This window comes from Aegilops tauschii, chromosome 5 (assembly GCF_002575655.3).
Source record: "Aegilops tauschii subsp. strangulata cultivar AL8/78 chromosome 5, Aet v6.0, whole genome shotgun sequence".
Taxonomy (NCBI): Eukaryota; Viridiplantae; Streptophyta; class Magnoliopsida; order Poales; family Poaceae; genus Aegilops; species Aegilops tauschii.
In genome coordinates this window covers 499,393,429-499,462,019 of record NC_053039.3, presented here as the reverse complement: position 1 = coordinate 499,462,019, position 68,591 = coordinate 499,393,429, and the positions used below count along the sequence as shown (strand labels likewise).

General features: G+C 46.0%; 8 protein-coding genes across 12 annotated transcripts; 4 read left to right on the top strand and 4 right to left on the bottom strand.

The window, feature by feature from the left end:
* Positions 1–29,183: 29,183 nt before the first annotated feature.
* Positions 29,184–37,766, bottom strand: LOC109753006 (pentatricopeptide repeat-containing protein At4g21300). Of its 3 annotated transcripts, none has more exons than XM_073498255.1 (7): positions 35,226–37,766; positions 34,353–34,554; positions 34,061–34,199; positions 33,602–33,756; positions 33,447–33,503; positions 32,827–33,085; positions 29,184–30,451 (listed from the first exon to the last, which is right to left on the bottom strand). In XM_073498255.1, the coding sequence occupies exons 1-2, from the start codon at positions 37,764–37,766 to the stop codon at positions 34,540–34,542; spliced, it is 2,556 nt and encodes an 851-aa protein (XP_073354356.1). In that variant the 3' UTR covers positions 29,184–30,451; positions 32,827–33,085; positions 33,447–33,503; positions 33,602–33,756; positions 34,061–34,199; positions 34,353–34,539. The 3 variants fall into 3 exon arrangements, with proteins under 3 accessions (XP_073354356.1, XP_040246899.1, XP_040246900.1); XM_040390965.3 differs by having other exon boundaries at positions 34,353–34,461; XM_040390966.3 differs by lacking the exon at positions 29,184–30,451 and having other exon boundaries at positions 32,721–33,085; positions 34,353–34,412; positions 34,504–34,554.
* LOC109753008 (probable ribose-5-phosphate isomerase 4, chloroplastic) lies at positions 29,434–31,785 on the top strand. 2 transcript variants are annotated; one of them, XM_040390967.3, is made up of 9 exons: positions 29,434–29,710; positions 29,801–29,928; positions 30,077–30,146; positions 30,271–30,360; positions 30,631–30,738; positions 30,820–30,876; positions 30,995–31,112; positions 31,209–31,275; positions 31,427–31,785. In XM_040390967.3, exons 1-9 carry the CDS (start codon positions 29,531–29,533, stop codon positions 31,500–31,502), a joined length of 894 nt encoding a protein of 297 aa, XP_040246901.1. In that variant the 5' UTR covers positions 29,434–29,530; the 3' UTR covers positions 31,503–31,785. The 2 variants fall into 2 exon arrangements, with proteins under 2 accessions (XP_040246901.1, XP_020167528.1); XM_020311939.4 differs by having other exon boundaries at positions 30,234–30,341; positions 30,643–30,738.
* Positions 32,034–33,297, top strand: LOC109753009 (uncharacterized). The gene is made up of 2 exons (XM_020311940.3): positions 32,034–32,561; positions 32,942–33,297. Exons 1-2 carry the CDS (start codon positions 32,385–32,387, stop codon positions 33,110–33,112), a joined length of 348 nt encoding a protein of 115 aa, XP_020167529.1. The 5' UTR covers positions 32,034–32,384; the 3' UTR covers positions 33,113–33,297.
* A 49-nt stretch (positions 37,767–37,815) lies between the features above and the next one.
* LOC109753015 (uncharacterized) lies at positions 37,816–41,126 on the top strand. Its single transcript, XM_020311947.4, has 11 exons — positions 37,816–38,219; positions 38,642–38,830; positions 38,933–38,986; positions 39,325–39,435; positions 39,543–39,605; positions 39,676–39,930; positions 40,028–40,174; positions 40,255–40,282; positions 40,408–40,478; positions 40,597–40,656; positions 40,756–41,126. Exons 1-11 carry the CDS (start codon positions 37,953–37,955, stop codon positions 40,822–40,824), a joined length of 1,314 nt encoding a protein of 437 aa, XP_020167536.1. The 5' UTR covers positions 37,816–37,952; the 3' UTR covers positions 40,825–41,126.
* A 1,699-nt stretch (positions 41,127–42,825) lies between these two features.
* Positions 42,826–45,300, top strand: LOC109753013 (alpha N-terminal protein methyltransferase 1). Its single transcript, XM_020311945.3, has 8 exons — positions 42,826–43,122; positions 43,243–43,381; positions 43,522–43,580; positions 43,850–43,969; positions 44,057–44,158; positions 44,608–44,662; positions 44,775–44,872; positions 44,961–45,300. Exons 1-8 carry the CDS (start codon positions 42,910–42,912, stop codon positions 45,087–45,089), a joined length of 915 nt encoding a protein of 304 aa, XP_020167534.1. The 5' UTR covers positions 42,826–42,909; the 3' UTR covers positions 45,090–45,300.
* Positions 45,301–45,811: 511 nt separating this feature from the next.
* Positions 45,812–48,521, bottom strand: LOC109753020 (dihydroceramide fatty acyl 2-hydroxylase FAH1). The gene is made up of 7 exons (XM_020311951.4): positions 48,196–48,521; positions 47,652–47,725; positions 47,135–47,227; positions 46,841–47,037; positions 46,592–46,697; positions 46,332–46,478; positions 45,812–46,243 (listed from the first exon to the last, which is right to left on the bottom strand). Exons 2-7 carry the CDS (start codon positions 47,700–47,702, stop codon positions 46,124–46,126), a joined length of 714 nt encoding a protein of 237 aa, XP_020167540.1. The 5' UTR covers positions 47,703–47,725; positions 48,196–48,521; the 3' UTR covers positions 45,812–46,123.
* An 844-nt stretch (positions 48,522–49,365) lies between these two features.
* LOC109753024 (tubulin beta-4 chain) lies at positions 49,366–52,901 on the bottom strand. Its single transcript, XM_020311955.4, has 3 exons — positions 51,761–52,901; positions 50,547–50,816; positions 49,366–50,444 (listed from the first exon to the last, which is right to left on the bottom strand). The coding sequence occupies exons 1-3, from the start codon at positions 52,152–52,154 to the stop codon at positions 49,771–49,773; spliced, it is 1,338 nt and encodes a 445-aa protein (XP_020167544.1). The 5' UTR covers positions 52,155–52,901; the 3' UTR covers positions 49,366–49,770.
* Positions 52,902–53,345: 444 nt separating this feature from the next.
* On the bottom strand, positions 53,346–58,715 carry LOC109753016 (inosine-5'-monophosphate dehydrogenase). Of its 2 annotated transcripts, none has more exons than XR_012183198.1 (4): positions 57,566–58,656; positions 56,429–56,608; positions 55,046–55,852; positions 53,346–54,444 (listed from the first exon to the last, which is right to left on the bottom strand). XR_012183198.1 is itself a non-coding variant. In XM_020311948.4 (4 exons), the coding sequence occupies exons 1-4, from the start codon at positions 58,547–58,549 to the stop codon at positions 53,584–53,586; spliced, it is 1,494 nt and encodes a 497-aa protein (XP_020167537.1). In that variant the 5' UTR covers positions 58,550–58,715; the 3' UTR covers positions 53,346–53,583. The 2 variants fall into 2 exon arrangements, 1 of the variants encoding a protein (XP_020167537.1); XM_020311948.4 differs by having other exon boundaries at positions 53,346–53,655; positions 55,595–55,852; positions 57,566–58,715.
* Between the last annotated feature and the right edge of the window lie 9,876 nt (positions 58,716–68,591).

The following is a 68,591-nucleotide window of genomic DNA, read 5'->3' as shown; positions in this document are numbered from 1 at the left end:
TGATCATACTTAGTGCAAAATGAAGGCTAGCAAAAGATTGAGAAGCGGCCAACCAAGAAACGAATAATCTCATAAGCGAGCATGAAGCATAATTAACACCGAATAATGCACCACAAGTAGGATATAATTTCATTGCATAACTATTGACTTTGGTGCTTGCATAGGGAATCACAAATCTTAACACCAATATTCTTACTAAATCACAATTACTCATCAACATGACTCACATATCACATCATCATATCTCAAAACTATTACTAAGAATCAAGTTTATTTTGTCCAATGATCTTCACGAAAGTTTTTATTATATCCTTCTTGGATATCTATCACTTTGGGACTAATTTTCATATGTTGCTTTTGATAATATCAAACAAATATAAGTGAAGATCATGAGCATAATATTTCTTTCTCTCAAATTAACTTAAGTGAAGCAAGAGAGAATTTCTACAAAATTTTACTAACTCTCAAATAAATCTAAGTGAAGCAAGACAGCATTTCTTCAAAAATACTAAACAACACCGTGCATAAAAAGATATAAGTGAAGCACCTTCACCTACTGCCCACAACAACCTAAGTCCATGCCTCCTCACTCCCATTGCCGCCAAGGAATGGGTGATTTTACTACAAGCCCGGGGTCCAAAGAAAGAACGACTGAACCAAAGTTTAGGGATCCCAGTAATGTTGCGATACACAGGGTAAAACTCTGTAATCTTCAGTGCACGAGTCAATCTTCAAATGGGAAGTCAAGAATCGGCAGAGATCAAATAGATCAGAAGTCACGGACGGGAGAGGAGGTAACAAAAGAAGATAAACAAAAATAGCAGCCATGCCTAAACTACATACCAAGGGAGGGGTTAGGGGGGAGGCTTTGCATATGCCGCAGAGGGGGAGAACGGAGTGAAGTACGAGAAAACTTAGCTGGTTTTTTTTGTGAATGAAACTTATATTAATTACTCAACCCCCATGGTTGTGATAGATGTTTTCCTGAGGCCACTCATTCCGAGTTCCGAATAGTAACTTATAAACCGGTTAAGGTGTCGGTATGTTAGGACACACATCTTGTGTGCCATGCCAATATATGGTACTACCTTATATGGGCCGGCTAAGTTCACTGCCAACATCAAGTCATCTAAATTTCATGACTTAGCACAGTTTTGTTTTGCTAGTCTATTCCAACAAACTAACATGTACTAGAATCATAGAGCTTAAATGATCACACATAGTTTGAACCATTCACAAGGGCGCTTCTGATATATGAAACGAGTAGTAGTTTGATGGTCATAAGAAGCATATATAGAGCCAGATGCAGTTGGTAGATGGCATAAATTAGATTTATTAGAAGTACTTCTGCATTGAATTCAGAACATGTAAAAGTTCTATATATAGTAGATGGCATAGTAGGTCTCATCCCTTACTTTTCATGAGGCTAGTCACAATAAGAGTATCATATATATAGTATCATGCATGCCAGCTACACATTTCTGTTGAGGTGATACACAATTAAGTGAGAAAAAAGGGTTGAGTATAGTGATATGATACCGTATCATATTAAATGATGTATTATTATGTGTCATCTAATAATACGCAGCACACTTTTACTAATATCTTTTGAAATTGAGTGTAATAAAAGTACTGTATCATTTATATCACAATTGAAATCTATTAAAAATTCAGAAATTTTTCTTTGCAAATATAAAAATTTAGATAACTTCATAATTCCTTGGAGTGGGCAGAATAGAGAGAAATATGGGTTCCTAAAGTCCCATCGTTTTTGGAGATGCCCGTATGGTGCCATAGAACAAGTTTATTAATGGCAGCTATTTTCCCCTTAAAAAAGTCCCAGCACAACTTTTCTCAAAACAAATCCTAGCACAACCATTTTCACTTGGAATTATGGCCTTGCACATGCACTGTGCCACTGTTGCCCTCCTTATCCTCTGCGAGTGGTGCTTAGGGGAAGTTCTTTTGTATCTTGTAGAAACTTATTGTCAAAATAAGCTAGAAACGCAAAAAAATACTTGTTTTGTAGGAAAGGTCTTAACTTCTTTCCACCCGGGTCTCCTTCGCAAAGGAAAAAATTCTGAGGGGAGGGTAACTTCCTGCAAAATCTAACTTAAAAGCAAAAGGGTATAGCAGATTGCCCCTGGTTTTCACACTTATTACAGTGGATTTGCCACTGGGCCCAACCCCATCACAACCATTGAAAAAATAGCTTGATATACCGTCGCTAATGGCACACTACAAAGTGTAAAGAATTGTCTCGCTAAATAAATCAATGTACAATATCTCGCTAGTGGCATGCTATAGCGCACTAGTAGCATATTTTAAGGGGCGACTCTATTTTGTATAGCGCGCTGTTTTTTTCTTTGGTCACAAAAAAAGAATCGAGGCCAACCCCTCGTCACCATGAGAGCTAGGGTTCCACTCCTGATTCAAGCCGCCGCCGCCATTCTAAGTGCCCATTCTCCGGCGCCGGCTTGGCTCCTGGCCCTTCCCTCCGCCGCGGCCTCTGCCATCCCTTTCCCTCTGGCGCCTCCACTGCAGGCCATCACTACTAGGGAAAAACCTAGCAGTAGCGTGGGTTTTTGGCCTAGCATTAACGCGGGTGACCGCGCTACTGCTACGGCGCTACAACTAGCTAAAGGTTAGCAGTAGTGTTGTTTTACCCGCGCAACCGCTATATCCACTTAATAGTAGTGCTTCCTGCAAAAGGCACTACTGGTAATTAGTAGTAGCGCGTCTCTCTGCCCACGCTACTACTATTATTTAGTATTCTATTACTTTTTTATTTTATGTCATATTGATACACCTTTATACAAGTTTTCATACATTAGCAATTTAGAGATTGTTTTTACATCATAATGAGTTATTACATGATTGGTTCTTTCACCCAATGATATAATAAATCATCATCATCATATCATTAACAACTTATCATCGTAATACATCATTGTCATATAACACCTCCTCATGATCATCATTTTCATCAATGAGACATCATATAGCAAGTTGGTCACTAGTCATAATCACAACTCCTCATCATCATCATCAACTCTTAACACATTGTAGCACATAATAACACATTGTACCTAGGACCTACTCCTCTCTCATAGGACCTACTACCCTCTCTTAGGTAAAATAGCATAAAACAATATAGGCCCTGACTCTCCATTATGGAGAATGGAGATTATCCTTTCTACAATTCTTGCGTTTCGCATAATGTTGCTTCCAAGTAGCTCCCTACGATTGATCATGCATTTTTTTCAATCTTTAATTGTCATGTCTTCATGGGTTTTAGAAATCCGGTATGAACAGCAGTGATGCGTACGATGACCTGGCCTTAAGTTCATAACATCAAGGCGACCATTCGGAAACATCAGATGAGGCACACAATCCTTCGGCATTTTTTGTTCAAACACACAATAATAATTTCGTAGTTAGCAATGTAGTTGAGTTTTAGAAGAATGTATGCAAAAGATGCACGGATGTCGTAATAGTAAAAGAATCATACCATGACATCTCCATGGATGTTACCGTAGTTCAACACGTGCACTAGTGGCACGTATTGACCATAATGTGGAGGAGTTTGATAATAGATATTGTAATTCTCAAGATCGGTAATAAATGAGATCAGATGATTTTTCTCCTGATAAGTTAATTCTGAGTCATCGGTGTAGTAGGTTCTGTCAACCATCTTTCGCACATTCTTTGAAGAATGAAAATAAGCTATCAATGGAAATAAGCTGTCAAGTATTTTGAAATAAACAATATAAATTACTTAATAATTATGTTTGAGAAACTCATGCATATAGCGGTAGAATTGGAAGCGTATCAACAAGGACCCAAATGTCCATATTGTCTTGGGCGATGTCAGGATCACCAAGATCCATGGTGACAAGCATACCCTCATGAAAATCATACATCTTGCAAAGTGCTTCCCAATTCGGGCAACCAAAATGGGTTACGCTCTCAGAATTGTATAGATTTACATCAAAATCCATACCATGATGTGTCCTTAGGTGAATTATCTTTGTTTCCATAGTTTCATGATCTTCAAAATCCATCCTCTCCAAGACATAGCGTCTTGCATGGCATGGGATAAGCTAGTCGAATTGTAAAAGACGAAAATTACACGTTGAAGTAGCAGAAGTCGTGCTTAATTATGAAAAAAAACACTTGTCGTCGTTGTGTACCGTTTCAACATAGAAGGTCTCCTGGAGCTTAATGCTGAAGCGCCGACCTTCTACCAGGTGAGGCCTGTCGCACAGACCCCGGTCATCGCCGCACCAGTCGCACTCCGCCAGGAGACTTTCATCGTCCGACGACGACATTTCCTATGTTCATAATTCAAAGATTAGACTTGTACAATTAAATATATGTACTACAAAAACTAAATTAGATCATTATTATTCATCACGGGTTGACTATCAGTCTGTCGAGTCTTTTCTTGGAAACTCTCAGCTCGCGTGGTGTATACATTCGACCGTTGGTGATGGTCGCTCCTCCTTTCGTCCCCAAGTGCATTACACTAAAATTTCTAGCATAGGGGAACGAAGGAGAAGCGACCCCCACGACAACAGTCGGGATTCTTCGTCCTCTCATATATTGTGGAGACTCTCCCTCGCTGATTCCTCTTTGACATTTGCGACCGTCGGTGATGGTCGTTACTCCTCCTTCCCTAGTACATAACAAAGGTCTAGCACAAGGAGAAGAAGGAGAAACGACCCCCACGACAACAGTCGGGATTCTTCGTCCTTTCTCATATATGGTGGACACACTCCCTCACTGATTTTTCGACCGTCGGTGATGGTCGTTATTCCTCCTTCCCCTAGTGCATAACAAAGGTCTAGCACAAGGAGAAGAAGGAAAAATGACCCCCACGACAACAGTCGGGATTCTTTTTCTCTCATATATGGTGCAGACTTTCTCCTTCACTCATTTGTTGACTGTAATGTATGGAGCCTCGACAGACTTAAAGTCAACCCGAAATGTCGTTCAATTATCTTTCTAGAAAATCCAGGCCACTGATGGTAGCAGGAACTACGTCGGTATTTCCCCGGAGAGGGAGGGATGATGTAGCACATCGACGGTAGGTATTTCCCTCAGTTATGAAACCAAGGTATCGAACCAGTAGGAGAACCAAGCAACACAGCGTAAGCAGCACCTGCACACAAACAACAACACCTCGCAACCCGACGTGTTAAAGGGGTTGTCAATCCCTTCCGGGGTACGGCACCTCAAGATAGGCAAGCGGACGTGAGATAAATTGTAGTAGATTGATAGATCTAACGCCAAATAAAATAAATAAAGATAAAACGTAGCAAGGTATTTTTGTATTTTTTTTTGGTTTAATAGATCTGAATAAAAATGCAAAGGAAAAGTAGATCGCAAGGCAAATATATGAGAAAGAAGACCCGGGGGCCGTAGGTTTCACTACTGGCTTCTCTCGAGAAAAATAGCAAACGGTGGGTAAACAAATTACTGTTGGGAGATTGATAGAACTTCAAATAATTATGACGATATCCAGGCAATGATCATTACATAGGCATCACGTCCAAGATTAGTAGACCGACTCCTGCCTACATCTACTACTATTACTCCACACATCAACCGCTATCCAGCATGCATCTAGTGTATTAAGTTCAAGGAAAAACGGAGTAATGCAATAAGAACGATGACATGATGTAGACAAGATCCGTTTATCTATATGGTGGTAGATATAGATCTCGTGTTTTTATCCTCAGTAGCAACGATACATACGTGTCGTTTCCCTTTCTGTCACTAGGATCGAGCACCGTAAGATCGAACCCACTACCAGGCACCTCTTCCCATTACAAGATAAATAGATCAAGTTGGCCAAACAAAACCCAAATATCGGAGAAGAAATATGAGGCTATAAGAGATCATGCATATAAGAGATCAAATAAACTCAAATAACTTTCATGGATATAAAAAGATATAACTGATCATAAACTCGAAGTTCATCAGATCCCAACAAACACATCGCAAAAGAGTTACATCATATGGATCTCCAAGAGACCATTGTATTGAGAATTCAGCGAGAGAGAGAGAGAAATCCATCTAGCTACTAACTACGGACCCGAAGGTCTACAAGGAACTACTCACGCATCATCGGAGAGGCACCAATGGAAGTGGTGAACCCCTCCGTGATGGTGTCTAGATTGGATCTGGTGGTTCTGGACTCTGCGGCGGCTAGATGAATATTTCGTCGATGCTTCTAGGTTTCTGGAATATTGTGGTATTTATAGAGCAAAGAGGCGGTCTGGGGGGCACCCGAGATGGGCACAACCCACCAGGGCGCGCCAGGGCCTCCTGGCGCGCCCTGGTGGGCTGTCCCCTCCTCGGGACTCCCCCCAGGTGCAAGCAGGGCCCATCTGCTTCCTTTTGGCCCATAAAAAATCATCGTGAAGTTTTGTGGCATTTGGAATCCGTTTGATATTGATTTCCAGCGATGTAAAAAACATGGAAAAAACAACAACTGGCACTTGGCACTATGTCAATAGGTTAGTACCAAAAAATGATATAAAATGACTATAAAATGATTATAAAACATCCTAGATTGATAATAAAAAAGCATGGAACAATCAAAAATTATAGATACATTGGAGACGTATCAGCATCCCCAAGCTTAACTCCTACTCATCCTCGAGTAGGTAAGTGATAAAAACAGATTTTTTTTATGTGGAGTGTTGTTTATCAAGTCATATCATATTCTTTTTCTTCATAGCATGGACATTTGGACTTTTATGTGATTCAAAGCAATAGTCTAGTTTTGACATAATAATTTAGATACGCAAGCATATCAACAAGCAACCATGTCTTTCAAAATATCAACGCTAAAATAAGTTATCCCTAGCCCATCATCCTCAAACATTGATCCATTCATGAAACACACTCGAATATTAACTACACCCAATACTTAAGCACGATCATATTGCCTCCTAGTTGGTGCTTTTTATGAGAGAAGATGGAGACTCAAATTTCAAAATAAAAATTGCATAAAGTAAAAGAAAGGCCCTTCGCAGAGGGAAGTACCGATTTGTAGAGGTGCCAGAGCTCAAAGCGAAAAATTAGAGATAAAAACATTTTGGGACGTGTATCCATCCCACCAACGAAAACGACTTAGAGTTCCCAACACTTTCCATGCTAGATATGCCATAGGCGGTTCCCAAACAGAAAATAAAGTTTATTCCTTTTTCCACCATTCTTTCACTTTCCATGGCTAGCCGTATCCACGGGTGCCCTCCATACCAACACTTTCCAAGGAATTTATTATTTGACAACATAAAGTACATTAATTTTTGCATTTCGGGATTGGGCATCCCTAAAACCTTTGCCTTACTCTCATGCAATGACAAGTGAATAAACACTCATCATGAGAATAACACATCCAGTATGGAAAATATTAGCCACCCGTTACCGTTTCGTGAGCGAAACAAACACACAAAAGAGAAGTTTATTTTGAAAATTAGAGATGGCACATGTAAATTTGCTTAGAACGGCAAAAGAATGCCGCATATAGGTAGATATAGTGGACTCATGTGGCAAAACTGGTTTAAAGGATTTTGGATGCACAAGTAGAGGTCATACTTAGTGCAAAATGAAGGCTAGCAAAAGATTGGGAAGCGACCAACCAAGAAACGAATAATCTCATAAGCAAGCATTAAGCATAATTAACACCGAATAATGCACCACAAGTAGGATATATTTTCATTGCATGATTATTAACTTCCGTGCATGCATAGGGAATCACAAACCTTAACAACAATATTCCTACTAGAGCACAATTACTCATCAACATAACTCACATATCACATCATCATATCTCAAAACTATTACTAAGAATCAAGTTTATTTTGTACAATGATCTTCATGACATTTTATTTTACTTTATACTTCTTGGATATCTATCACTTTGGGACTAATTTTCATGTGTTGCTTTTCATAAGCTCAAACAAATATAAGTGAAGATCATGAGTATAGCAAATTTTCTTTCTCTCAAAATAATTTAAGTGAAGCAAGAGAGAATTTCTTCAAAATTTTAGTAACTCTCAAATAAATCTAAGTGAAGCAAGAGAGCATTTCGTCAAAAATAACAAAGCACACCGTGCTCAAAAAGATATAAGTGAAGCACTAGAGCAAGTCCTAGCTCATAAAAGATTTAAGTGAAGCATAAAGAGAAATTCTAACAAGTCATGATATAATTTTGGCTCTCTCAAATAGGTGTGTCCAGTAAGGATTGATGACTTAAAACACAAAATAAAACAAGCAAAGACTCATATCGTACAAGACGCTCCAAGAAAAACACATATCATGTGACGAATAAAAATATAGCCTCGAGTAAAATACCGATAGTTGTTGGAAGAAAGCGGGGATGCCACTCGGGGGCATCCCCAAGCTTAGTTGGTTGCTCATTCTTGGATAATAGCTTGGGATGCCGGGGCATCCCCAAGCTTAGGCTCTTACATCCTTCCTTCATCCATCATAAGATAACCCAAAACTTGAAAAGTTCAATCACACAAAACTCAACAAAACCTTCGTGAGATCTGTTAGTGTAAGAAAAATAAATCAGTACTATAAGTGTTGTATCAAACCATTTCATATTTTGTTTTTGTATTATATATACTGTATTCCAACTTTTCTATGGTAAAAACTCATCAATGAAAACCACAGAGCCATCAAAATAAGCACACAACACAAAGAAAACAGAATCTGTCAAAACAGAACAATCTGTAGCAATCTGACTTTTGCGAATACTTCTGGATCTCCAAAAAATTTACCAAATTAGGATGACCAGGGTAACTTGTATATTAATCTTCTGCAAAAAGAATCAGAGCAAAGCTCTTTTCTGTTATTTATGAAAATTATTTTTGTGAGCACAAAGTTTCTGTCTTTTTCAGCAAGATCAAACAACTATCACCCAAGAAGATCCTAAAGGCTTTACTTGGCACAAACACTAATTAGAACACAAAAAACACAATCATAACAGTGGCATAATTGTGTAAACACTCAAGAACAGAAAGCAAAAAGAAAAAATAAATTTTATTCAATGGGTTGCCTCCCAACAAGCGCTATAGTTTTACGCCCTTAGCTAGGCGTAAAGCAAGGATCTAAGTTTTGTCATCTTTGTCAACTCTTCAATCAAACACTTAGAATCCCTCAAAGATTTAGCATAAAGGTTTTCAATAATAACACTCCTATGAATAAATTCAAAGATTTCATTCTTGCAAAAAGGATCTCTTATCACTTCAACAAAATCAGGGTGGATACTAATCATCTTAAGATCTCCTCTATTGCTATCACTAGGAGTTGCACCCTTATTCTTGGATCTCCTACTCTTTACGGGAGTTTCCTCAATAATTTTAGTGGTAGTAAAAGCCGTGCTTAGATTACTAAAGATTTCTTCCAATTTATCGATCCGAGACGGACTTTCTTCTATTCTTTCATGGATTAAAGTACCCCTTTCTTTTAACAACTTAAAAATATCGCCTACTTTTGATCCAAGATTAGTGGCAAAATTATGCATCTTTTTATGTATAATTTCCATATGATCTTTGGTGAGCATTTTCTTTTCGATAGCATCTAGTCTTTCCATAACATGCTCAAGAGTCAAAATTGTTTCATTAACCATAAGAGGTGGTGAGCCCACTAAATTTCCCATAGCATTAAGAGCATCAAAAGGAGGGCTCATTAAGACATTTCCACCGGTAATCGTATCAAGGACGAATCTATACCAAGTGGTGGTGCCAACATAAAAACAACGCAAAAGCACAACGGTAGATTGCTTACGGATAGATCTATTATGAGCATTGCAAATTCTATACCAAGCATCTTTTAAACTTTCTCTTCCCCTTTGTTTAAAGTTGAGAATCTCGTTCTCGGGAGTGCAAGCAGTAGAGGAGGAATTATCCATAACGGCAAACAAGATCTCACACACAAAAACAGATCCGGCAAGAAAGCGGCAAACGGAAAAGAGAGGCGAATAAAACGGCAAATTTTTGTGAAGTGGGGGAGAGGAAAACGAGAGGCAAATGGCGAATAATGTAAATTCCAAGGAGATGAGATTTGTGATTAGGAACCTGGTTATGTTGAAGATCCTCCTCGGCAACAGCGCCAGAAATTCTCCTTGATGGTAGCTGGAACTACGTCGGTATTTCCCCGGAGAGGGAGGGATGATGTAGCACAGCGACAGTAGGTATTTCCCTCAGTTATGAAACCAAGGTATCGAACCAGTAGGAGAACCAAGCAACACAACGTAAGCAGCACCTGCACACAAACAACAACACCTTGCAACCTGACGTGTTAAAGGGATTGTCAATCCCTTCCGGGGTACAGCGCCTCAAGATAGGCAAGCGAACGTGAGGTAAATTGTAGTAGATTGATAGATCGAATGCCAAATAAAATAAATAAAGATAAAACGCAACAAGGTATTTTTGTATCTTTTGGTTTAATAGATCTGAATAAAAATGCAAAGGAAAAGTAGATCGCAAGGCAAATATATGAGAAAGAAGACCCGAGGGCCGTAGGTTTCACTAGTGGCTTCTCTCGAGAAAAATAGCAAACGGTGGGTAAACAAATTACTGTTGGGTAATTTATAGAACTTCAAATAATTATGATGATATCAAGGCAATGATCATGTGACGCCCGGATAATTAGGCTACAGTAATCCCGCGTTAATGATGCCTCGTCACCTCGGTTACTGCTGATAATCTCGCGTTAGTTCGAAACGGATTCAAATTCAAAATTTGAATTAAAATTAAAACAATTAAAGTTTTCAAAAGTCAAAACTAAAATGTTCGATGTTTTGAAAATATTCCCTAACTATTTGTCATGTAGAAACCATGTTTTTATATAAGGCCTATATATTTAAAATGAGCAAAAACAGAAAAGAAAAATAAATAAAAAGAGAAAGAAAAACAAAACAGAAAAAAACAAATGAGGGAGACCCCTGGCCAACTGGGCCAAACGGCCCAGCCAGCCAGCTCACCGTCCCAGCCTGGCCCAACCCCCACGCACCCATTAACCCCCCGAACCCTAACGCCCATCCCCACTCGCTCCCACTTTCCCCCACTCGCGCCCCCACTCTCCCTCTCCCCCCGATCCAATCGGGAGCGGGCTTGACGCCGCATCGCGCCACCAGGAGGACCACCTCGCCGTCGCCGTCGCCCGTGACGCCGCCGCCCGGAGCCCCACACCTCGCCGGACCTCCCCGACCGCCTCCCCGTCGTCCTCTCCGCCATCGCCGGTCGTCCCCATCTTCCTCCTCAACCCCCCGCTGCCGTTTCCCTACAATCCCGCGGTGAGGCCCCCGGCCTCCTCTCTCTCCTCTGCGTCCTCGCACTCCCTCCACTCCACACGGTCACCGCGCGCCCGCGTCGTACCGCACCCCGCTGCTCCCGCTGCCGCCCGCGCACCCGCGCTGTGGCCGGCCCCTGTTGCTGGCTCTACACCACCAGCGCCACTCACCGCCGGGGCCGCGCACGACCCTGCTCGGGCGCCCATGCTCGTGCACCCGTAGCCGCGCCGCCCGGACCTCGCCTCTGTTGCCCCTGCTCCCACTCCGCCACGCGCCGCCCTGCCGACGCAGTCGCGCACCGTTCTGCGCCGTCGCCGCCCGCCGGCGAGCGCGCCCCCCGGCTCGCCGTGCCCCCCCACCCCCCCGTTGGTCGCGCCTGAGACAGCGGACGGGCGCCCGCTGCGCCAGTTCGGGTTGCGCCCGACGCCCGCTAGGGCCAATGACAAGGGGGCCCCGCGCTCAGAACGATAAAAAAAGAATTAAATAATAATAATAATAAGTAAATAAAAATATTAATTAATTAATTAACTTAATTAATTCTGATTAGTTAAACTAATTAAACTTAGTTAATCTAATTTAACTACTTAAAATATCTAATCTATTAGTTCTATGACAGCTGGGACCCACACGTTAGTTTGACCAGTCAACACCTCTGTTGACTGCTGATGTCATGATGATGTCAGCATGCACTGTTCTGGATAATGTTGATTTAAAATAATTAAATAAATCCTAAAATTGATTTAAATCTTTTAAAATTAATATAAAATAAACCGTAGCTCGGATCAAAAAACTTTGTACATGGAAGTTGCTCAGAACGACAAGACGAATCTGAATACGCAGCCCGTTCGTCCGCCACACATCCTTAGTATAGCAAACTCGCAACTTTCCCCCTCCGGTTCATCTGTCCGAAAACGCGAAACACCGGGAATACTTTCCCAGATGTTTTCCCCCCTTCGCAAGTATCGCCTAGTACCGCATTAGGTCACCCTAGCACCGCGTATTGCCATGTTATGCTTTGTGTTGCTTTGATTGCTCTATTATTTATTGTGTTCCCCATCCGTTATTTCTTTCCGGTAGACCCCGAGACTGCCGGCGACCCCCAGTTCGACTACGGTGTCGACGACCCCTCCTTCTCGGCTGAGCTTCCAGGCAAGCCCCCCCTTGATCACCAGATATCGCCTATTCCTTCTCTCTACTGCTTGCATTAGAGTAGTGTAGCATGTTACTGCTTTCGGTTAATCCTATTCTGATGCATAGCCTGTCATTGTTGCTACAGTTGTTACCCTTACCTGCTATCCTACTGCTTAGTGTAGGATGCTAGTGTTCCATCAGTGGCCCTACCTCTTGTCCGTCTGCCATGCTATACAACTGGGCCGTGATCACTTCGGGAGGTGATCACGGGCATATGTTATATACTTTATACTGTTACATTACTTACGATACTGTTCGGAGATGGGGGCTGAAGGGGCAGGTGGCTCCATCCCGGTAGAGGTGGGCCTGGGTTCCCGACGGCCCCCGACTGTTACTTTGTGGTGGAGCGACAGGGCAGGTTGAGACCACCTAGGAGAGAGGTGGGCCTGGCCCTGGTCGGCGTTCGCGGATACTTAACACGCTTAACGAGTTCTTGGTATTTGATCTGAGTCTGGCCATTTGGCCTATACGCACTAACCAACTACGCGGGAACAGTTATGGGCACTCGACGTCGTGGTATCAGCCGAAGCCTTCTTGACATCAGCGACTGAGCGGCGCGCGCCGGATTGGACTGGAACGCCTGCTAGGCTAGGTCTGCTTCCGGCCGCGTTCGCAATGTGCAGGTGTGCAATAGGCGATGGGCCCAGACCCTTGCGCCATAGGATTTAGACCGTCGTGCTGACCTCTCTGTTGTGCCTAGGTGGGGTTGCGATGTGTTGATCTTCCGAGGCCGGGCATGACCCAGGAAAGTGTGCCCGGCCAAATGGGATCGAGCGTGTTAGGTTATGTGGTGCACCCCTGCAGGGAAGTTTATCTATTCGAATAGCCATGTCCCTCGGTAAAAGGACGACCCGGAGTTGTACCTTGACCTTATGACAACTAGAACCGGATACTTAATAAAACACACCCTTCCAAGTGCCAGATATAACCCGGTGATCGCTCTCTAACAGGGCGACGAGGAGGGGATCGCCGGGTAGGTTTATGCTATGCGATGCTACTTGGTGAACTTACCATCTACTCTCTTCTACATGCTGCAAGATGGAGATGGCCTGAAGCGTAGTCTTCGACAGGATTAGCTATCCCCCTCTTATTCTGGCATTCTACAGTTCAGTCCACCGATATGGCCCTTTACACATATACCCATGCATATGTAGTGTAGCTCCTTGCTTGCGAGTACTTTGGATGAGTACTCACGGTTGCTTTTCTCCCTCTTTTCCCCCTTTCCTTTCTACCTGGTTGTCGCAACCAGATGCTGGAGTGCAGGAGCCAGACGCCACCGTCAACGACGACTCCTACTACACCGGAGGTGCCTACTACTATGTGCAGCCCGCTGACGACAACCAGGAGTAGTTTAGGAGGATCCTAGGCAGGAGGCCTGCGCCTCTTTCGATCTGTGTCCCAGTTTGTGCTAGCCTTCTTAACGCAAACTTGTTTAACTTATGTCTGTACTCAGATATTGTTGCTTCCGCTGACTCGTCTATGATCGAGCACTTGTATTCGAGCCCTCGAGGCCCCTGGCTTGTATTATGATGCTTGTATGACTTATTTATGTTGTAGAGTTGTGTTGTGATATCTTCCCGTGAGTCCCTGATCTTGATCGTACACATTGGCGTGCATGATTAGTGTACGATTGAATCGGGGGCGTCACAAGTTGGTATCAGAGCCGACTGCCTGTAGGAATCCCCCTTCCATACTCCTTGGCCGAAGTCGAGTCTAGACATTACAAAACTTTTACTAACATGGCTGTGCGGCCCATGGGCCCACGTCGCCATTGGGTGGTATTAGGATCTTTTACTCCTCGATCTTTACTCCGGGATTCTGAACTCTCTTCTATTCGGGTTAAACGATTTTTACTAAAATCTAACTTTAGGTTCTCGAAAATACTTTCTCCCGGAGAGCCCCTTCAGTCCAGATGATCGCCGGCTGCACCAGAAGATTTCGAAGATACTCTCCGATATTCTCTCGAGACCTTGTGCCCGTTGCTTTTGCAATTCCCTTCCACCGAAATATCCCTATGGATAAATACTTACACCTGTCGTGCTTACTTTTATTCCCAGTCGATCTTGTTATTACAAGATACCCCGAGAATATTTTGTGCCTACTGCCTTGCAGTTTTTGCCACCTGAATACCCCTAAGAATAATTTCTCGCACTTTCCGAGTATCCGCTCATCCCCAGTTGTTCAGGTGTTTCACAAAAGTCTTCGAAATACTATTCGATCCTCCAAAAATCCTTAGCAGCTTATTGCTCTGCAAATACTTGTCTGCTTGCATTATGGATGCTTCCCATATGTCTGGCAATATTCATTAGTCTCCTTTGACACCGTCATTTTATCCTATTGATTCAACATGAGTGCGAATGCACGCAATCATCGGTTTACCCTTTTAAATTATCTTTTTGGCTCAGATGTCATTTTGAACATGAGCTGGTTCTCGACCAAACTAATTGCCGTCGATTGTACCCCTAAGTCTATTCAACTTATCCATTCTTAATCAGACCGTTGGCTTCTGATCCCTTGATTTGAAAATCATAATTCCTTTGCAGATGAGCTCTGAATTAGTTAGTTGTTTCTATAATCCAATGCCTTCGCATTGTTTCTTCTTCTAGTTGAGTACCGATGCTCACATCAGATCTCTTGTGGACCATCAACTCCTTTGTTGGATTTTATCCGACAACGTCCTTCATATTCAATAACTTTGTGAGTATTTTCTCGGATACATAATGCTTTTGGTAAATTGTATCCTCTGCTTTGTCGAACATACTCTGCTTTCGAGCTTGTGTTGTTTACTCCTGAAGTTTGTGGTATATGTTCCTTAGGTACCCCGATGGGTTGAATCTATGCCTTCCATAAGTTGTGTGAACCCGGAAACTTCTACCGGTCATACTCTACTGGTGTTATGCCAGATAAAATCTCAACACTACGACTTCCTCGAAAATGAGAAGTGAATGAAAGGGTATGCATTGGAGAAGTGGGAGTCGACCTTGAACTCTGTGTTCATGCCCATGGACCCGATGTGGAACTTATCATGGAAGCTTCTTGCCAAGTATTTACTCATTCGAGTAATTCTTTCGGTGTCATTAAACTGGACCCCTTGTAGTTATGGTTTCGACCATATTGTTCTTCTTTGTTCCCATTTCTCGGGCAAGTTTAAGCACTTGTCTTCTGTGGATAAATACACCATTCTAACCTTTACTTTGATCTTTCGTCGAGTATTACCCCCCTGGTATCTCGAGATTATCTTGGAACTGCATAACTTCTTATGAGTTCTTCATCAAGTACTACATTCTCACTGATTACAATTTTTCATGGGCTCTGAGTTATTAAACACTCAAAGACACCGATAACTGGACCGAGTCCGCACTACGGTTCAACAACCTTTAGTAATCTTATTTAAGTACGATTTTGTACCCGATCAAGTCAGTCCTAGCCTGATCAACTATATCGTTATCGTGCTATAGTTTAACTGTGCCACCCGGTCCTTATTCTCGGAGCACAGCTTTCGAATATAAGCTAAGCTTATGTCGATTTCCTCGTCTTATCGTTTCACCTCGAACCACAAACTTGATTCCGAGTTTGTGTCATATATGTGGTTCAAATAATCTTTCGTTGCATCAGTCCTTTTGCTTGATGCAGTCGTTGTTCGATTGCTTCTCCGTGGAGCCTCTCGACAACAATTGTCATGATCATCATCAACAATTTTTGGCTCCTTCCAGGATATCGATCGAATTCATGATGATAAGTGTCATCCTCGTCCCTTGGTAATTTGAGTTACCATGAACAACATCCTTATCTTCCTTCATCACAACATTGATCATGTTGTGGATGCGACTTGCTATACAGCTTGTATTATGTTCTATCTTGAAGTATTACCATCTTTTATGTCAAGATAGTCGTGAGAATTTCACCACCTCTTAAGAATTCTTGATACAGGTGATACTTCTTGCCATATTCATTCATTCCTTGGTCCCCGTGTTGTTTCTAACCAGAAAACCAACAATTAAACTATGATGTGCGACTTCAAAACTTTTAGCAACCCTATTGCTTTGGGGTTAATGGTCAATAGTTTCATTCTAAGTCTATTGCTTATTGAATCATCATTCAAACATTGATCGTGCTACCTAGTCCAGATTTCCGGGTGCACCCTTCTATCATTGTTAAATTGTGTATGTTTTCCTCGATCATACGTCATTATATCATTGATCTGACTAATGATATCTCCTTGTTCACGCAATTGTGGAAATCCCTCTTTTTGGAAGTCTTGATGAATTATTGTTGAGTTCATCAGCCACCTCCTCATCCTCTCCTTGGTTTAATGATGAACTCCTGTTCCGGAACTCGCTTCCATAGTTCATTTCCCGAGAATCTTACAATGTCATCTCGTCAAATTGTGCCGCACCTTTTCTTCTCAGGCGTCCTAAGTCTGAGGTATCGTGACACCAATCAGATCTGAATCTCGGTCAGATATGATGGTTGGAACATATTTCCAAGAGTTATAATGTTGGTCTTTATATGACCCGGTAAGGTTATGTCATGCCTAGCACACCTGGCCAGAGGACCTATTGTTATAGTTTCTTTTTAGCAAGCTTAGCGATTCTTCCATGAGGAAATCGTAAGACTTACTTTACAAGTTGTTCCTGATGGATCCCTTGTGTATCGAAAGTCCGACCTTTGCTTGAAGACCATGTCAATGCAATCTCGAAGCATGTATGTGGTACTCCTATCATCAATAGGAACATTTGAAGCATAATGCTAAGTTTTCTTTATCAATTATCCAAACACCGTTGTACGGGTAATATCATGAAATTCCTCCCCCCTTACCTCAATGGTTTTCTACTTTCTATCCTGTCATGGATATCATGCTCCGCTTATCCTTGGGAAGGATATACCCCTGAAATATGTGTGTGTATACATTTTCCTTTCCATTGTTCTGTTTAAAACTAATAATCACTTTTCCTTTCCGTTGGTTTGTTTAACCCTTCTTGTGATCTATATCATATAAGCAGTAATATTCCCTGCTTATGTAAACACCTCGTTGTACCACTCTGTCAGTAAGACCCTGTTACTATTGTTGATGACATTCGGGTAACCACCGCTGGACGAGAACTTTGCCTTATTGGTCCGCCTCGTTCAACGAGCAGGAAAATAGTTCTCTTCGTCCCTCGCCCTTGGTACCAACGATGCTGCCAACATAACTGACCGGTTATCCTCTGACATGCCTTGCTTACATGATTGTGCAAGATGTCACCGCCCTTCCTACTTTTAACCCACATGGTGGGCCCATAACCCACAGTTCCACATGATCGAAACCTGACTCTCCTATACACCCCTGTTCCCAAAGTCAATCCTCACGTTTGGCTTCGTATGTAATTCATGAGCCACCTTCCGAAAGATCACCAATTCTGGTATCAGACACAATACTTATTCCCATTGGTATGAACCCTATCACGTTTTGTTTCAGGCAATGAACGATTGCCTATCCTCTCGAAACTTCTTATTGCACCGTCTTACTTGCTCTCGGTGTTTTCTTAAGTTCCAATCCGAGAGTTACTTTCCGCCACCTTCCCCGATGTTATCGACCAGATAGTCAACCTTGTGGAGATCCATTCTCCTGGAACACCCACCCCTTTATTCTTTCGTAAGTACGATGGAGTTCCCGAAGAAAGGATGCCGACTTCATCATGACACTACAGGAAACAGGTAATTTGCCATCTGTGGATCACAGACGGCAAAGACCTAAATCCAGACGGCAAAGATTTTGCCGTCAAGAAGCAGACGGCAAAGTCAGACGGCAAAGAATACTTTGCCGTCAGCTTTTCATCCGACAGACGGCAAAGACTTTGCCGTCGGCCAAATCTGCTTCGCCATCAGCCTTATAAATCACAGACGGCAAAGAAAAGTACTTTTGCTGTCAGCCATACTACATCTTTACCGTCAGCTATTCGTGTATTTGCCGTCAGCCTCGTATATCACAGACGGCGAAGAAATGGGTCAAATTAAAAAAAACACAACAGTGTTGACTCGAGGGATGCGGTAAACGCACGCAGTGCACTGCCTATGTTTCTTCTTCTTCATTTAACACGCAAAGGCTCGGCCGTGTTTAGTGCTTTCATTCCATGATAGTCTAGTACAAAATGCAAACATGACCCCAAAAAAACTAAAGCTACAGAATAGTCCTAGAAATTAACACAAAGAACCCTAAAAAGTAAAACTAAAAAGCAATCGAGTCCTTCTTCTCCCCTGCAGTGCCCTGTTCGCCCCGCCGCCCGGCCCCAACGCTCGCCGGACTGCTCTTCTCGGTGCGCCGTCTCCCGGCCCCAACGCTCGCCGGACTGCTCTGCTCGGTGCGCCGTCGCCCGGCCCTGCTCAACCGTGTTGCTCCGGCCTAGCCGCGCTCGGGAGCTGTCTCGCTCCGACACCACGGCGAGGCACGCGAGGGAGGTCAGGGATGGGCGGTGCTCGACCAGCGGAGCTCGCGAGGCGGAGCGCACGGCTGCTCTAGCGGCGGAGCTCGGAGTGTGGACGGGCTCGGGTGCCCGGCCGGAGGAGCTGTGGTGCGCACGGCCGGTAGGTGAAGATGAGCTCGCGAGGTGGACCTTCACGCGGCGCTGGCGAGGTGGCGGATGGACGGGCAGGAGGGTGTTGGGCGCGGCGGTGGACGGACGGCGGGAGGGCGCTGGCCGCGGCATGCGGCTGCTCGGGGGCGGACGGACGGGTGGGAGGGTGTTGGGCGCGGTGGTGGACGGACGGCGGGAGGGTGCTGGCCGCGGCGTCTGCTTAGGGACGGGCGGGCGCTGGTCTCAGCACGCGGCTGCTCGGGGGCGGACGGACGGGCCGGAGGGTGTTGGGCGCGGCGGTGGACGGACGGCGGGAGGGCGCTGGCCGCGGCGTGCGGCTGCTTGGTGACGGGCGGGCGCTGGGCTCAGCCCGGCGGCCTGTGGCTGCTCAGGGGAGACGTAGCTAGGGAGGAGGGAGCGGGAGAGAGGAAGGCACTGGCCGGTGGTGTGCTACTGCTCGGGGAGGTGGAGATCCGGTGGAGAGAAGAGGGAGCACAGGAGAGGAGATGGGAGTCGTGGGTGGGGCAGGTAGGCTCGTGGCCTCGTGGGTGGGGGCATGTGTGGGGGTGCGTGCATCGTGGGGTGGGTGGAGGCATGCGACCAATGGTGTGGGATGTGCGTCTGAGATATTGCCAACTCATCTATCCGTGTGATTGATCCGCGTGATTTGTTTCTTCTTTGCCGTCTGTGAAAATAAATACAGACAGCAAAGAGCTCACTTTGCCGTCTGACAAAAAAATATAGACGGCAAAGAATACACAGACGGCAAAGATTCTTTGCCGTCTGTGATTTTTGTTGCAGACGGCAAAGTGAGCTCTTTGTCGTATGTATTTTTTTCCGCAGACGGCAAAGTTTATTTTACCGTCAGTTTTTCTTTGCCGTCTACTGATGATGGCAAACCCACTCGTTGTCGTCTGCCCGACGAAAAGCTGACGGCAAAGACCCTTCCTGATGGCAAATTAGTTGTTTCCCGTAGTGTGATGACCTGAAGCAGAGAAATGAAGACATCAACGTAATGGATTGACCTCTTCGAGAAGAGCAACCAAGACCGACGACACTCGTCAAAATTTCGTAACCAAATCCATCCCCCCTTACTCCCGCACCTAAATCTCGGGACGAGATTTCTTGTAGTGAAGGAGATTTGTGATGCCCGGATAATTAGGCTACAGTAATCCCGCGTTAATGATGCCTCATCACCTCGGTTACTGCTGATAATCTTGCGTTAGTTCGAAACGGATTCAAATTCAAAATTTGAATTAAAGTTAAAATAATTAAAGTTTTCAAAAGTCAAAACTAAAATGTTTGATGTGTTGAAAATATTCCCTAACTATTTGTCATGTAGAAACCATGTTTTTATACAAGGCCTATATATTTAAAATGAGCAAAAACAGAAAAGAAAAATAAATAAAAAGAGAAAGAAAAACAAAACAGAAAAAAAACAAATGAGGGAGACCCCCTGGCCAACTGGGCCAAACGGCCCAGCCAGCCAGCCCACCGTCCCAGCCTGGCCCAACCCCCACGCACCCATTAACCCCCCGAAACCCTAACGCCCATCCCTACTCGCTCCCACTTTCCCCCACTCGCGCACCCACTCTCCCTCTCCCCCCGATCCAATCGGGAGCGGGCTTGACGCCGCATCGCGCCACCAGGAGGACCACCTCGCCGTCGCCGCCGCCCGGAGCCCCACACCTCGCCGGACCTCCCCGACCGCCTCCCCGTCGTCCTCTCCGCCGTCGCCGGTCGTCCCCATCTTCCTCCTCAACCCCCGTTGCCGTTTTCCCTACAATCCTGCGGTGAGGCCCCGGCCTCCTCTCTCTCCTCTGCGTCCTCGCACTCGCTCCGCTCCACACGGTCACCGCGCGCCCGCGCCGTCCCGCACCCCGCTGCTCCCGCTGCCGCCCGCACACCCGCGCTGTGGCCAGCCCCTGTTGCTGGCTCTACACCACCGGCGCCGCTCGCTGTCAACCACCTGGGCCGCGCACGACCCCGCTCGGGCGCCCATGCTCGTGCACCCGTAGCCGTGCCGCCCGGGCCTCGCCTCTGTTGCCCCTGCTCCTACTCCGCCACGCGCTGCCCTGCCGACGCAGTCGCGCACCGGTCTGCGCCGATGCCGCTCGCCGGCGAGCGCGCGCCCCGGCTCGCCGTGCCCCCCCCCCCCGTTGGCCGCGCCTGAGACAGCGGACGGGCGCCCGCTGCGCCAGTTCAGGTTGCGCCCGACGCCCGCTAGGCCCAATGACAAGGGGGCCCCGCGCCTAGAACGATTAAAAAAGAATTAAATAATAATAATAATAAGTAAATAAAAATATTAATTAATTCTGATTAGTTAAACTAATTAAACTTAGTTAATCTAATTTAACTACTTAAAATATCTAATCTATTAGTTAGTACTAACAGTCTATGACAGCTGGGACCCACACGTTAGTTTGACCAGTCAACACCTCTGTTGACTGCTGACGTCATGATGATGTCAGCATGCACTGTTCTGGATAATGTTGATTTAAAATAATTAAATAAATCCTAAAATTGATTTAAATCTTTTAAAATTAATATAAAATAAACCGTAGCTCGGATCAAAAAACTTTGTACATGGAAGTTGCTCAGAACGACGAGACGAATCTGAATATGCAGCCCGTTCGTCCGCCACACATCCTTAGTATAGCAAACTCGCAACTTTCCCCTTCCGGTTCATCTGTCCGAAAACGCGAAACACCGGGAATACTTTCCCGGATGTTTTCCCCCCTTCGCCAGTATCGCCTAGTACCGCGTTAGGTCACCCTAGCACCGCGTATTGCCATGTTATGCTTTGTGTTGCTTTGATTGCTCTATTATTTATTGTGTTCCCCATCCGTTATTTCTTTCCGGTAGACCCCGAGACTGCCGGCGACCCCCAGTTCGACTACGGTGTTGACGACCCCTCCTTCTCGGCTGAGCTTCCAGGCAAGCCCCCCCCTTGATCACCAGATATCGCCTATTCCTTCTCTCTACTGCTTGCATTAGAGTAGTGTAGCATGTTACTGCTTTTGGTTAATCCTATTCTGATGCATAGCCTGTCATTGTTGCTACAGTTGTTACCCTTACCTGCTATCCTACTGCTTAGTGTAGGATGCTAGTGTTCCATCAGTGGCCCTACCTCTTGTCCGTCTGCCATGCTATACTACTGGGCCGTGATCACTTCGGGAGGTGATCACGGGCATATGTTTTATACTTTATACTGTTACATTACTTATGATACTGTTCGGAGATGGGGGCTGAAGGGGCAGGTGGCTCCATCCCGGTAGAGGTGGGCCTGGGTTCCCGACGGCCCCCGACCGTTACTTTGTGGCGGAGCGACAGGGCAGGTTGAGACCACCTAGGAGAGAGGTGGGCCTGGCCCTGGTCGGCGTTCGCGGATACTTAACACGCTTAACGAGTTCTTAGTATTTGATCTGAGTCTGGCCATTTGGCCTATACGCACTAACCAACTACGCGGGAACAGTTATGGGCACTCGACGTCGTGGTATCAGCCGAAGCCTTCTTGACGTCAGCGACTGAGCGGCGCGCGCCGGATTGGACTGGAACGCCTGCTAGGCTAGGTCTGCTTCCGGCCGCGTTCGCAACGTGCAGGTGTGCAATAGGCGATGGGCCCAGACCCCTGCGCCATAGGATTTAGACCGCCGTGCTGACCTCTCTGTTGTGCCTAGGTGGGGCTGCGACGTGTTGATCTTCCGAGGCCGGGCATGACCCAGGAAAGTGTGTCCGGCCAAATGGGATCGAGCGTGTTGGGTTATGTGGTGCACCCCTGCAGGGAAGTTTATCTATTCGAATAGCCGTGTCCCTCAGTAAAAGGACGACCCGGAGTTGTACCTTGACCTTATGACAACTAGAACCGGATACTTAATAAAACACACCCTTCCAAGTGCCAGATATAACCCGGTGATCGCTCTCTAACAGGGCGACGAGGAGGGGATCGCCGGGTAGGTTTATGCTATGCGATGCTACTTGGTGAACTTACCATCTACTCTATTCTACATGCTGCAAGATGGAGGTGGCCTGAAGCGTAGTCTTCGACAGGATTAGCTATCCCCCTCTTATTCTGGCATTCTGCAGTTCAGTCCACCGATATGGCCCTTTACACATATACCCATGCATATGTAATGTAGCTCCTTGCTTGCGAGTACTTTGGATGAGTACTCACGGTTGCAGGTTCGGGTTAACGACGGGCTGGCTCCTCACCAAGCTGCGCCCCCCGAAAGGTAGCGCCTCCCAGTACCAGCCCGACGGAGCCCAGTCCCAGACATGTCCCCTCTGATCAAGCAGGCCTCCTCCGCCGAGTCGATGACGAGGATGCGGGATAGGCATCGTCGACGTCGATGCGGGAATAATTGCTTTAACTAAAAAAATAACAACAAATGTGACATGTTCAAAATAAACTAGTTCTATTAATTTTCTTACTAAAAATAAACTAGTTCTATAGTAAAATTTTAATTATCTCATATACCTAAATTTTCTTACTAAAAATAAACTAGCTCTATTAATTCAACTAGTTCAACTAAGCATTTACTATAAATATAAATAAACTAGTTCTTACTAAAAATAAACTAGTTCAACTAGTTCTATTAATTTTCTTACTAATTCTATTAAACACTTACTAAAAACAATAAAAAACTACATAATACAATAGTAAGAAAACTACAGAAAAAATAGAGATGTAGGGAGGAGGGAGGAGGAGGGGGGAGGAGGAGGAGGGAGGAGAGAGGAGGAGGGGGAGGAGGGTGGTGGGATCGGAGGAGGGAGGAGGGGGCGGCCGAAGGAGGAGGGAGGAGGGGCGGCTGGAGGAGGAGGGAGGAGGGCGCGGTGGGAGGAGGAGGGATGGAGGGACTACCTCAGTTCCGGAGGAGCAGGACGACGGGCGCGGCGATGTCGACGACGGTGGTCGGGGAACGGCGGCGGGGGCGGACGACGGGGGTTGCGGGGGAGAGTGAGTGAGAGGGAGAGTGAGAGGGTCGACCACGCGGGGACGATAAGTTAGGGTTAGTAGCAGCGCGGGTTAGAGAAAATCGCTACTACTATGGAGAATAGCAGTAGCGCTGGGTAAGTATACGCATTGCTGCTAAGTGGGGCTAGCCATGTGCGCCCAGTTTAAACATAGCAGCAGCGCGTTTTGCTAAAACGCGCTACTGCTAACATGATAGCAGTAGCGTCTTTTACTTCCACGCGCTACTACTAAGTAGCAGTAGCGCTTCATTTTATCAAGCGCTACTAAGATTCTGTGTATAAGGTTTTCCCTAGTAGTGCATGGACGACCTTGGCAAGCCGCCGCCTATCTCGATGCTCTGCTCGCCCTGTGTCGCCAGTTGCCCCCGGCCATCTCCAGGTTGCCGCTGCCTAGTTCGTCCTCCATGTCCATGTCCAAGCCGCCGCCTCCGGACTGAACTATCACTGGCCAATGCTCCTGCAGTGTTTTGACATCGACGTTGTCTGCGCTCTCTGTTGCTCCCCTTGTTGTCCGCCTTTGAACTCGACATCGACGACAAACTCTGAATTTTTATCATGCTTGTGTGTGCATTGAGCAGTGATAATTCTGTCATGCTTTTGTGTGCGATGTGAAACAGTGAGCATATTCGTTAGATGGTAATTGAGACTGAATATATTTGATAGTTGTAGAGAGTGAGCATATTTGATACTCCCTCCGTCTCATAATTTTAGAGCGTTTTTTACACTACATTAGTGTCAAAAACACTTTTATATTATGAGGCAGGACTAGATGATAATTGAGTTGTATGCATTTTTTATAGATGGTAGGCAAAGTCAATTTGGTGTCAGTTCCCTTATCTTGATGTCAGATCGGCGCTAGATCCTCACATCGCCGGTACGGTCACTCGACGCTGCTTTGCAATCCCGTCTTGAGTCGCTTGCTGGAAGGACTCGGCATCGAAGCTCCCTGAGGATACACATGTTGGGCGCGTAATACGCCCATGAGCAACCATATTGGAGGATTAATTCCTTAACTCTTTCGATTTATATAGATGGACATAAATACCCTATTTAAAACTTTTGAGAACGGGTGTACGAGGAAAGCCTATTTTTGAAGCACGGGTGTGCATGGGAGCATTTTATTATGAATAATTTAAAAATTACATTTTAAAGTTTCAAAAACCTTCAAAAAAATCCTACAAGTTTATATGGATCTGTATTACACAATTATTAATCTAAACACAAATTCTAAACATGTGTAAAATGTACTAATAGAAATGCACCCGATTCGGGAAGTCGGGAAATCACTCAACCCGGAAAAAAAGTTAGAGAAATCACTCCATGACAGTGCCACAGTCACCGCGTGCATCTTCCAGAGCCATGACAGTGCCGGAAGGGCCAAGTGGCCTTGTGAATACTGTTATTAAGTTCAATAAGAATATAGAATGTTGGGATGCCGAATGCAATGAGTGCGACAGTCACCGTGTGCATCTTCCAGAGCCATGACAGCGCCGGGAGAGCTGATGTGGGACGCATCTTATGAGGAAGAAGCCGATGCACGTCCATGCAAATTGGTTTTGAGCCTTTACCGAGGCTATGTTTCACCTTGATGGATCCAGCCAGGTAAGCCATCCATGCCTTGTCAACCTAAGATGTAGAAGATGTTTTCACGATGCCACTCATTTCAAAGTAGTGCTTGCATGCACCACATTCGCATCAGCAAAATAATTTTATCTTCAAGACACTCGGCAAACAAAGAATCTAGGAGGTATGGGCTTAATTAAGACTCACAACATTGTGTGCATGCGTGTGTCCGTGTGTGAACTGACCTTTAGATAGGGAAATACAAAGATCATGCTACTTTATTTATACTACTTGGTCAAGGAGCCGAGGTAATAAAGCTTTGCACATGGCAAAGTTACTTTCAAGTCTCTCCCTGCCATGTTGATGGCTCTAAGTACTGTGCAATTATTAACCATGATAGGTGACAAGTAGAAGAACTCAGCCTCTTAAAGCATCTACAGCCGGGCCTCTCATACCCGTCTCAAACGCATGGGCAGACTGTCCGGTCAATGACCGGTCACAAAAATTTGATCCAATCAGACCTCTCAAACGGGCCTCAAACGCCCGGGCTGACCGGCACCCCTCACATCCAACTCAAATATAGGGCAGATATGGGGCTGCTCGGGCACGCCCGGGCGCGTCCACCTGACAGGTCCGGCCCACCACGGACCCCACAAAAAATCACAATCCGGGCGGTGACCTCAAACCCTAGCTCACTCTCTCCCTCTCTCGCTCCGTCCATCCACTCCTCTCCCTCTCCGGTTCCGATCCCATCCACCACCATGAGCAGCTCCGGCAGCGACTCTGGCTCGGAGCTCGACTACGAGGAGGAGATGGCCCTTCACATTGCGCTGGAGCGGTCCAAGGTGGAGACCGGCGGCAGCTCCGGATCTGGAGCGTCGCCGCACCTCCCGCGTCGGCGCAGCGCGGACGTCGGTGCTAGACCTTCTCGGCCCGCGCGCAGCGAGGCCCGGTCAGCACAGTCTGCGCTAGCCCCGCGTCGTCTCCTCCCCCCCCCCCCCTCGGCCGCTCCTGCATGCGGCCAGCGCCGGGCCCGCACGCGCACTCCGGAGTCGGAGGCGCGCACTGCACGCCGCAAGAGGCAGCGTGCACGGGAGAGGGAGGCGGCGGAGCAGTCCGCGCACCGCCGCCGCGGCGGAGACGGGCGCTCGCCGCCTCCGACGAAAGAACGCCAAGGCGCTCCGGCTAGCCATTGAGCACTTGGACCTCGAGGCGAAGGAGGCAGCACCGGAGAAGGCTCGGGTCGCAAGGCTGAAGCGGGAGCAGGACAGGGCGGTCCGTCGGATGAAGGTGCTCATTGTCCTCTCAGACTCCGACTCCGACGGCGGTGACAGATGCACCTCGTCGTCCGACGACCAAGACCCTCCACCAGACGCGGACGCCTACAGCTGCGCCGGCACCCGGAAGGGCAAAGGCCCGGCGAGGAAGTGGTGATTCCGGCCCCCCTCCTCATCAATGTTTATATCGTTTTAGTTGTAGAAGTTTATGAGCTGCAAACGTGGCCGGACGCGTCCGCGGGTTTGAGGGACCGGATTTGCCAAGTCCGACTGTAGATGCTCTTATTTTACTCATTTTTTTTTTAACCTACCATCATGGTGTCCAAGGTCGGGGCCAAGCTGTGTCTATCTTGAGTGAAATATGCTTCTACATCACTCACTAGATACAAGCCAGTGTGACCAAATATTAATAACGACTTGTATACACTTTTACACCGCGTAAGTATCATTATACCAGCCTTAGAATCATTTGATAAACATAACTCATTTTATTCATGCGAAGCTCAGGACGCTAGGCCAAAAACAACATGCAAAAAAAATTCGGTTATCATCGCTTAAGCAGACCACCGATTACACGACAGCATGTTAATCTTGCAATTCATTACTAAATTTAAACCACTAAAAAGAGGCAACACATTTAGTATATGGGTCAGGGCACCAAGACAACACATTCAACAAGGTATCAACACCAGCACACCAGCATCTCTTGAACCAGTCACTGAAGGCGGAACACATGATTTTACTGTCTGAGTTCGCCTCACTACCATCTTCCTGATCCAACAACTGAAGGCTAGATTTCACCAGAGGCATACTAATATCCAAGACAACCAACACATAGTCAATGACACACGACTTATAGTTGTCAGATCCAACCAATGAAAGCTGATGTGTCAAAAAATGTCAACAACCGCTCGGCCCAACCAACGTAGGAAAGCTGATGTGTGGTTGTATGGCAAAGCCAAGGTGATCGAAGAAGCTCCCTGCCGCTTTTACCAGATTCGAAAAGATTAGTCATGCAGTGCACGCTAGCATTGCACTGCTACAGTGTCAAAAATCCTATGGGGCCACCCCGCCACCTGCATCTGTGAACTAATCCTAAAAATGACCCTCCAAAATCATTTGATGGATCCATAGAGTGTGGATGGATGAAGACAACATCAAGGTACACCGTGAAAGGACACCTGCACAACCACCATTTATGGTGACCGACACAATGTCTAGATTTCTCTTGACTAGTGTACAGTACTTCCATGGTCGTCCAGCCGACAAATCCAGCGCAACAAAAATCGTTATCGTTATGAAACTAAAAGAAGTGAAGCGCGACAAACTTGATGTCTCCAAAGACCAAACTATGATAGTTATTTTCCTGAGACCACTCATTCCGAGTAACTTATAAAACGGTTAACTTGTTTGTATATGTTACCACGCGCACCTTGTGCATCATGCCAATATATGGCGCTTCCACTGACAACCTCAAGTGATGTGAATTCCATGTTCGAGTATGGTCTTGTTCTGGTGGTCTATTCGAACAAACTAACATGTACTAGAATGATAGAGCTTAAATGATCACATAGTTTGAACCATTCACAAGGGGCGCTTCTGATGTATACATGAGTAGTAGTTTCATTGTTATATATAGAAGTGTATTTAGAGCAAGATGCAGCTGGTAGATGACATATATTAGACCTATTAAATGCACTTTCCCATATGAACCGGAACATGTAAAAGTTCAAAGTTGCACATATAGGCTGCCGCATGAGGTAGATGACAGTGGTTTCTAGGGTTCGTTGATGTTGTTGCCCATGTGGCAGCAGCAATAATGGCTAAGATGTAAGGCACACTTGACTTGAAGAGTACAACACAAAGACATACAAGTACTAATTGCTAAAGATTCCGCAAACAAAAAAAAACTACTCAATAACGGATATGGATAATCTAATCTCAAGCACAAATGCACCTGCATGAATAGTACATTACGAAAAATAGTAAAAAAAAATAAAAAAACATCTGAATATTTTTGTGGATGAACATTTTCTAACATCATGCAAAATTTCACCTTGAAATGACATCCGAGGAGGCCTGTACATAAAAAAAAACAAAATTCAAGGCTCGAAAAGACACATTTTGGAGCACACATTTTTTGGCACAAACCTCAATATATATATTTTAGTGGAGAAATTTTGCAGGATGTTGGAGAACTTGTTGATGTTCATCCAAAAAAATCAGATGTCTTTTAATATATTTTTGCAATTTTTTTGGACTTTAGTGTCCATGCGGGTGCATTTGCGCTCGAGATTAGAGTAACACTTTCGCTCAATAGCACCTACTAATTAACACGTGACACGTTTTTACAGTTATCTCTTGAAACTGAGGATAACAAAAGTATCATTATACCACGATGAAAGTCTATAAAAAAAACAGATAACTTCACAATTTTTTGGAGTGGGCAGAACAGAGAAAAACATGGGTTCCCAAGTCCCAACACATCTTATTCACTTGGAATTTGTCGCGCTGCTCGTGCGCTGTCACACTCCTTATCCTCTGAAGCGCTGGTGCTTACCCAAACTGTGTGGCAGGTCTCGAAACCGCTAGGCTGCACCGGCAAAGCTGACGCTCGAGCAGAGAGGCAGCCCCCGTATTCGCCGCTCGTCTCCATGGAGGCAGTCGCCAGAGCAAGCATCGCGGCAAGCTCGCACGCGCGGGTCCCCCTGTGCCGGCGACCGCGGCCGCGGCAGTGCCACGCCGCTCGGTGTCTCCAGGGGCGACGTTCGGTGGCCTGCGCGGCCGCCGCCGACGCCGATGTCGTCCGCCTCTTCGACGCCGCCAAGCTCACGGTAATAAGGGAGACACTTGCTGACTCTTCCGCCCGCCGGCTTCGTCTGAATGCTGAGGCACTTACCTCATGTTATGCGGCATTGATTCAGGTGGACGAGTTCGTGAAGAGCGGCATGGTGGTCGGGCTCGGATCCGGCGCCGCGTCGGGGCTCGCCGTCCAGTACCTCGGCACGCGCCTCCGGCGAGGCTCGCTGACCGGCATTGTCGGCATACCCTCGTAAGCGTTGCAATTGCTTCACTGCCACTCCGCGGTTCATCTGTGCCACATGAGCTTTACTTGCATCCTGAACATCTGAAATCCCTCGTGCATTCGCTCACTCTGATCATCAGTTGCGTCTAATCGGTTGTTGGGGTTGATCAGCCAGGTCTGTGATCTGTGCAAGTGAGGCGGAGAAAGCAGGGATAAAGGTCGGCAACCACGAGGAAGGCGCCCAAGTAAGCTCTATTCTCTTGTCACCATTGTAAATCCTGCAGGCAGGAAAGAAAAGAATTTTGGCTGAAACCATGCTCACTGACGTATAGATTGATTTTGCTTTCGCTGATGCTGATGTAATTGAAGAGGGCACACTCGCTGCTGTCATCGGGCGCGGGAAAACCGAAAGCGGACAGCCTTCTTTCATACAACAGAAGGTTAGCGCAACTCTTCAGAAATTTGTTAAGCCAGCTCTTCGGAAACTGCTTAAACCCATTCAGGCTCCCTGACTTGTGTCTGTCTAAATTATCACTTGTCCTTTTGTTTCCTGAAAAGTCGAACAAGCATGCATCTTAGTAATAAGTTCATCAAAATGGAACTGTCGCTGTTTTCTGAAAAAAAAAAATACTCTATATATAACTATTTGCTTGTGTTCAGTGCAGATACTTCTGTTATGTCAATTACTATATGATTATCTCATCTTCCTATATGCAACTCTTGATTGGTCTGGATACACAGGGTATTGTTAAATCGGCTGACAAGGTTGCCTTTATCATTGACAACGACAAATATGTGAATGGCATAGAGGGTTCCATTCCAGTTTTGGTCAAAAGTGTAAGCAATCTCTACCTTCTGCCACCAGATACCAGATCAGTTTTGTGTAATGTTCATTAAGAGAGGAGCAGATCATTTCAGGGAAACTGGATTGACACCGCTGAAGAGATTGATGATCTGTTCCTAGGTGACGCAGAGGTGCACACCACCCATCAATCTGATAATTATTTATACTAGACTTCTGAACCTGAAACCTGTCCGTGCCGACCCGGCAAAAGAAAATAAAAAACCTTTTGACTGATACCATTGCCTGAAGGTTTGGAGGAGGCCATCCATTGGAACTGCCGGTCCATCAGGAGGCGACTTCCCGCTGGTTACCAAGGAGGGCCATCATATACTTGATGTTATCTTCACAACCCCCATCCAGGATCTTGGTATGCATGTCAATTTGAGGATCTAAATTTGACATGATAATTCAGTAACTATTTCTCAAATGGAGGTTTAGCTGGTTTGCCTTGGTCACCTTGCAGGAAAGGTAGCGGAAGGTTTGGAGAAAATTGTTGGCGTTGTGGAGCATGGGATAATTTGCAACACTACGTGAGTTTCTGAACCTAGACAAACTATATGGTAAAATCTAGTTATTAACCAGCATGTTTCAAGAAAGAAAGAAAAGCTCTTATACAAAGAAAGCAGCCCGTATGTGGTTACACAGTGCAGTGCCTAAGACATTGCAATCTGGTGCTTGCAGGCCGTATGCTGTCATCGCGTCGAAAGGGGAAGTTCAGGTCTTGGATCGGAAGTCATCGGTGATACCAAACACATAAATCTACAATTGAGTTGCAGAGCAACCATTTCCCCTGCATTTCGACGGGAGAATCTACCGCGGGTTGGCTGGAAAAAAATGCAATGAGTCAATAGTGAGATAGCTATTTTTTGTACCGTCCAACATTGCTGTTGGTAAAATTCTGTGTACCATGTCCAAAGTGTTCCCCTCCAAACATATGAGTATCTCCACAGATGTGCAGTTACTGACTCTGTAAGCACCCTGGAGATTCTAAATCACATGTTTATGTAAGTTGGCCATGTGATGAGAGTTTTGTGAGGGCATCTTCCAGTTCCAAGAGAAGCGGCTGGCCTGGCCAGCGGGCCAAGTAAAGTATGGCCCGGCCTGAGGCATCTTTTTTCCAGCAAAAACACCTCTACGCTTTCACTACTACTGTGACTTGCGTATTGCAATGGACCGTCTCTGACCCAGCCGTGCACACAAAGGAATGCATGGCTGCGATCAACCATGGCTAACTAAGCCTGTGGACTTAACTTGGATTGGAAGCCACGCTTAATCCTACTGTAGATGGTCGCTACCTCGTTTTCGCCCAAGTAAGAGCCCTGATTACTTGGTCCGCGGACTGGAAACAAAAGTGATCAGCGAAGAGGCCAAACGCGTTCCACTTCCACCTAAGTTTCAACTCTTCTAGAAAAACTTTTCTAGAAAAAAATCTACTCAGGTTTCAAACTAACGTTGTACTACCGGTCAACGGTCCGTAGGACCCGGTCAGTTCAAACGAGGTCACCCACCGACGCCCTCCGCGACCAGCCAAGATGATGCGATACCTTGCGTACTGGTGCTGCTGCTACTAGTACACCTTGGACGGCTCTATTCTGTTCCAACTTGGAGCAGGGGAAAGCTAGAGGAGAGGGGAACAGGCATGGCGTCGGAGATGCTGCTCAGGAGGATCCATTCCATCTGCCGTCTCGCCGGCGGCGACCGTCGGCCGCAGCTGTTCGGCCGTGGGGAGGGGCTGCGTCGTCTGGTTTCTCCGGCGAGCCATCCATCATTCTGCAGCAGCGCGTGTGAGCAAGCCGGCGCGGGCAGCGCAAGCAAGGTTCGCCCTTCTTTACTTTACCCACAAATTTCTCCCAGGAATGGATGGATGCAGGGTCTCTTCCTGCAACTTGGCTCATGGGCAAAGCAATGGATGCTCATGGACCCATTTCTCCGCCAAATCAACATGATTTTTTTTTTTACGTATAACGGCTGAAGGTTTTCTTGGTCTACACGAATAAATGCAAGATTGCTCGGTGTTTTATTTACAGTTTCAATTTGAACGATGACGTAGCCATGAAAAAAAAAACCTAGCCTGTGCATACCTCTGAACAAGTAAACAGCACTTGCATTTCTGGAGGATGGCTAGTACCAATGTGTCTGTTGCTTCGGTTGGAGAGTCCGTCTATTTATCGATGCTTTTTGCTGGTAATGGTGCAGGATCAAGATAACCTCGCTAGGTTTTCAGACCCACAGGTTGCTCACGAGGATCGCCGGTTCGTTCAGTTCTTGGATAGGATGCTGGACGCGACAAGAAATCCCCAGAGTCTTGCGCAGATACGGCGCGAGAAGCTTCCAAATGATCTGAAAATATTGGATGATGAGATATGAGTCAAGTTCTCTTACAGGAATATAATAAGAGTTAACAAGCGTGACTTATGACATGTAAAGTGACCTTGAGCTTAACCATGCCAAACTTGAGCATGTGAGATTGTTATTGTTCAAGTTCTAATTATGGACCAAAACATCGGCTCATGTCAAATGTATTATGTATTTGAGTTATTTTCTGCAACTGATTTCATATCATGTATGAAGTATGAACTCGCAAAAACAAATATATGGCCAACCAATTAGCTTCCATATTCCGTTCAGGAACATCTGAAGAGCAAATGTGAATTTCCATAGTCATGAAACAATAGTATTTTTTGTCAAGATTTGAACAGACCTATTGGATATCTCCAAGCCATACCACCCAGGGGTCCTCTGTTCTAGATCCAAAGCCCTGTGACATGAATTCAAGCATATATGGCGATCAATTCAATGATATAAGACTTGTTTGTAAGGTGTACACATAACAGTAGGGAGAAACGATAAAATTACCTTCAGATCAGTTAAAATGATCGACTGACTCAACAGGTCACGCACATTTCATTGTTAACCTTGTTGTGCTGCACAATCTTGTTTCATAAGCATGCCAAGCTGCTGTGAAAATGTTGAATCTCGCGTGTTCTCATGGTTTTGACAGGCCTGTCAACCTGCATAACTATGCTTACGTAATGACCAAAAAATTGTGTAGAGGGCAGAAGCACGCAACTCAGAACCAACAGAATTAGATGCTTTTTTTGTTCATGTCACTGGACAAAAGTGATTAACTTTAGCACAATCGATACACCAATAGCTATTTATCCATCTGGATAGCACTTTTAGATTTTCTTTTCACCGGACAAAACTTTCCAAGAAATTACACAAATAGCTTCTAGAACATTATGGTGCAGAAATAGAATAATGTTGTCCAGGTTCAAGACGGAAAAGCCATACAAGTTAGCTTGCAGAACTTACACAGTACAAGGAATAAACTGTCAGCATTGAGAGTTTGACCCTTCAAAGAATTATATAAACTTTGCTGATCAGACCGCGCCTATGTACAGGTGATACATGGCCAAGATGGACAAGATACATTCCATGGCCATTTGAATTTCTGTGGAAAAGTACAGTGTTAGGAATTAGAACTCATAGTTAAACAAAAAGGAGAAAATGAGAATAGGTTTTTTCTTACAACTATCATATCTTTGCAAAGGATGATAAAAAAGTTAACCAGAAAACAAACAAAACAAAAGGGGCCTGTTCTTACTGCATTACGAACTGAGCGTTTAGGGTTCAGCTAATGCACAAGCAAGTCAACTCGCCACTTCTTCACATGGAAACATGGAATCGTACTGCATTAGAAGCTTTGCTTTGCTCTATGCAACAATTTGTACAAAAACGAATTCTCCTTTTATTACCATTAGAATATCAGATTCCACTGGGATAAATCACAATCAAATTGCCATTACCTACAGTAAGAAAAGAACATTAGTATACTCTCAATTGCAATGGAGAAGACAATAGAACTAACTGCATGGAACAGTCTTCCAAATCGCCCAACCTTGCCTTCTACAGCAACATAGCAACAGAACAAAACAAGCAAGCAAATCACTAAACAACTATACCATATTAAAATGGCTTTTCTGCAATCCCTTGCCAGGAGATACGCAGTAACAGAGAGGCATTATATACATTATACAAGAACGGCCCTACACCAGCACCCTGCTTGCAGTAGGCTAACTGTACAGTTTTGGGTTTTGGTCGGCTTTGGTTCTTAGTTCTTCGACTCCTTTAATTTAATACAATGGCATGCATTTGGGTGCATGTTCGAGAAGAAGAAAAAAGATATACCAGAACGATATTTTTGACTAACCTGCAAACTATATTAAATTAAAGGAAAAAATGTAATGTGTTATCACCTCATTAGCAATGATAGTATAACTGATCCTGATTCCTGTGTCTCATGAAGTTGGACATGGATGGATCAGCAATACAGTGGTACCTTGTCCAGATAGTTCATTTTTGTATCATTTTAGTTACAGAAGGTGGTAAGAACAAAGAAAAGCAATGGTTGAACAAGGGTTTGAACTATGAAAATGCATGCTGAATAAAATAATCTGCAGAGAAATCATTGCTGAACCTGGGTGGTGTTGTCTGGTTGCGTGGTATAACATATGTCTGGCCTGGGAACGTAACCTTCATGTTTTAATTCTAGAAGAAGGCTCTTCAAAGACATGTAAATATCTTCAGAGTCAGGATGGCTATTGTCTGCTGCAACAAATAAATGGCTGGTATTATTAACATCTACCCAGCTGTAACCAGGTATCTTCTGAACTTTCTTATCCTTCATCAATCTTCTCATTTTTGAGACACCATCCCACCGTCCAGCAACAGCATTGATATTGGACATGAGCACATAATAACCTGAATTATGAGGATCCAACTTGAATAGTTCTTGAGAAGCAATCTCTGCAAGTTCAACATCGCGATGCACACGGCAAGCGTGGAGAAGAGCACCCCAAATGCCAGCATCCGGCTTGAAAGGCATGTCAGCAATAAATTGCATGGCTTTATCCAACTTCCCAGCCCGGCTATATAAGTCAACCATGCAAGCTAAGTGTTCCACTCGAGGTGCAATCTGATATTCCTCAGTCATGCATTTAAAAAGTCGGAGTCCTTCTTGAACCTGCCCAGCGTGAGCACAAGCAGATATCAAAGCAAGGAATGTTACATGGTCTGCGTTGAATCCTTCCTCTTGCATGCGGCATAATAAACTCACCGACTCTTCAACAAGGCCATGAGCCCCGTAGGCAGAGATTATACTATTCCATGTCACTTCATTCTTCTCAGGCATGAATTCAAAAACACGAAAAGCCAATTCTAAGTTCCCACATTTGCCATACATATCTATGAGAGCACTCTCAGCAAACACATCTGCTCTTATGGGACCCTTTATGATGATACCATGGATCTCCTTTCCATAATATATAGCTGGTAAGCCTGCACATGCTGATAGGATGGAAGATATAGTCACATTGCTGTACTTCACTCCTTCCATACTCATTTGACGAAACAGCTCAAGAGCTTCTTCAGGTTCCCCATTCTGTGCAAAGCTTGAAATCATCGAGTTCCATGTCACCTCATCCTTAGCAGACATCTTAGAGAAGATATAATGGCTAAGGTCAAGTCTACCACATTTCGCATACATGTCCATTAATGCACTCTCCACATAACACCTTCCTTCATATGCATTTTTCAGAACATACCCATGGAGCTCCTGACCAAGCTTCATAGCAGCCATGCAAGCACATGCTGGCAACGTGCTAGCTACCATGACGGCATTTGGTTTGATGCCCACTTCCAAGAGGTACCGAAACATTTTCACTGCCGCTTCACTCATCCCATTAAGAACATAACCCGAGATCATTGTGCTACCAATAACCACATCGATGGTCTTTGTAGCATCAAAGACATTCTGTGCCATCCTCACATCCCTGCACTTGAAATATATGTCCACCAAAGCACTCACCAAGAAGACATCCAAATGCACACAGTTCCTGACAATGTAGCCATGTATCTCCTTCCCCTGCTTGAAACCATTCAAATCAGTCAAAGCTGGTAACAAGCTCGCCAGTGTAACTGAATCAGGCTGAAGGCCACTCTTCTGCATGTCACAGAACAATCTCAACGCATCGTCGACAAGCCCGTTCTGAACGCACCCAGATATCATCCCGTTCCAGGTTACCAAATCGTCTCGTGGCATCAGGTCAAACAGCCTCCACGCATCATCCAAGCACTGGCATTTGGCATACATTGACACCAACGTGTTAGCCACGGCGACCTCTGGCTCTAGCCCATACTTCACCGCCAGGGTGTGGAGCTGCAACCCAGAGAGCAAGTCAGCCTCCGTGGCGCACACAGACAGAAAGCACGCCAGGGTCGCGAAGTTGGGGTCGCAGCGGGACGCCCTCATGGCTCCGAACAGCCCCACCGCGCTGGCCACGTCGCCGCCCTTGACGTACCCGTCCATCATCACGTTCCACAGGACGCAGTCCCGCTCGGCCATTCCGTCGAACACCTCGCGCGCGCCCCCGAGGAGGCCGGCGTCCGCGTACATCTTGATGAGCGCGCTCCCGACGTACATGTCGCGGTCGAGCCCGAGCGCCCGCGCGGTGCGGTGCACGAGGCGGCCGAGGGCGAGCGCGCCGAGCGCGGCGCACGACTTGACGACGTAGGGGAGGGTGTGGCCGTCCGGCCGCGGCGCGGACGGGTGGGCCCACATCTTGACGTAGAAGAGCACGGCGAAGCGGTGGTGCCCGGCCATGGTGAGCCCGCGGATGAGCCAGTTCCAGGGGAGCGCCGACGCGGCGGCGGCGCGCGGGAGCGAGGAGAACACCGCGACGGCGTCCCGGAAGCGCCGCGCGAGGACGTACATGCCGATGAGGCGCGTCTGGAGCGCGGCCGCCGGCCCGTCGGCGGCCGCGAGGAGGCCCGAGGTGACGGCGCGCGCGTGGATGCGGAGGCCCAGCGGGAGGTGCGGCGGGGCCACGCAGCCGCGGAGGAGGGCCAGCAGGCGGTACGCGCTGGGCGCGGCCGCCGTCGTCGAGGCCGCGGTCGAGAGCGCCGCGCAGAGGCATCGCCGCGCCGGTGGCCTGAGGCGGAGGAGGACGCGGCGGCGCATGGCAGCGCCGGCGAGGCGAGGAGGCAAGGAGGGAAACGAGGCAGAAAATTGTGTTATGGACTTGAACTCTCACGTGGCGCTCACGTGCCATCCATCGTTCTATCGTTCTATCTCGGGCTAGTCCCTCGTGCCTCTCTCGCCGTACGCTCCTGCGCCGGCGGCGACTGCTCTTCTCGGCGGGCGCCCATGGCGACGATGTCCCGCGCGCTCGGCTCGGCGTTCGTGGGGTTCACGCGGACGCCCGCCGTGCCGGCGACGACGCCCTTGCCGTTGCCCTCCTCTCGCGCCTCCTCGGCGCTCCTCCTGCGCTGGCAGCGGAGCCGGGGCGTCGTCGGCGGCGGCGGGGGCGCGCGGCGGTACTCCTCGGGCCGCAACGCGAAGATTAGCATGAGCCTCCGCGCCGGCATCGTCGGCCTGCCCAACGTCGGCAAGTCCACCCTCTTCAACGCCATTGTAAGTCACCGATTGAGCACAGACAGAACCCGCCGCTTGAAAATTAAAAATGCTCCTGTCCGTGACAAGGATGTCATCTCGTCGAGAGCTCGAGGTAGCCGGGGGCAATGAATTCTCGCTCCTAGAGCAACGCCTTTCGATTAGTGCACTGGTCATTCAAGCAGATGAATCGTGCGTGTAGGGGCAATGTCACTGCATTTGAACTGTTCGATGTTTTGCCGCTTGGAGGTGATACTGTCAAAAGGTTGAAATGGTTAATATCTTTGAACTTGGTTGAACTTGGTTCACGCTCACTGCATAATTTATGTTCTTGCAACAATGATTGCTTCATGGAATGGTTTCTATGTCTCGCGATTTTGAGACGCAATTGGCATGTATTTATCGCAAAAACAAAATGTGAGTTCGTTTCTCAATGCTATTAGGTTGAAAATGGGAAGGCCCAAGCTGCAAACTTTCCCTTCTGCACCATAAACCCAAACACCGGCGTCGTGGCTATTCCCGATCCTCGCTTGGACGTGCTCTCGAAGTTAAGCAAGTCCAAGCAGACGGTCCCGACGTCCATTGAGCTTGTCGACATTGCAGGCCTCGTCAAAGGAGCGAGCAAAGGAGAGGTAGCGGTTGCCTTCGTTTTATTCCGAGCGCAGCACAGAACATGTCGATGATTGTTTTCACTAGTTTATATATGAAAATGTTTACCTGGTTGTTGACTTCAGGGACTGGGAAATCAATTTCTTTCAAACATCCGTGAAGTGGATTCTATACTCCAGGTAAGTTTGCTGATTTTGTAGTATATATATTTGTGCTCTCAGGCATTTATCAGGTTTCTGGAAACAAATACTTTGCATCTTTTTCAGTAGCTGCATTCCCATGTTTCTCAACTGCTGCATACCATTCTGTTGGTACCCTCTTATTTTGCAGAGTTTGAATCACTATAATTCTCCAATAGATGTTCCTTTACCTTCAGTTCAGCGGTTGTACTATGTTTGAACATCCAATGATTGCCTTCTTTTTCTTGCACTTCCAGTTTGAAAAACATAATAGGCTATTGGTTGTTGGGGTTCTAAGGATTGACTTAGCACCAATCTTTTCTTCATTGGATTTTCAGGTTGTGCGATGTTTTGAAGATGATGATATTGTTCACGTGAATGGAAAAGTTGATCCCAAGTCAGATATTGATGTGATTAACTTAGAACTCATATTTTGTGATCTGGAACAGGTAATATAATGAAAAGTTCTGCTATCCTTGCTTAGTAGCATGTGGGATTTATTTTTTTCTTTATGTTCATATCTTAACCAAGACAGTTTTGTAAAAAAAAACTGCAGATAGAGAAGAGATTGGATAAGCTTAAAAAGAGCAAAACTAAGGATCCACAAGTAAAAGTTAAGGTAAGTTATATTCACAAACTCTACCATTATTTGATAGGTTTTGTTCTTGATTCCAGTTTTCACTACTCAGGAAGGAGCAGAAAGGTCGGGCTTAGAAAAAATTCTGGATGCACTTATGGATGGAAAGCCTGCAAGATCTGTTGATTTGCCTGACCATGAGAAAGAAGCTATACAACATCTTTATCTGCTCACTATGAAGCCAGTCATTTATGTTGCTAATGTAACAGAGTCTGATCTTGCCGACCCTGATAAAAATCCCCATGTCCAAGAGGTGGCCAAACTAGCATCAGAGCTGAAATCTGGCATGGTTACAATATCAGCTCAGGTTTGTGATAAGTGATACCATATGCATCGACCTAGGCATTAGACAATTTCACCTGATCTATTATCTATGTAAGCTAATGAAATTGTGAGTGCACCAGGTTGAGGCTGAACTGTCTGAACTACCACTGGAAGAGAGAGTTGAATACCTAAATTCTCTTGATGTTGCCGAAAGTGGGCTAGGCAACTTGGTAAAAGCAACGTATAACCTTTTGGGACTAAGAACTTATTTCACTACCGGAGAGCAGGTGAATCTCTTCTGCTGTCAAGACACTTTGTTCTTCAGCTATTGATCCTAACTTTCAAAACCCTTTTTTCCTTTTGTCAGGAAACAAAAGCTTGGACCATTATTGCAGGTTTTATTCGCATTCTCACAATTCTGTTACTGTATTATTTCAATTACTGTAGGAACTGCCTTCATCTTTTTGCACCGTGGGCACAAAGTTTTGACTATGTTTTGTCTTGGATGTTATTGTTACAGGCATGACTGCACCTCAAGCAGCCGGAGTTATTCATAGCGACTTCCAGAAAGGCTTCATTAGAGCTGAAACTGTAAGTATCAGGGTACTGTGCTAGTAATGAGATAGTTTCAGGTTCTTTTCATGTACTGTACCATTATTTTCTGGTGTTAATTTTAATAATTTCACAACGGTCACATACCATGACTCAGGTATCTTACGATGATTTTGTTGCGGCGGGTACTCTTGGAGCAGCAAGGGAGAAGGGAGTGGTAACAATATGTGCACTTATATGAATAAATACTAGCTAAGTTTTAGAGATGAAGCACACAAGGAAATTTCTTTATTTCTTTCCCTCTCTATGACTGCAGATGAGGTTGGAAGGGAAGGAGTATATTGTGCAGGAAGGAGATGTCATGCTCTTCCGATTCAATGTGTGACAGCAATACCATGCAAGAAGTTCCAGGCTTTATTCAACTCGAATTTCATACGGACTTACAAGGCAAGACAAAATTTGGGTAGACCATCAGATTTTGTCTTTGAGGCATCAATTGTTCATGTACTCGGCATCGTTGCATGTTCGAAGGAAAATACAATCATTTTTATTTCATGTAACATCTGCAGATACTTAATGGGTCTGCATCATAACTTGGGATCCTTAGTGAGTTTTGTAAATCACTTCAATAAACTCTGCCTGTTATATTATGAGCAATAATATGTAATCCCTTTTTGAAGTAACAAACAGTAGGGGAGTGTCCTACTGCACAAAACAGTTATAGTATTATGTAATCCCAGGAGTCTATAACTCCAATATACTCCAACATTTGAAATTCTGATTATTATTATTTTGCGAGTGTGAAATTCTGAATTAATCCCAGGAGTACCCCCTAAATGACTTTGGTGTGCTTAAAGTTACTTCTAAGATTGCCTCATTTTTTGTTACTTGAAAATTGTCGTCATCGAGGCCATTTACATTTTATAACCTTTTCTCATGTATAGAAGGACAGCATATGCTAATTATGCCAACAGAATAGATATCTTAGTAAAGAAAATATGCAATCCATTTTGGAGTACCTCACTATCACAGTATATTCGAAGAGAGATAAATTGGTACAACACACACATATATATATATATATATAAGTGATACATGAGAAGTGGGAACAAATACACCATAGCAGAAAATATCTTTTGTGCCACGGGCGCGTGGGACGGGCCTAGGTGAGAAATCACCATGCTGCTTGGTTGCTGGCATTGTGAATGCCTCTTCTCATCTTACCACATTGATTTGATATCACAATATGAATACACACCATCACAATCGATAATCCAATCTACTCCTCATCAATAGTAAAATTCGCAGAAAATAGGGGGGGGGGGGGGGGAATTAGCAGCATGGATGCTTGTGTGTGCTAGGAGCATGGAAATTTGTGTGGTCATTTCTCCATGAAATTTCCCATAGTACACTCGAGGATCTTCGGTGCAAAAAAAACAAACAGATGTTGTTCAACTTTTTGTAAAAAAAATGTTCATGTCAGGGCAATTTAAAACCATCACTACTAACTTCACAAAGGTAGACATGCAATAAGTGCATATACTATTATGATTAAGTTGTTCATCATCACCATCAAGTTTTCTGTCTTGCAATCTTGATGCAAGAAGCCACCAACAATAGTTTGATCATCCATCACTAATATTAGGTATTTCTGATATACTCCTAACCCAAATGCCACCGCATCATACGCATAACCCTCTTCATAAGTAGGGAGAATAGGGTGACGATGACAAGTAATCACCCTCCATGGAGTAGACGGAATCATAGATCCAAACCTTAGTGCTCAACTTGTGCTTGAGCTTCAAGATCAGGATGTCATTGTTATTCAAGCCATGGAACTCTACAAATTTTGTCCACCGGCATGAAAGATGAGCTCCCTGGCAATGAACCTGGGTATGTTGATACCATGAGTAGCGAGCATACTCTTGAGCCTCAAACTCCTCATAAGAAGAGCTTTGATCATCAGCTTGAATGACCACAGACATGACAAGCATGTGGAGGTCAACTTCATTGAGTTCTAAATAAAACTATGTTGGCTCATCCTCATCGTCGAAAATGGCATTGTCCGGCACCGTCATCCTTTATGGCCTTGTCGGAATTGTGCCCTCTACAACTAATGGGCCAAAAGGATGTGGGCATCATGATTGAGTCACATAGTTTAAAATACCGGCACGGACCGGTGGCTGGACAATGTATCAATAATAGTATTAAAGAAGTTTAGACTTCTTTTTCATGATTTTTTGTGGTGATTCGAGGTAGAGTAATTTCTTTTTGTTGGAAAATGGCCCATCTTGAAAATTTAAATGCCAGATATCATCAGATCCCACCATAGCGGCAAAGATTTCACTTGCCTCCCGGTGGAGGGAATATATGCAAAAGGGTACCTGTCAAAACCCAATATACCGTTACACCCACAAGCTTCCCCTGCTCGCGCGCGACCAACTCTAACTTCGCCGCCGCCGCCGGAGAGATGGACTCCCGGGGCTTCGATTCCACGGGCCGCGAGTTTTCCAGCGCCACGGAGATGTGGGCGCAAGAGATCGGCGCCACCGCCTCCGCCTCCGCCTCGGCCTCCGAAGTCCCTCCGGGCGCCGCCGCTCCAAGCAATGGGGACGCCGGCGAGGAAGCGGGCGGGGAAGGGAAGCGCGAGGAGTGGTACTCCAAAGGGATCGCCTACTGGCAGGTAAATTCTAAAGAGCACCCGCGCTCAGCCGCCCCTCCCTAAACCCTAAACCCCCAATCCGATTGCACGTCCTCTGGCTGCAGATTTAGCTTACCAGTTGCTCCAATTGGTGTGTCCTAGGGCGTGGAGGCGTCGACCGAGGGCGTCCTGGGAGGCTATGGGTGCGTCAACGACGCCGATGTCAAGGGCAGCGCCGCCTTCCTCCGCCCCCTCCTCGCGGAGCGATTCGGCGCCGTGAAGCGCCATCTCGTCGCGCTTGGTGAGCTGAGCTCTGCCGCGGAGAGCATTTTATTAGTTCTTCTATCTCTGCGACTGCATAGCTTGCTCATGTCATGGGATCCTGTGTGCTCTCTGTTATATAATTGTGCACTTATATTGTCATCTCTGAAATTATGGCAGATTGTGGCTCGGGCATCGGGCGGGTTACGAAGAATTTTCTTATCAAGCATTTCAATGAGGTATGCAGTGCAACTCACGGTTACAAGTTTTACTTTGTAGCATGATCTATTGAAGCCTGAAAAGACCTGCTTATCCATACATGATACCAGTTCTAGACTAATGAATTGTTATCCTCACTCCATGCAGCTTCTGTTGTTGTACGCACACAGTGATTTTTGCAAGAACTTACTATTTTTCTTTTTCTCCCTGATGTAACACAACTTGAATTGTGATTTTCTGTTTCTCCCAAATTTTGATGATTCATTTTAAACTGGCTTTGGATTTTCAGGTTGATCTCGTTGAGCCAGTAGCCCATTTTCTAGAAGCGGCACGGGAAAATCTTAGTAGTTGTATGGATGTAGGACATGATACCCACAAGGCTGCGAACTTTTATTGTATACCTCTTCAGGTTGGTTGACCATTCTTATTGTGGTTATGCTCTTTGCAAATTTCTTACCACTTCTTTCCATATGGTAAATGCCGCTTCTTGCTTCAGGACTTCACTCCCGAGGAAGGAAGATATGATGTGATATGGATCCAGTGGTGCATAGGGCAACTTACTGATGATGATTTTATTTCATTTTTTAACCGTGCAAAGGTGATTCGGTTTACACTCGCTTATATTTTGTTTTAACATTATGCTGATTTCTTGCCTTGAAGTTTTTTTTTCTGTACTTTTAATAGTGTAAATTCAACATGTACATTGTATGCAGAAGCATGCTTTAGTGTTGTACTATTATTGGAGAAAGGATGTTGATATTTTTCGCTGCTAAACAAATGCTTGCAATAAATTTCTTATGCATATGTAGAAATATGCTCACCATATAGTTTCAACAATTACATGTACAGTGCAAGTTGGAACAAGCGACATCTTCTAAGCCAACTCCAGTCTGTATTTTTTACCTATGGCTTAATTCCAGTTCTGGCTCTCTTTCACCATGTCAGTGCGCCTATTAGTATAGTCAAACTCTGATTTAATATTATGTATATTTCTGTTCAACCATCTATGCATATTAATTGAACATACATGGGTGGTGTTGTTTACAGGTTGGGCTCAAACCGGATGGTTTTTTTGTTCTGAAAGAGAACATTGCGAAAAATGGTGAGCTTACTATATCAAATGATCTGTATCGTTACTGCAGCAGCTGTACTTTATGATAGAGATGCAGTCCATGTTATACTTATTCAGAAATTTATCATGTTTGTGTTGTCAGGATTTGTTTTAGACAAGGAGGATAACAGTGTCACCAGGTCTGATGCATATTTCAGGGAGCTATTTAACAAGTGTGGGTTGTATATCCACAGCATCAAGGTATGCATCTCGCAAAATATTAAATTTTCCCAAACGACAAACTTCAGCTTCCATTTGTCAGCCACATAATCTCGCAATTTGATAACAGAACCAAAAGGAGCTGCCTGAGGAATTATTTGCTGTCAGAATGTACGCTTTGGTGACCAGCCAGCCAAAGGTGACAAAAAATGGCAAGAGAGGGCGACCTAAAAATTCACCCCGTATAATCCGCTCTTGAACATCCCCAGATTAAGGGGGGACTGTTGTGCCAGCGTATTGTCTGGCAATGCATTGTTGTTGACTTGTTTCTAGTCGCAATTTAGCTCGGTCTACATTTTGTTTTGAACAGGCTGTTTCTTTCGGAGATCAAATCCACTAGTTACTGTCAAAACTTAATTCATATGGCATCTAGCACCTTTTGATTCTGAAATGGAGGGTATCTGAACCAATGAGTCTCATGTGCTTCTCATGCCCCAACTGTCTGTAGATCTGTACCATGAACCACAGAATTGTTGCGAATGAGATGGCTGAGTGCCTGAGTATATGGGTGTATCTCTGCCAGGTATTGCTATGACCCATGTGCGATCTGCGACCGCAGGAATGGCTTCAGATTTGCCACGTTCTCATGGCTTAACATTAGTTCCACCAGAAAATTTTCTTTGTTTCTTCACTCATATGTACAAGTTCATTTATTTCTGTCACACACGTTCAAGTTTGTACACACTCTTCTAAAGGCGCAAAGACTATCCAGAGAATATCCTTCAGATATCCCTTTATGCTGATACTCCCTCTGTTCCCAAATATAAGTCTTTCTAGAGATTCCAACAAGTGACTACATACGGAGCAAAATGAGTGAACCTACACTCTAAAATATGCCTACATACATCTGTTGTTGTCCATTTGAAATGTCTAGAAAGACTTATATTTAGGAACAGAGGGGGTAGAAGGCAACTCATGATGAGGACCCAGAAAAGAGCATCTCGCACCATTCTCTGAACAGCCGACAACTAAAACCCAAAGAGAAAGATGACAGAAGATATCACAATTCAACCAAGGAATATGACTATTTATCCTAACATCGACTAGAACGAAATGAATAGCCTATTGCTGGGGATGAAAAGTCGAGGCAGCCAAAACGTCTTCACATCAGGACAGACATCTCCAACCGTGCAGATATGCGAACCCATCGCAGAAATGCAAGATGAGCTTTCCCCTAACCTAAGCCTACAAACTCTACTAAAATTCCTCGTGCAAAGAACATGTTCATGCGTGTCAGCTGAGCTTCGCGGCGATCTTGGACGAAGGCAGCGTCCCGAAAACGGCGTCCCAGAGCGACGAGGTGATGCCAAAGCCCTTGTCCTGGATTCTGAAATGGTGGCTGAGGTGGTACCGCTGCATCACGAGTCAAGTTTGTGAGGAATGAGCGACAGCTACTGGTAGATTATCGGTGGCTTCAAGTGGAATCATGCTAGTTAGTCACCTTGAGATGGTTCGCTGGATCTTTGGACGGCTGTCCATGGTGCAGGTAGTAGTGCGTGCAGTCATACATCACGTACCCCAGCAGGCCGCCGGCGAACAGCGCAGGAGTCGTGGATGGACTTGCGAAGAATGCCACAACATTCCAGAACTGAAAAATAAGAAGAAAAAAAAACAAAACCACTTTGGGTTATGTTTCATGGAGGCAGTTTGCAAATGTATGTTCAGCATTTCCATTCCATGGGTTCAGTCAGGGATATGTACCGGCACGCATATGATCGCTGCCCCAGCAGGAGGGAATACGAGCCTGAGGGAGTCCATAGGATGCTTATGGTGGCATCCATGGATAAGGTAATGCGCGGTGTTCGACCTGAAATGCCGCACCAACCATCCATCAGTTACGAGCATATATAACCACGACACTTATTACGGATCGGAGGGGGGTACGATTTACAAGCATGAGGAGAATCCCGATAAAACATTCCCAGGTGAAGGTTGATAAGTTCTTCTTACCAGTAGCTTCTCGTCTCGATGTGGAACAGGAAGCGGTGCAAACTGTACTCGATCAACGTCCAAACAAACACCCCAAATAGGGCCATCAAGATTACTTCCTGAATGGTGTGACCCATCCGAACAGACATGGCAAACAACCAGCAGACGACAGGTAGCCATATGACTGGCACAGCCCACCACTTTGTGCGTGTCAAGAACTGCACAAAGAAAATTTTTATTACGTATATGGTGACAGTTCAGTTTCCAAAATCCCCCAATGACGTTAATATATACACCGGAGCGCATTGGCGTTACCTCCATGGTATCATTTGCGAAAAAGCGTGGACCTTCTTTGCTCACGATGGGCTGGTGAACCCATTCCTGGTAATGTTCCTCGAGATGGCCAACCTTGAGCCACAAAGTACACAACACGGTCAAAGGTAGTAGTTTACTTCAACTGTCAGGCAGAAGCAATTCTCAATAAGTTAAAACTTTTTTTTCTAGAATATGCACGAGCGTGCATATCATATATTGATAGAAGAAGAGTAGGGATAGAAGCCTCCACCGGATAAGTTAAAACTTGTAAAACCACAAGTTCACCACTACAGCATATTATTTCAGAAGAGTAGAGCAAAGTCCACCAAGCATCACTTGAAATGTTGACAGTTCAGCATTTCAGCACCTCAGAAGTGTATGGCTGTATGCCACAAGCTCAAAATGACGACAAACTTAAAGTGGGAAAGGAATGGGAAATGTGCACACCTAAAATTTCCGAGAAGAGTTGCTGCAACAATTGACGTGAAGAAGCAAATATTGAGAGAGCAGATGGTACCTGGAAAACAAGAGGCTTGTTGAGATCAACGGTAAACTCCTTGACGACCATCTTCTACTCTTCCCCAATCAGAGCTGCAACGTACGTGCAATCAGTCAATCACACATGATCACACGTGACACGACGTACGCAGTCAGACTTCATAAATCATAACCATGCATCCTTCACACAGACACAGCGATTGCTCGCAGGGATTGGGCAGAGCAGAGCACTGCCCGCCTCAGGCGTTTCTTACAGCACTAACACTAGCCCTTTTATCGTCCACACGACTCGGACCTGAATTACACCGCGCAGTAATAATAAAGAAAAATAAGTAAGTAAATAATTAACGCAGGAACGAAAAGCCCATCACCATCTCTCCTAGTCCTAGTAGATCCGATTCCGCCGAGGAGGAATCGCCGCCCCGAACCATGCATCCCTGGCAATTCGCGTCCGCTGCCGAAGCCATTACATTACATAACACAAAAGGGCAGAAACCACCGCGAGACGGCGAAGGGGCAGCGACCAGCGAGGGCGAGGGTTCGAGATGGCGGGACGAGGGTACCTCGGGAAGACGCGCCAATGGCGGCCGGCCGTGCAGACCCTCCCCGCCGGTGAGAGAGGAGAGGAGATGGGATGGCCGAGGCGACGAGAGAGAGAAGGACGATGAGGCAGGCAGCAACGGCAGGAAGGAAGGAGTAGGCGAGGCGAGGCGGAATAGGACGGGGGGGTTCCTGCAAACTGCCTCCGCCTTGCCCTTGCCCTCCTCGCTGCCGGGTGGGGCCGCGGGGGTGGGGCCCGTGACCCAGTGTAGGTTCTGCAAATTTGTGGGTTTCTCGGGGGCGATCTGCAACAGTCGGGTCGGGCGATCCGCTAGCTATGCCCTCTCGCTCGCTCGCTCTCTGATATAGGGGGTCGGGGTGGGGGTGAGTGGGGCCACCCGCCTGCCAGCTCGGCGACGGGCTGTGCCTGCGTGATGTGCTCTGCTGTGGCCAGTCAAAGCATCAGCTCAGCCACGAGGATGCAAGGTTTGACGACTACGGATGATACCACGGGACGACGGGGTCAGGATGGCTTGCTTGGTGGATCCGGATCCACCCCACGTGCATTGCGTTTGACTAGACCACATCCACATCACTGGATCAGCAGATCCCGTCTGACTGAACCGCCGCACGAGCCCGAGGGTCTCTGTTGCGACCCTGCGGTGAGTGTCGAGGCAGGTTGCTAAAAGTCCCAACTAGCATTACCGCAATTTTCTTTTATCGAAACATAGCCCACAATTTGTCCAACCTCTCCGATGAAGTCTATCTGCAGTCCAAGCTCGATCTTGAATAATGAGCCACCAAAAGAATTTGTGTTTTGCTGGCAAATGCGAAATCGCAGCAAAAGGGAGGAGGATGGATGATCCATCGATCGCACGAAAACAGCAGACACTAAATTCATCAATCATCATCACGACTAAAAAGCGTCGTCTGAACAAGGAAATCCCATCGAGTTACAGTTAGCCGTTCCATGTTTCCGATTCCCGGAAACCCCATGGAACAATCCTCACTGAAGCTCTGCCACGATGGCCCAACAGAGAGTGATCAATCACAATACTACTCTACAAGAGTATGCCTGGGCGAGCATACGCACATATCATTCATGTTGACAAAGAACGAGGCAGAAGAAAAAAAAACACCACACACAAGATTCACAAAGATGAGAAACCACTGCTGGTACCAAGAACACAAGATACGAAATATACACAAATAACAAGGCAAAAACATTCCGACATAAGTACAATATTCACAAAGATAATGAGAAACCACTACCAATACTCATTTTTTGGTTGCTGAAGCGAACGACTAACAATAATACTTGTCAGAACTTACAAGGCGACGACTAGCTCAAGGAGAGCACTCGACAGTTCAGGCCATCGTCAGCTATGGACCGACTGACCAAATGATGCTGAACACGACAGACTGCAACGCACTACTAGCCGTAGCAAATTACAAAACGGAGCACAAGACGCAACCTCGACTCATCCAAGCCACAGGAGGAAACCACACAAACCCTCACCGGAGGAAACGCGACCTGGACATGGCGACAGACCTGAACCGGGGGACATATAGCTGGGGTGGAGCAGGGCACGGCGCCACTACTCCGCGTCGCGTTCCTCTTCCTCCTCCTCGTCGTACTCCTCGTCGGCGGTCGCGTCCTGGTACTGCTGGTACTCGGCGACGAGGTCGTTCATGTTGCTCTCGGCCTCGGTGAACTCCATCTCGTCCATGCCCTCGCCCGTGTACCAGTGCAGGAAGGCCTTCCTCCTGAACATGGCCGTGAACTGCTCGCTCACCCTGCGGAACATCTCCTGGATGGACGTGGAGTTGCCGACGAAGGTGCCCGCCATCTTCAGCCCCCTGGGCGGCATGTCGCACACGCTCGACTTGACGTTGTTGGGGATCCACTCCACAAAGTACGACGAGTTCTTGTTCTGGACGTTGAGCATCTGCTCGTCCACCTCCTTGGTGCTCATCTTCCCTCGGAAGCAGGCCGAGGCGGTGAGGTAGCGGCCATGGCGGGGGTCTGCGGCGCACATCATGTTCTTGGCATCCCACATTTGCTGGGTCAGCTCAGGGACTGTGAGAGCACGGTACATTTGTGACCCACGCGACGTCAGTGGTGCGAAGCCAACCATGAAGAAGTGGAGGCGGGGGAATGGGATGAGATTCACAGCAAGCTTGCGAAGATCGGAGTTGAGTTGTCCAGGGAACCTCAGGCAGCATGTGACACCGCTCATGGTAGCAGAGATAAGATGGTTCAGGTCACCAACTGCATTATTAGAACCAAAGCTGTATCAGTGCCTACTTCCAACTGAACATAAATTTTGGGAGATGTCACAGAAAAGTAAAGATCAAGAGAAGATTAGCTTACAGGAAGGGGTGGCAAGCTTTAGTGTGCGGAAGCATATGTCGTATAGAGCTTCATTGTCAAGCACCATACACTCATCAGCGTTCTCAACAAGTTGGTGAACAGAAAGTGTAGCATTGTATGGCTCAACAACGGTGTCGGAGACCTTTGGTGATGGGAAGACAGAGAATGTCAGCATCATTCGGTCAGGGTACTCCTCCCTAATCTTAGAAATAAGAAGGGTGCCCATCCCAGATCCAGTGCCTCCTCCCAAGGAATGGCAAACTTGGAATCCTGTAAAGGAAGCAAAGAAAGCCACACCATTATTCACAAATACAAATGGCGATGCAGCATGCAAAATCAGACATCTGTAGTGAACTGCAAAAGAGTACAAAGGATGCAGCAACACTCCAAGGGCACAAGAAGTATATCAACATCACCCTGTGCTCCACAAAACAGGAGTTGGTGGGCAAACGAGCTAGATCAGTAATGCTACACAAACATGCTACTTGGGCCTACCATGTTTAATAGCACACCAAGATAACTAGGGATGACCAAAGAAATAGAGCTAAAGACTTCTTTATTCACCATTTAGATATGGACTCCATTTTGTATAGGTAAAGTTAGGTATGACAGTTCTTAATTTAGTTTTTCAACAGGGCATTAACGGGTGCAAAGTGGAGCCTCAAGCAAGCCAATCAAACACTACCTACTTTAATAGAATATATCAGTCCTGCCGACAACCGAGATTGGTGAAGCTAGCTAGGTGCTTATCCAGAATAGGTAAATTAATTTTGTCTAGCGCATGCACACGATCCCTTAAAGCTACAGAAGAAGCCAGCATACTAATCACAAACAGACCACACAGTAACAGGACAACCTATATCCTATCAGCTTCCACTCTTATGTTCCAAATTGGGATAACATAGCATCCTCGTAATGGACAAATTGGACACGACCTATCATCGTACTAGACTTGGATCAACAGTGACCAGCACTTAAATGATCAAATTCATGCAGATAACAAAGAACTAGACATGAATTGATGAGATCAATACATCGACAATTAGCACTAGCGATGTAAATCAGGCATAAATGCCAAACAGACGCCGTAGTAATGACAACCTGATATTTGGAATGGATCCAACTCCCTGGCGAACGGCTGAGCCCAGATCTAAACGCTAGCTCATCAGTTCCCTAACATAAATTCACGCGGAAGAGATGGTATAATTAATTACCCTGGAGGCAGTCGCAGTTCTCGGCCTCCTTGCGGACGACGTCGAGGACGGAATCGATGAGCTCGGCGCCCTCGGTGTAGTGTCCCTTGGCCCAGTTGTTGCCGGCGCCGGACTGGCCGAAGACGAAGTTGTCGGGGCGGAAGATCTGGCCGAAGGGGCCGGAGCGCACCGAGTCCATGGTCCCCGGCTCGAGGTCCATGAGCACGGCGCGGGGCACGAACCGGCCCCCGCTCGCCTCGTTGTAGTAGACGTTGATCCGCTCCAGCTGCAGGTCCGAGTCCCCCGCGTAGCGCCCCGTCCCGTCGATCCCGTGCTCGTCGCAGATCACCTCCCAGAACTTGGCCCCGATCTGGTTCCCGCACTGCCCGCCCTGTATGTGCAGGATCTCCCTCATCGTGCCTTCGCCGCCGGTGACGGTGGTCCGGTGGTGGTGGTTGCGGGGGAGGGGGTGGAGGTGGGGGATTCGGGAATTCGGATTTCGAAATGGAGGATGGTGTTTTCCGGGCCTTTATACCGCGGGCGGGGAGGGAGACCGCGGCTTCGGGTTCGGGCTCGGGCTCGGCCGCCCGGTGGTTGCGGGCCGCGGGGCCGGGGTGGGGCCCGGACCTAGTGGCGGTAGGGGGGGTGTGCTGGCGTGGCGTGGGCTCGGGATGGCGGACTCGGTCGCTGGAGCTGAGCGTGCCAGGCTGGCGTAACGGAAGCCGCGGGCCCCACCGGCCGCAGCTGGGCAGTCCGGTGGGAGGGAGGATGAGCGGATGGGATCGGCCACCGACGGCTGGGGCCGACGGAGCGTGGGGCCCGCGCACCGGTTCGCTGTGGACGGATCGGGTGTGGCGTAGCTGTCATTGACGTGTGGTCGGCGCTGGAGCCACCTGGCAGGGTCGGCTCGGCTCGGGGGATGGATTCGTGTGGATGGGGACGAGAGCGGCCGATGACGCGGCGGTAGGGCCGGACGGCCGTCCGTCGCCGGTGAACAAACCCCGGCGGAGAATCCTACAATGTCTAATTTTCACGGAAGATGGTCAAACAGTTGAACGACTGCAAACTATGCCATATGTACCATTTCATCTATGCCTTCCTATCCACCGTCCCCGCAAAGGGAAAAAAACAGTCCCTCCGTTATCCGAATATATATGCCCTGAACTGATCGTAGTACCTACAAGTTGGTGCGCTCCTGTACAGCAAGCTTAACAAGGAAGAATGATTAGACGGCGAATGATAGCGGCGGCGATTTTATGGAGGCGATAGGGATGCTTCACTAGCAATCCAATCAGTGTACAGTTCTGAACTGTATGCAGTCTGCAGAGCGGTGGTGTGTATTGGGACGTCAAAGCACGTAGCTGTTGCTTGGGAGAAACGACAGAGACAAATCAACAGCACACCCACCACCCTGAAGCACGGACGCACGACTCCCTCTCGCTTTCAGCAGCGCGTGAAGTCGGCCCGATCGGGAAACAAAAGCAAGCAAGCAAGCAAGCAGCTGGACGTATGTGATCCTCCGAAGTGGCTGAGATCGCAAGCCAAGCTTCCTGTCGCGCACGAAAAGAGCACTGAAAACGGCCGTTCTTCCTTTCCACTCACAGTGTAGCAAACGGAAACATCACTTTTATTGTTACAGCCATTACGATGTCCAAAAGTTTTCAACCATGGCCATGGTGGAAAGATGATGATGTTACAACCATCCTAGCGGTAGTGGTAGATCGATAGCCCCACCCACACGGACGAGCTGGGAGGCTGCTCTCAAGCACTATCAGGTGACCCGCTGCCAACCTTGGATGGAACACGCGGAGAACCGGTACGCCGGTCCTCGATCAAAGATGGGGCTAGAACGATTTCTTCTCGTACGACACCAGCCCGTGGATCCCTCCCTCCACTTGAGCGGCGCCGGTCCTCACCTGGTAAAGGAAGGTTGTTACCAAGACTGAATATCAGTTCTGTTGTCAACACTGTCTGTTTACCAATTGGGAGATACGGAGTAGTACAAGACAAAAATGAGGTTCCAAAACAGTCAATGTAAACCTGAATCTTTGGTCAGTATTTCACTATTTGAAATGACAAACATGCATGCAAACCATCCTACTACAATATAAACAAGCATCTTCAGGGAATTTTCAATGCACTTCTTTTGCACTGCACATCATCCATGACCAGGCATGACACCTCTCATTCACTGTAACAAGTGCTACGAGCACAATTTCTACATAAACTGTGGTGCGTGGTTTTGGTTCTAAGTGGGACCGAGGCCAGCTATATTGGTAAGAGAAAGGGACAGATTTGGGTCCCTGCTTTTTTAACATGATAACATCTGATTTGGAACTATTTTGTCAACAAACGAGATTAAATGCGCCATGGTCTGAAGAAAGAAAAAGAGTGAGCAGATAGGTGCAATGATAAAAGAACGTTTGAGCTTCCATTGCAAATCAAATTTCCCTTGGGAGTGAATATGGAATAGCATAACCTTAAAAGTAATTTAAGACTTAGTGATCCAGAATCCCTCTAAGCATCGAATATATGCATTCACTACTGATAATGACAAAGTAAAGTTTCATAGTCTGTACACGGAACAGATTCTTGAAGAATCAGCAAAAGGGAATATTTTGGAAGGAGTGCTTTGGAGCGGTGCCACCCCAGGAAGAACAACGATATTAATGAGAAGGGCACACATCCTAAGGAAAGAAAAGCACCTTAAACTAGATTCAGTGACAGATATTCTCATACCACAGTGATCCATTCAACAGGCACGTAAACTAAAAATAGGCTATTTTGCAAGGTAAACAATTAAACAAATATGAAGTCTGGGAACTGCAAAATAGCTTTCAGGCAGATCACTGAGTTAATGACCGTTAAGGACAATAATCTATAGAATTTAGCAGTTAACAAATGAGCGTTGAATATTACGGATAAAGAAGGCACAGTGCCATGTCCACCCCGAAACAGAACCAAGAGACACTAGGGGCATGTTTGGTTGCCGTCCACACTTTGCCATACTTGTGTGTCACAAGTGTGGCATGCCACAGTTTTTGTGGTGGCCAAATTGACTAGCAACTGAGTATGACAAATGGGGTATGTGACTGAAAAAGTGTGGCATGCACAACTGTGGCTGCAACCAAACATTTGTCTCAATTTGCCACACTTATGGCACAAAAGTATGGCAATGGATGGCAACCAAGCATGCCCTAGGTCTCAGTGTTAGTTAATCCCCATTCCAAAATCAACGATTTATGTCAGCTGCAGATATGAAAATATTCTTTTGGCCTGTGAACATATGTCAGCAAAGAAAAGCACCTTAAACTAGATTCAGTGACAAATATTCTCATACCACAGTTATCCATTCGACAGGCACGTAAAACTAAAAAATAGGCAATTTTGCAAGCTGAACCATTAAACTAATATGAGGTCTGTCAACTGCACAATAGCTTTCATGTAGATCATTGAGTTAATGACCGTTAAGGACAACAATCTATAGAACTTAGCAGTTAGCAAATGAGTGTTGAACATTACGGATAAAGAGGGCACAGTGCCAATGCCCACCCCAAAACAAAACCAAGAGACACTTGGTATCAATGTTAGTCGATCAGAAATGTTCCTCATGAACAGAACCATGGGCTTGTGATTTACGTCAGCTGCAGATATGAAAACATTCTTTTGGCTTGTGAATATTGTTATGAGTTGTACCTAAGAAACATGGGCTTCGTCCATTATCGAGAAAAGAAATAACTGATTTGAACGTTTGTCAACAAAATCTATTTCTCTAATTTTAGGTATTTCAAATTATGAATCACTCCAAATAAATAAGGAGTTAAAGAGCAGATATGTAATCCAGCAAGTAAATACCTCTAATCTAAGAGTCTCCGCTCGTAAAAGATCATGAGCTGACTGCAAAGAGGATGCACCAAGATCTTGGAATCCTTGCTTAACAGCTTGCATTGTATACGGAATAAACCTCAGAACAGAACCTTTGTCAGCTACCGCTCCAACAACTCCCTGGGCAACTTTAAGCTTCAGAGTATCACCAAGATACCTTGCATCGCTCCCCTTTGTCATGGCTTCGAGGGAGCCCATGCCTCTGTATTTTTTCACTCGATGGCCGTCCTAGCAAAACACATTCAAAGAGTCACAATATTAGCGAAGCAAGTAAAATTGCAAACTTCAGTTGAAGAAGAGCATAAAAGTACTCTTAAACATAGCATAAAAGTACAATTAAACTGACCAATATATTTGATTACTTCAATCAACTTATACATCAACCCTTAATGGCATTGTCTGGTTAGACTTCATGATATCTAAGTACACTGAAGTACTGAACTACTAGGTGGCCATTAAGGGACCTTTTTAATTGCAGCGGACAAATAGAATGTACTCCCTCCGTTCCTAAATATAAGTCTATGTAGAGATTTCACTATAGACTACATAGTACATACGGAGCAAAATGAGTGAATCTATACTCTAAAATGCATCTACATACATCCGTATGTGGTTTACAGTGGAATCTCTACAAAGACTTATAGTTAGGAACGGAGGGAGTATATTTGCATGTACATGGTTGTAGTTTTCATCAAAAGTAATGAGTTTAGTCTCTAATGTGTGGATTTGTGGACTTGAGCACACATCACTACAGGACATTGAAACTAACCCTGTTGCAAAAGGCTAAAATATACCAATGTATACCTTGTATTCATAGGCCCCAGGAGCCTCATGGCTGCCAGCCAAGAAACTGCCCATCATAACAGTTGAAGCCCCCAGTGACAAAGCCTTCACAATATGGCCAGAGTATGAAATACCACCATCAGCTATAACTGGCACATTGTGATCCTTGGCATATGATGCAACCTTGTAAACAGCAGTGGCCTGTCAAACCAAAACAGAAAAAACATCAAATTAGTTCGGTCTCTCTATACAATGTGTTGACATGCACCTGCAGCCATTTGAAACCAAACATACTAAATTATTTTCTAACATAGACCAGCAAGACTGCCAGGCTATGTGGAAATATATGGAGCAAGTTACCATCCAAATCAAACTAGATTGCAGTTCTGAACAACAGAAGAAAACAAAGCATCATATAAGGTCCATAAACAGAATGCTACTCCCATTTCAAGAATGGGAATATAGACTAAAACATCAATGATACATATGATTGTTTTAGATTTTCCAATATTCCAAAATTTCCTAAGAATTTCAAATTTATTTTCCGAACTCTAACCCCCAAAATGTGACATATTAAGCATGAACAAGACTGTTAAGTTGTCATGTGTTCCAACCATATGGTTTACATGGCATCCAGACTCGTTCCTGTGTTAATGCAAATGGACACGAGGCATCATTCCTGATAGTGTTTGCTATGTGCACTGTAGGAGTTCAGAAAATCGATTTGGTGATAGAGCTTGAGCTTGACTATTTTTGCATGATAAATATTTATATACTTCAATGTTGGGTGGCTGGCCACTTTCAAAGCCGCATACTGCAATAGCACTATAAGTTTCAGCCACTTACTAATTACTTGAAATTATACCTTTGATAGCGATCAAAATAGGATGTTTGGAATGGATATGGGTGAGAGTTTGATGTGTATTTAAAGTTTCCAGTAACTTATCAGACTTTTCCCCATCTTGGTTCTAAAATAGGATTGTAAATTTTGGGTAACTTTACACTCTACAAACAGCATGCTCGTGCTGGTCCTACCAATCGCAGAGGATCTAAGCTGATAGGCAAGATGAGCAACTATTTGGCAGCAGACAAAATGAAGTTAACAAGCATGAAAACAAACTAAACTATCAAGGGAGCGGGAGTTTATGAGAAATATACCTGTCCTCTACCGACAGCACAAACCTCCTGGGTAGTGCAAATTGAACCAGAGCCCATTCCAACACGCAGGCCATCCACTCCAGCAGCAATCAAATTCTGCGCCTGCCCAATTGTCACCACATTGCCTCCAATCAAATCCACCTCCGGAAACGTCTTCTTGGCATACCTTATCATGTCAAGCTGATAGGTGGAGTTCCCCTGCGAGCTATCGATGACAATAGCATTGGCCCCTGCCTGAATTAGCTGCTCTAGCCTTCGCTTGTCATCCTCACGGGTTCCAATAGAGGCCGCAACCACGAACTTCCCGTCTGCTCCGAGAGATGGCTTGCCTAGCTTCGGATAGCTCCGAATGCGCTCAACGTCCTTGGAGGTGACGAGGTCGATTACCTCACCCTCCTCGGACACGAGAGGGGCGTAGTCCAAGCCCTCGTCGGCGAGGAAGGCCGCCGCCTGCTCGAAGTCAAAGGAGGCGGAGGCCGAGCGCGGGGCGGGGCGCATGTACTCGGACACCGGGGCAGGGGCCTCGGGCGAGGCCGCATCGGCGGCCACCGCGACGCCGAGGAGCCTGGAGAGCGAATCCCCTTGCTCGGTGACGAGGGCGTAGTCGTGGCCCGCGAAGTCGTTGAGCGTCGGGGCGGAGGCCGGGGAGAAGATGGGGAGGGAGGAGACGAAGGGGAGGCGGCGGGACTTGGCGGCGCGGACGATGGAGGCCTGGGCGCGGGGCTCGGTGTTGGAGTGGACGACGGCGACGCCGCCGAGGGAGGCCATCGCGGCGGCCATGGCGGCCTCGGAGACGGTGTCCATGGGGGAGGCGACGCAGGGGACGGAGAGCGGCACGCGGCGGGAGAGGCGGGTGGAGAGGTCGACGGCGTCGGCGGGGAAGTCGATGAAGCCCGGGAGGAAGATCACGTCGTCATAGGTGTAGGACACGCCCTGCGAAAAGAGGCGCGCCGCCGAGAAGCCGTCGTCGGCGAGGCTCGCCATTTTCGGGTGGGGGTTCTAGGGTTTTGGCGCTGGCGGCGGCGGCGGCGGCGCGGCGGGCGATGTGGGCTGTGGCTGGATGGGTGCTGGATGGGTCGAGTGGGGATAGGGACCTTTGTTTTGTTTAGGTCGCTTGGCGGGCAGTGGGAGCTTCGCCGGAAACCTCCATGACATGTGGGGCCCCGCGCGGACTCGTATCTTGTTTATTTTTTTGGCAACTCGCGGGCTCACATTTCTCTAGCCAAATGCAGGCGCTGTCGTGCGTTTTAGGAGCTGATGCTGACCCGTATCTGGATTGAGCATGGGAGCTTTTTTTTTTATGTGCCTGCCGCTCCTTTTACGGCAAACAATTGAAATCACTGGTTAAGAGTTTTTTTTTTGCGACCGATTGAGACTAGTTAAGAGCTACTCCGTACCTCTTCTAAGTGTCACTGTCCATCTTCTCAGATGCTGATAAATGGCGTACTGCATGTACGTCATTTGTCGTAATCTGAGAGTTTTTTAAATTTTGTTTATTCGAAACATTTTATCTGTTGAACCATGCGTTCAAATATCAAACTATTTTCACCGTTGGATTTCTCATGTTGAGATTTTTGAAACTAAGTCCATGTGAAGACAAAAAAATGTTACTAGGTTTCATCGAATTTCTTCCCCAAAAAATGAGGGGGGGGGGGGGGGGGGATAAAAACAAAATATAAAGAAGAAAAAAACCGACAACCAAAAAAACAGCAGAAAAAACAGAGCCCGGATGCACAGTTGTTGGTTTTCACTTTTTGGGGGGAAGCAGAGGTGGTATTTTCCCCTTTTTCTAGAGAAGCACATGTTGCACTTCTTGCGAAAATAAGGTTGGGCTTCTCATAGAAAATAAGGTTGCAAAAATAAGGCCGCGCTTCTCGTATAAGCACATGTCATGATTTTCCTTTTTTTCAAAAAAGTACAATCATGCTTCTCGTGGATGCCTAGGTTGTGCTTCTGACGGAAACAGAAGTTGTGCTTCTCGCTGAAGCAAAACTGTACTTCACGAGAAACATAATTGTTCTTCTCTTAGAAACGCATGCTATGTTTTTTCTTTTTTCAAGAGACACAGTCGTACTTCGAATAAAAAATCCACCAACAACAAAAAGCCAAAAAAGTGCACCAAACAAAAAAACATCTTCCTGCAGGGTGCGCTTGAAGCACTAGGAGCGCGAGGAGGAGATCTCCTATTCCGCACCTTCCGCGCCACGGAAGGCACCTGGCGCTCACTGCGACCCTGGTGCACCGGCCCACGAACGCATAGCACAACGAGTTGTATTAAAGCATGAAAAAACATCCCCTCAGAAATGGCTCTCAACGAGGAATCAAACTCGTGCCGTTGCTATCATGTAGATGTTTGGCTAATTATACCGTTTACTGTAGCAAACAGATTTTTCAATTGTTTGAAAACATTTTGGAAAACATTATATTTTTAAATGTGAACCAAATTTGAAAATTCACAGATTTTAAACAAAAGTTCACAAACATGCAAAAAAATGTATTCACAAAGAAGTCACCAAATCGAAAAAAGTTCATGAATTCCAAGAAGTTCATTTTTAAAAAAATTCAAGTACTTTAAAAAAGGTCACAAGTTTTTTAAAAATCATCAATTTTAAAAAAAGTTCACCAAATCAAAAAAATCATGTATTAAAAAAGTTCACAAATATTTTGATAAAAAGTTCATCCATTTTGGGAAAAAGTTCATCAATATTCAAAAAAAGTTCATTGATTTTGAAAAAAATGTTCAACAATTTTGAAAATTAAATTATCAAATTTAAAAAAGGTTCGTGCATTTTTTAAAAAGAGAAAAGAAAAAGGAAAAATAAAATTAAGGAGAAGGAAAAGAAAAAAGAATGAAAAAGAAAGGAAAAAAACCATAGAAAAGCCAGAGATCCTCTTTTTTACTGTTACAAGTTGACATAGTACATCAAAAGAAGGAAAAAACAGTAGGAAGGCACAAAAGGTGATGTGTCCCAGGTGGTTATTGAGGTATATCCATAAAAAAGCGATAGTAATTTTGTTTACACATTTTAATGTTACTTGCTTATTGTGAATTATAGATTATTGCTTTAGATCACTTTTTTCCCAAGTTCACACCACAATTGTTACATCATTTGATCAAGAACATGCTAGGTAGTATTCAACATCAAAAAAATATCTTTGTTTATCATTTACCTACTTGATGATGAGCAGGAATTAAAATTGAGGATGCTGATACGTCTTAAACGTATTTATGAAAAAAGATCTTTCCAGTTTAGATTGGAGTAGTAGAGTATTTTCTTTCCCATAAGCTCACGGAAATGGTTTAGCGGAATTTGTTCATTCTCGCCATGATCAGAGACATCTCCTGTTGGTCCTCTGAGTGTTTAGATGTAATTCTTCCTCCTTCGGCCATTGGCCTTAGTGTCTAACCGAAGCATTCAGAGTCCTTTGTGCAAGCTCTTCCAACGGATTCAAAGCCTGCCGCTGCCAACTGCATTAGGGCGAGTATATAGCAAAAAAACTATCACATTACAGGCTAGCTCTACAAAAAAATATCACTTTTTTTATGTTTCAAAAAGCTACCACTTTTTTGGTTCCCTGTTCCAAAAAAACCCTAAAGGTTGAGCAGTTAAGTTTTAAGCCAGATTATGATAGCTTGGGCCCACTCGTTAGGTTGTCCGTTAGGTTTAAACGTTAGGTTGACCGTTGATAGGTTATGACAGGTGGGGCCCAAATAATTTAAAGAAGCAATTAGGTCCCTATTATATTTTTTAAAAAGCAATCGGGTTCTCGTAAAAAAATACAAAAAGCAATCGGGTCCTCGCCGGCGAGCTCGTCGCCGAGCCGATGTGCTAGTCTGCCGGCGTTGCTCAGACTGTGGTTGCGGCGGCCACGGCCGGTGGCAAGCAGCCTCCCTGCGAGCTGTCGCCGCCTCCCTGGAGCGGCCGCGGTGGAGACATGCCCCTGGAGCTCCGTCCAGCCGCTCCACCCTGTGCCCAGCCGTGATCCAGGCGAGCCGCGGCTTCCCTCCGCCCTCGGGTTGCCACCGCCATTCCCACAAGAACTTAGGTCGCGGCGCACCAGCCATGCGGAGGAGCTTAGGCGCTGAAGGAAATATGCCCTAGAGGCAATAATAAAGTTATTATTTATTTCCTTATTTCATGATAAATATTTATTATTCATGCTAGAATTGTATTAACCGGAAACATAATACTTGTGTGAATACATAGACAAACAGAGTGTCACTAGTATGCCTCTACTTGACTAGCTCGTTGATCAAATATGGTTATGTTTCCTAGCCATAGACATGAGTTGTCATTTGATTAAAGGGATCACATCATTAGGAGAATGATGTGATTGACTTGACCCATTCCGTTAGCTTAGCACTTGATCGTTTAGTATTCTGCTATTGCTTTCTTCATGACTTATACATGTTCCTATGACTATGAGATTATGCAACTCCCGTTTACCGAAGGAACACTTTGTGTGCTACCAAACGTCACAACGTAACTGGGTGATTATAAAGGTGCTCTACAGGTGTCTCCGAAGATACTTGTTGGGTTGGCGTATTTCGAGATTAGGATTTGTCACTCCGATTGTCGGAGAGGTATCTCTGGGCCCTCTCGGTAATGCACATCACTATAAGCCTTGCAAGCATTGTAACTAATGAGTTAGTTGCGGGATGATGTATTACGGAACGAGTAAAGAGACTTGCCGGTAACGAGATTGAACTAGGTATTGAGATACCGACGATCAAATCTCGGGCAAGTAACATACCGATGACAAAGGGAACAACGTATGTTGTTATGCGGTTTGACCGATAAAGATCTTCGTAGAATATGTAGGAGCCAATATGATCATCCAGGTTCCGCTATTGGTTATTGACCGGAGACATGTCTCGGTCATGTCTACATAGTTCTCGAACCCGTAGAGTCCGCACACTTAAAGTTTCGGTGACGATTGTATTATGAGTTTTTGTGTTTTGATGTACCGAAGGTAGTTCGGAGTCCCGGATGAGATCAGGGACATGACAAGGAGTCTCGAAATGGTCGAGACGTAAAGATCGATATATTGGACGACAATATTCGGACATCGGAAAGGTTCCGAGTGGTTCGAGTATTTTTCGGAGTACCGGGGAGTTACGGGAATACGGGGGAAGAAGTATATGGGCCTTATTGGGCTTTAGGGGAGAGAGAGAGAGGCAGGCCGCGCGCCCCCCCAATGACTAGTCCGAATTGGACTAGGGGGAGGGGCGGCGCCCCCTCCTTCCTTCTCTTCCCTCTTCCCCTTCCTTGTCTCCTACTCCTACTACTTGGAAGGGGAGGAATAGGACTCCTCCAGGGCGCGCCATACGGGCCGGCCCTGTCCCCCTCCTCCACTCCTTTATATACGTGGCCAGGGGGCACCCCATAGACACAACAATTGATCTCTTGATCTCTTAGCTGTGTGCGGTGCCCCCCTCCATCATATACCACCTCGATCATATCGTAGCGGTGCTTAGGCGAAGCCCTGCGTCGGTAGCAACATCATCACCGTCAACACGCCGTCGTGCTGACGGAACTCACCCATGAAGCTCTACTGGATCGGAGTTCGCGGGACATCATCGAGCTGAACGTGTGCTGAACTCGGAGGTGCCATACGTTCGGTACTTGGATCGGTCGGATCGTGAAGACGTACGACTACATCAACCGCGTTGTGGTAACGCTTCCGCTTTCGGTCTACGAGGGTACGTGGACAAAACTCTCCCCTCTCGTTGCTATGCATCACCATGATCCTGTGTGTGCGTAGGAAATTTTTTGAAATTACTACGTTCTCCAACAGTGGCATCCGAGCCAGGTTTTATGCGTAGATGTTATATGCACGAGTAGAACACAAGTGAGTTGTGGGCGATACAAGTCATATTGCTTACCAACATGTCATACTTTGGTTCAGCGGTATTGTTGGATGAAGCGGCCCGGACCGACATTACGCGTACGCTTACGCGAGACTGGTTCTACCGACGTGCTTTGCACACAGGTGGCTGGCGGGTGTCAGTTTCTCCAACTTTAGTTGAACCGAGTGTGGCTACGCCTGGTCCTTGAGAAGGTTAAAACAACACTAACTTGACGAACTATCGTTGTGATTTTGATGCGTAGGTAAGAACGGTTCTTGCTCAGCCCGTAGCAGCCACGTAAAACTTGCAACAACAAAGTAGAGGACGTCTAACTTGTTTTTGCAGGGCATGTTGTGATGTGATATGGTCAAGACATGATGCTATATTTATTGTATGGGATGATCATGTTTTGTAGCTGAGTTATCGGCAACTGGCAGGAGCCATATGGTTGTCGCTTTATTGTATGCAATGCAATCGCCCTGTAAATTGATTTACTTTATCACTAAACAGTAGCGATAGTCGTAGAAGCAATAGTTGGCGAGACGACAACGATTCTACGATGGATATCAAGGTGTCGCGCCGGTGACGATGGTGATCATGACGGTGCTTCGGAGATGGAGATCACAAGCACAAGATGATGATGGCCATATCATATCACTTATATTGATTGCATGTGATGTTTATCTTTTATGCATCTTATTTTGCTTAGATCAACGGTAGCATTATAAGATGATCTCTCACTAAATTTCAAGGTATAAGTGTTCTCCCTGAGTATGCACCGTTACGAAAGTTCTTCGTGCTGAGACACCACGTGATGATCGGGTGTGATAGGCTCTACGTTGCTACCTCTTGAGCACTGCAATGGTTTTCCCTTGAAGAGGAAAGGGTGATGCAGCAAAGTAGCGTAAGTATTTCCCTCAGTTTTTGAGAACCAAGGTATCAATCCAGTAGGAGGCCACGCACGAGTCCCTCGCACCTACACAAAAAAATAAATCCTCGCAACCAACGCGATAAGGGGTTGTCAATCCCTACACGGTCACTTACGAGAGTGAGATATGATAGATATGATAAGATAATATTTTTGGTATTTTTTGTGATAAAGATGCAAAGTAAAGAAAGTAAAATAAAAACGGTAAAGGAAATAGCTTGTTGACAGGAGATTAATATGATGGAAAATAGACCCGGGGGCCATAGGTTTCACTAGTGGCTTCTCTCAAGAGCAGAAGTATTTTACGGTGGGTGAACAAATTACTGTTGAGCAATTGACAGAATTGAGCATAGTTATGAGAATATCTAGGTATGATCATGTATATAGGCATCACGTCCGAGACAAGTAGACCGACTCCTGCCTGCATCTACTACTATTACTCCACATATCGACCGCTATCCAGCATGCATCTAGAGTATTAAGTTCATAAGAACAAAGTAACGCTTTAAGCAAGATGACATGATGTAGAGGGATAAATTCGTGCAATATGATAAAAACCCCATCTTGTTATCCTCGATGGCAACAATACAATACGTGCCTTGCTGCCCCTACTGTCACTGGGAAAGGACACCGCAAGATTGAACCCAACGCTAAGCACTTCTCCCATTGCAAGAAAGATCAATCTAGTAGGCCAAACCAAACTGATAATTCGAAGAGACTTGCAAAGATAACCAATCATACATAAAAGAATTCAGAGAAGATTCAAATATTGTTCATAGATAAACTTGATCATAAACCCACAATTCATCGGTCTCAACAAACACACCGCAAAAGAAGATTACATCGAATAGAACTCCACGAGAGAGGGGGAGAACATTGTATTGAGATCCAAAAAGAGAGAAGAAGCCATCTAGCTAATAACTATGGACCCGAAGGTCTAAGGTAAACTACTCACACATCATCGGAGAGGCTATGGTGTTGATGTAGAAGCCCTCCGTGATCGATGCCCCCTCCGGCGGAGCTCCGGAACAGGCCCCAAGATGGGATCTCACGGGTACAGAAGGTTGCGGCGGTGGAATTAGGTTTTTGGCTCCATATCTGGTAGTTTGGGGGTACGTAGGTATATATAGGAGGAAGGAGTACGTCGGTGGAGCAACGTGGGGCCCACGAGGGTGGAGGGCGCGCCCAGGGGGGGTAGGCGCGCTCCCCTACCTCGTGGCTTCCTGGTAGCTTTCTTGACGTAGGGTCCAAGTGTTGGAAATATGCCCTAGAGGCAATAATAAATGGTTATTATTATATTTCTTTGTTCATGGTAATTGTCTATTATTCATGCTATAATTGTATTGTCCGGAAATCGTAATACATGTGTGAATACATAGACCACAACCTGTCCCTAGTAAGCCTCTAGTTGACTAGCTCGTTGATCAACAGATAGTCATGGTTTCCTGACTATGGACATTGGATGTCATTGATAACGGGATCACATCATTAGGAGAATGATGTGATGGACAAGACCCAACTTAAGCATAGCATAAAAGATCGTGTAGTTTCGTTTGCTAGAGCTTTTCCAATGTCAAGTATCTTTTCCTTAGACCATGAGATCGTGCAACTCCCGGATACCGTAGGAGTGCTTTGGGTGTGCCAAACGTCACAACGTAACTGGGTGACTATAAAGGTGCATTACGGGTATCTCCGAAAGTGTCTGTTGGGTTGGCACGGATCGAGACTGGGATTTGTCACTCCGTGTGACGGAGAGGTATCTCTGGGCCCACTCGGTAATGCATCATCATAATGAGCTCAATGTGACTAAGGCGTTAGTCATGGGATCATGCATTGCGGTACGAGTAAAGAGACTTGCCGGTAACGAGATTGAACAAGGTATTGGGATACCGACGATCGAATCTCGGGCAAGTAACATACCGATTGACAAAGGGAATTGCATACGGATTGATTGAATCCTCGACACCGTGGTTCATCCGATGATATCATCGTGGAACATGTGGGAGCCAACATGGGTATCCAGATCCCGCTGTTGGTTATTGACCGGAGAGGCGTCTCGGTCATGTCTGCATGTCTCCCGAACCCGTAGGGTCTACACACTTAAGGTCCGGTAACGCTAGGGTTGTAGAGATATATGTATGCGGAAACCCGAAAGTTGTTCGGAGTCCCGGATGAGATCCCGGACGTCACGAGAGGTTCCGGAATGGTCCGGAGGTAAAGATTTATATATGGGAAGTCTTATTTTGGTCGCCGGAAAAGTTTCGCGCTTTATCGGTATTGTGCCGGGAGTGCCGAAAGGGGTCCGGGGGTCCACCAAGGGGGTCCACCAGCCCCGGGGGGCCACATGGGCTGTAAGGGGTGCGCCTTGGCCTATATGGGCCAAGGGAACCAGCCCCAAGAGGCCCATGCGCAAGAGATAAGAAAAAAGGGAGAGTCCTAAAAGGGGAAGGCACCTCCGAGGTGCCTTGGGGGGGAAGGACTCCCCCCTGGCCGCACCCTTCCTTGGAGGAAGGGGCAAGGCTGCGCCGCCCACCCTCTCCCTTGGCCCTATATATAGTGGGGGGAAGGGAGGGCAGCAAGATCTAAGCCTTGGGCGCCTCCCTCCCCCCCTGCAACACCTCTCTCTCTCTCTCGCAGAAGCTCGGCGAAGCCCTGCCGGAGACCCGCTACATCCATCACCACGCCGTCGTGCTGTTGGATCTCCATCAACCTTTCCTCCCCCCTTGCTGGATCAAGAAGGAGGAGACGTCGCTGCACCGTACGTGTGTTGAACGCGGAGGTGCCGTACGTTCGGCACTCGGTCATCGGTGATTTGGATCACGGCGAGTACGACTCCGTCATCCACGTTCATTGGAACGCTTCCGCTCGCGATCTACAAGGGTATGTAGATCCACTCCTTTCCCCTCGTTGCTAGTAGACTCCATAGATGCATCTTGGTGAGCGTAGGAAAATTTTAAATTATGCTACGATTCCCAACAGTGGCATCATGAGCCAGGTCTATGCGTAGTTACTATGCACGAGTAGAACACAAAGAAGTTGTGGGCGTTGATTTTGCCAACTCTTCTTGCCGCTACTAGTCCTTTCTTGTTTCGGCGGCATTGTAGGATGAAGCGGCCCGGACCGACCTTACACGTACACTTACGTGAGACAGGTTCCACCGACTGACATGCACAAGTTGCATAAGGTGGCTAGCGGGTGTCTGTCTCTCCTACTTTAGTCGGAACGGATTCGATGAAAAGGGTCCTTATGAAGGGTAAATAGAAATTGGCAAATCACGTTGTGGTCATACGTAGGTAAGAAACGTTCTTGCTAGAAACCTACAAACCACGTAAAAACTTGCAACAACAATTAGAGGACGTCTAACTTGTTCTTGCAGCCAGTGCTATGTGATGTGATATGGCCAGAAGATGTGATGAATGATATATGTGATGTATGAGATTGATCATATTCTTGTAATAGGAATCACGACTTGCATGTCGATGAGTATGACAACCGGCAGGAGCCATAGGAGTTGTCTTTATTATTTTGTATGACCTGCGTGTCATTGAATAACGCCATGTAAATTACTTTACTTTATTGCTAAACGCGTTAGCCATAGAAGTAGAAGTAATCGTTGGCGTGACGACTTCATGAAGACACAATGATGGAGATCATGATGATGGAGATCATGGTGTCATGCCGGTGACAAAGATGATCATGCTGCCCCGAAGATGGAGATCAAAGGAGCATGATGATATTGGCCATATCATGTCACTATTTGATTGCATGTGATGTTTATCATGTTTCTGCATCTTATTTGCTTAGAACGACGGTAGCAAGTAGGATTATCCCTTATAATAATTTCAAGAAAGTGTTCACCCTAACTGTGCACCGTTGCGAAGGTTCGTCGTTTCGAAGCACCACGTGATGATCGGGTGTGATAGATTCTTACGTTCGAATACAACGGGTGTTGACGAGCCTAGCATGTACAGACATGGCCTCGGAACACACGCAATACACTTAGGTTGACTTGACGAGCCTAGCATGTACAGACATGGCCTCGGAACACGGAGGACCGAAAGGTCGAGCATGAGTCGTATAGAAGATACGATCAACATGGAGATGTTCACCGATCTTGACTAGTCCGTCTCACGTGATGATCGGACACGGCCTAGTTGAACTCGGATCATGTTTCACTTAGATGACTAGAGGGATGTCTATCTGAGTGGGAGTTCATAATCAGATGAACTTCATTATCATGAACATAG

Bases quoted from the DNA above. Each gene is read 5' to 3' on its own strand.
- LOC109753008 (XM_020311939.4), top strand. From the start codon at position 29,531: ATGGAGGCAGTCGCCAGAGCAAGCATCGCGGCAAGCTCGCACGCGCGG. The intron at 30,342-30,642 runs GTTAGCGCAACT...CTGGATACACAG, and splicing joins CTTCTTTCATACAACAGAAG to GGTATTGTTAAATCGGCTGA. The intron at 31,276-31,426 runs GTGAGTTTCTGA...TGGTGCTTGCAG, and splicing joins GGGATAATTTGCAACACTAC to GCCGTATGCTGTCATCGCGT.
- LOC109753009 (XM_020311940.3), top strand. From the start codon at position 32,385: ATGGCGTCGGAGATGCTGCTCAGGAGGATCCATTCCATCTGCCGTCTC. The intron at 32,562-32,941 runs GTTCGCCCTTCT...GTAATGGTGCAG, and splicing joins GCGCGGGCAGCGCAAGCAAG to GATCAAGATAACCTCGCTAG.
- LOC109753006 (XM_040390965.3), bottom strand. From the start codon at position 37,766: ATGCGCCGCCGCGTCCTCCTCCGCCTCAGGCCACCGGCGCGGCGATGC. The intron at 34,462-35,225 runs GTTCAGCAATGA...ATTGTTGCATAG, and splicing joins AACCAGACAACACCACCCAG to AGCAAAGCAAAGCTTCTAAT.
- LOC109753015 (XM_020311947.4), top strand. From the start codon at position 37,953: ATGGCGACGATGTCCCGCGCGCTCGGCTCGGCGTTCGTGGGGTTCACG. The intron at 38,220-38,641 runs GTAAGTCACCGA...CAATGCTATTAG, and splicing joins CCACCCTCTTCAACGCCATT to GTTGAAAATGGGAAGGCCCA. The intron at 40,657-40,755 runs GTAACAATATGT...CTATGACTGCAG, and splicing joins CAGCAAGGGAGAAGGGAGTG to ATGAGGTTGGAAGGGAAGGA.
- LOC109753013 (XM_020311945.3), top strand. From the start codon at position 42,910: ATGGACTCCCGGGGCTTCGATTCCACGGGCCGCGAGTTTTCCAGCGCC. The intron at 43,123-43,242 runs GTAAATTCTAAA...GGTGTGTCCTAG, and splicing joins AAGGGATCGCCTACTGGCAG to GGCGTGGAGGCGTCGACCGA. The intron at 44,663-44,774 runs GTGAGCTTACTA...TTGTGTTGTCAG, and splicing joins AGAGAACATTGCGAAAAATG to GATTTGTTTTAGACAAGGAG.
- LOC109753020 (XM_020311951.4), bottom strand. From the start codon at position 47,702: ATGGTCGTCAAGGAGTTTACCGTTGATCTCAACAAGCCTCTTGTTTTC. The intron at 46,698-46,840 runs GTAAGAAGAACT...GCGGCATTTCAG, and splicing joins ATCGAGACGAGAAGCTACTG to GTCGAACACCGCGCATTACC. The intron at 46,244-46,331 runs GTGACTAACTAG...CTCGTGATGCAG, and splicing joins ATCCAGCGAACCATCTCAAG to CGGTACCACCTCAGCCACCA.
- LOC109753024 (XM_020311955.4), bottom strand. From the start codon at position 52,154: ATGAGGGAGATCCTGCACATACAGGGCGGGCAGTGCGGGAACCAGATC. The intron at 50,817-51,760 runs GTAATTAATTAT...CTTCCTTTACAG, and splicing joins GAACTGCGACTGCCTCCAGG to GATTCCAAGTTTGCCATTCC. The intron at 50,445-50,546 runs GTAAGCTAATCT...CTAATAATGCAG, and splicing joins AAAGCTTGCCACCCCTTCCT to TTGGTGACCTGAACCATCTT.
- LOC109753016 (XM_020311948.4), bottom strand. From the start codon at position 58,549: ATGGCGAGCCTCGCCGACGACGGCTTCTCGGCGGCGCGCCTCTTTTCG. The intron at 56,609-57,565 runs GTATATTTCTCA...TTGGTTTGACAG, and splicing joins GTGCTGTCGGTAGAGGACAG to GCCACTGCTGTTTACAAGGT. The intron at 55,853-56,428 runs GTATACATTGGT...GTGTTTTGCTAG, and splicing joins CTGGGGCCTATGAATACAAG to GACGGCCATCGAGTGAAAAA.